Source organism: Halictus rubicundus, unplaced genomic scaffold (assembly GCF_050948215.1).
Source record: "Halictus rubicundus isolate RS-2024b unplaced genomic scaffold, iyHalRubi1_principal scaffold0177, whole genome shotgun sequence".
In the NCBI taxonomy this organism is placed as follows: Eukaryota; Metazoa; Arthropoda; class Insecta; order Hymenoptera; family Halictidae; genus Halictus; species Halictus rubicundus.
In genome coordinates, this window is record NW_027488718.1 from 431,080 (window position 1) to 503,168 (window position 72,089).

Genomic DNA, 72,089 nt, shown 5'->3' on the forward strand with positions numbered 1-72,089 from the left:
GGTCATGTTTAACAGGTACCGCGAGCGATCTTATCCGTAACCTGCCGATTACCGATTCGAATTTCAAAATTGCATGGAAGTTGCTCGTTGCCCGGTTTGACAATAAGAGAGGTCTCGTGAATCTACATCTCCAATCGCTTCACTCCTTGCCGCACGTTTCGACGGAATCCGCGAGCGAGCTGACCTCTCTGCGCGACAAAGCTAACACAGCGATTCAAGCACTGCGAAATCTCGGTCGTCCAGTAGATACCTGGGACGACATGCTCGTATTTTTAATCGTCGCGCGCCTCGACCGGTCATCCCGAAAAGCGTGGGAATTGCAGTTGGGAGCCTCTATCGAATACCCGACGTATGCCGAGCTCGAGAACTTCTTAGAGTCTCGAATTCGCGCGCTCGACGCTCTCCACCCGACATCCAAACAATCGAAGCGAAACATAACGAGTCACGCCGCGACCTCCAACCGTTTACCGCGTCCTCGAAACGCACCTGTGTTATGTTCGCTGTGCCAGACCGAACATCGCTTAAACGCGTGTCCGCTATTCAAATCGAAAACACCATCACAACGGTTTGATTTCGTGAAGGGTGAGCGCCGGTGTTTTAATTGTCTGAGCCAAAAACATAGCGTCCAATTGTGCCCAAGCAAGTATGCCTGTCAAAAGTGCGGAGGCCGACATCATACGCTCTTGCACTTTGACTCAACGCCCTCCGGTTCCGACGGACATGAATCATCCTCCAGGCCAAATGCACCTCCGTCGGCGAGTCACCCGGTTGCACTGCATGCCTCGTCTCACACCGCGTTCGCTACCCCCCGAATTTTGCTGGCTACGGCGTGGGTCACCGTGACTTCCGTCGCCGGTCGGTGTGAACATGCCCGAGCGCTGTTAGACCAAGGTTCCGCCACCACGTTGATGACGGAGGCGCTCGCGCAACGATTACGCGTACCTCGTCGCCGCGTCTCCGTTGCGATTACCGGCATCGGAAATCGCGCGATCAATGCACGACATGCGGCCACAATCGACATTCAATCAAAGCGCGGAATCGGCCCGAGTCTGTCAACAACTGCGTTGATCCTAACTTCATTAACGCGCTACATCCCTGAGCGAAGTGACCAATCGATCTCGTGGCCTCATACGCGCGACCTTGATCTCGCTGACGCAAATCCGACGAGCTCCGATCCCATCGATCTTATTATAGGAGCGGACTTATACGGTTTTATATTGGTGGAAGGACTCCGCGCTGGATCCCTGCACGAGCCAATCGCGCAGAATTCCATATTCGGATGGTTTTTGTCCGGACCCACCGGCTCGACCGAGTCCTCGTCCGGTCCAGTTGTCCCAATCTACCACTGCTCCCCGTCCGACCCGCTGGATCTCGACCTGCGTCGTTTTTGGGAGATTGAGGAGATCCCGGCCATCTGACCTTACACAGACGAAGAACAAGAATGCGAAAATCATTTTCGCACCACGCATAAACGGGACTCGTCCGGTCGTTACATGGTCCGTTTACCCTTCAAACGGAACCCTCCAATCGACATCGGGCACTCTTACCGAATAGCCGACCGAATGCTCTCCAAACTGGAACGTCGATTGCAATCAAAACCGAAACTCTATGCCGAGTACGATGATTTCTTACGCGAGTACCTCCGCCTTGGGCATATGCGCAAGGTCCCTCCGTCGCAGTACGATGACCCTCACGCCGTATATATTCCGCATCATGCGGTAATCCGCGAGAGTAGTGTCACAACACATCTTCGTGTTGTATTTAACGCATCCAGCCCCACGAGTAACGGCACTTCGTTAAACGACCATCTGTTTATCGGTCCCAAACTGCAAACGGACCTTCCAGCTATCATCCTTCGGTGCCGACAATATCGGTACTTGCTTACCTCCGACATTACAAAGATGTATCGCCAAATATTGGTCGATCCGCAAGACGCGGATTATCAGCGAATATTGTGGCGGTCGTCCCCTTCAGATTCCATCGATCGTTATCAGCTGCTAACCGTAACCTACGGCACAGCTCCGGCCCCCTTCCTCGCGCTTCGGGTGCTAAAACAACTTATCGAAGACGAAGGGTCCCAATTCCCCCTGGCCACACGCGTTCTCCAACACCACCTTTATGTGGACGATTGTATCTTTGGCGCGTCCGATGAATCGACGTTAATCGAAACTCGTAATCAGCTGATTGCATTGCTCAGCAAGGCACAGTTCCGTTTGCATAAGTGGACAAGCAATGCGTCGCATTTGCTCGCTGATATTACTCCGCCTGACCCTGGATTAATCCAGGAGAAAATCTTGCAGTCCGATGACACGGCGAAAGTCCTTGGGGTCTCGTGGAGCCCCGAAGTTGATGCTTTTCGCTTCCGAGTCACACTTCCCGTGGAGGGCGCGTGCACCAAGCGAGGCATACTGTCGACCATTGCCCGTCTTTTCGACCCATTAGGCTGGGTCACCCCCGCCACCGTATACGCAAAAACGCTCATGCAACAGCTGTGGTTGCAGAAGTGCAGTTGGGACACTCCCCTTTCTCCGGGCCTGCTCGGGCGCTGGGAGAAATACAGTGCAGAATTGCCGATCTTAGAATCTCTATCTCTTCCTCGATGGACGAAACAAAGCCCAGATATCGCGTCCTATCAATTGCACGGCTTCGCGGATGCGTCTACATTAGCGGATGCTGCTGCAGTGTATCTGCGCATCGTGACGTCTTCCGGCCGAATCGTCATCTCGCTTCTAGCCGCAAAATCGAAGGTGGCACCGGTCAAGCCGTTGACGGTGCCACGGCTGGAACTTTCAGCCGCCCTTCTCCTTACACGCCTCGTCGTCTTCGTGCGACAAGCATTGCACGAGTTGCCGAGGACGACTCCTTGTTATTGCTGGACGGACTCGACCATCACCCTTTGTTGGCTGCGGCAACCCGCGTCAAAATGGAAAACGTTTGTCGCAAATCGAGTGGCCCAGATAGAATCCACTCTGCCCGATGCCATTTGGCGCCACGTACCGTCTGAGGAAAATCCCGCCGACTGCGCATCTCGCGGTCTGCTTCCGTCTCAACTCCTGGGTCATGACCTTTGGTGGACAGGCCCTTCGTGGCTGCAACACTCGACCGACCTTTGGCCGTACAATATTCCCGATGCTCCATCTAGCGCGTTCACCGAGGCACGTCCGACCATTTCGGTCAATCTTTGCCCAGCTCACACGCCATGGGACCTTCGGGACCGCTTCTCGTCGTGGCCAAAATTGCTGAAGGTCACGGCATACATCTTGCGATTCGTAGCCCGAATTCGAGAAAAGCCCGGCGTGGGCTCAAACTTTGTAAGGCAGGCCCTCAATGGGTCGGAAGTCCAATTCGCCAAAATCTTCTGGCTCCGACAAATGCAGCAAGAGCTTTTTCCTGACGAGCTGCAAGCTCTTCGTCACCATCATCCGCTCAATAAAAAGAGCAGTATCCTCTGCCTTAACCCATACGTAGACGAGGACAACCTAATTCGAGTCGGCGGTCGGCTAAAAAACGCCAAGTTATCGGAACGAGCAAAACATCCGATTATATTGAAATCCCATCCTTTATTGACGCTCATAATTGTTAACGCTCATCTGCGAGCCCTCCATGCCGGATCGCAGCTGACAACGAGCCTCCTCCGCCTCCGCCGTGTGCACGCGAAAAGGCCGCACCTCAAAGTGCCTTGATGGGAGAGTTACCGGACTTTCGAATTACCCGTTCGGCTCGAGCGTTTATACATTGCGGTGTCGATTATGCCGGCCCGATTCAAACTCGCACGTCACCCGGCCGCGGTCATCGGTCTCGCAAATCGTATATTGCCCTATTTATTTGTATGGTCGTGAAGGCAATTCACTTAGAACTCGTAAGTGACTATTCGACCGCTGCCTTCCTTGCAGCGTATCATCGTTTTTGCTCGCGCCGCGGCATCCCCAGTGCCCTTTATTCCGATAACGGCACAACGTTCAAAGGCGCCGATCGTGAGCTCGCGAGCGCGTTCCGTGCAGCCACGCGCGATCCCACGACGCTCAATCGATTAGCGCTCGATCGTGTCACGTGGCACTTCACGCCCCCCTCCGCCCCGCACTTTGGAGGATTGTGGGAGGCCGGCGTGCGAAGCGTCAAGTACCACCTTAAACGCGTTGTTGGAGCCCACACACTCACTTTCGAGGAATTCGCGACGTTACTTTGCCAGGTCGAAGCTTGTATGAATTCACGGCCACTAGCTGCACTATCGGAAAACTTCGACGACTATTGTGCTCTGACACCTGGACACTTTCTGATTGGATCAGCCCTCACCGCTGTTCCCACTCCATCACTGCTCGACTTAAAAGAAGAACGTCTTTCGCGTTGGCAATTATGCCAACAAATGGCTGAAAGTTTTTGGCGACGATGGTCGCAAGATTATATGCAAGGACTCCAACAGCGCGTTAAATGGAAAACCCTAAAGCCCAACATTGTTGTCGGACAATTAGTTTTATTACGGCATGCTAATCTCCCCCCGTGTAAATGGGAGCTCGGCCGCGTCGTCGATTGTCATCCCGGCGGTGACGGCATCGTACGTGTTGTGACGGTGAGAACCGCGCAATCCCAATACAAGCGGCCCATCGTCAAATTATGTATTTTACCCGTCGACCTTCCGTCCGAGCCGCCTTGCCCGCCGCGCGGCAAGACGCAATCCGTCGATACCGTCTAGTAAATTGTACCGAGGTTCAACGGTAAACAGAAGTCACATGTATATAGTGTATATAATTAGATATAAGCAATGACGCCTCTGTCTAGCCGCGACTCGCAAGACACCTGTATTTTGATGACTCGTGTAAACATTACGTCATGCCTCGCCAACCGTTCACGGCGGGCGGCAGTAGATATTTAAACACGCGCTGCCGTCTCCCTTGTAAACACCACTAGTTTTCTTGATTTCGGATTTCTCAAGAAATCAAAGGCGGGCGGTATGTTTAGGATTAAGCGTAGAGATAACTTCGTGTTAAGACGCCGATGTCGAGCGATACGCCGCGCCCGTGTTTTTGTCGATTCCCGGTATCGCGCTCGTGACACATGATCACGTGATTACCGAGGATCACCGTTAATCGCTCGCATTACCTCGTCGCTTAGACTCGTTCTACCAACCGCCTGATTAACACGCTTTGTATCGCGCCCAGTTCTTGCAACTCTCGTTTATTGTAGCCATTCGAAATCGACCACCGGTTCGACTCGATTGCGCGCCCGCATTAGTTTACGCGAATTCAGAAGAATAAATCACGGTTGTACAGCCACGTGCTCAGTCTCCACAATATTTCTTTTGATTCCCTCCTCCTGCTCGCGCTTCCTGCACCTATTCCCAATCCGGCCTCCCTTCTGTGTTTGCCCCCGATCCTTTCGAACTTTCCATACAGTCCACTCCTCACCATTTTCGTTCCGGGGTCCCAAACAGCTTCAAAATCATTCATTTTTTTCTAATGTCTTGTTTACGGACGAAGCAACATTCACTAATGATGGTCCAATTATACATTTATAAAATACAGGTATTCTGCTCCCATATTTTAGTTTCATACGTTTTTTCTGTCCTTGACCTTGAATGACCTTGGAATAATATAGTCACTGCATTCCTAATGAAAGGGACTATCATTGTAGGTGTTTAAAAAAGGGTGGTTCCATTAAAAAAAGTCAAGGTGACCTTGATATCTCTTAAAAAATGACATAAAAACAAAATTTTTTATGGCATCGTGTCAGCCCCATTATACCATTCAACTTTGACCTTACGATATTTTACGTATCTTTAGAAACAACAAAGATATTCGAGGTGCAAACGTTAGGTGACTCACCCTGTATATGTATATGTGGCGATGGTTGGGTTCGTCACCACCGGGTGACGACTTCTACAACCTAGCCAGCGCGGACCATCCACTATCCCTCCGCCGACAGTTCAAAATATTCCTCGATGCACTCTGTGCACTCATGTGCTGATTGGATTGTTCCAAGTTGGAGGCCGCAGTCTCGGCACTTCGCCAATGGCCTGGCGACGTCTAAGCGGCACACAACGTGCTAGCCTCCCTGTTTATAATGCCACTGCTCTTCGTGTGTCAGGCAGTTATAGCACGCCTGGCACAGTCGATGGGGGTGGTACACGTACGAGGGTGGCTGGAGTGATACTACCACGCAGTAGAGACTCAGAAGGCTCTCGTATGCGTCGGGGTGGTCCGTGGGCACCACCCCGTCTATTGGTCCGTAGTATCCTTCTAGCTCCTCATTCTCCGGGCGGTAGCTCGGTCTCGGAATTGGCATTATTGGTCTAAGGAACGGTATTTCGTAACGTGTGAATTTAGGTCCTGGTTAGTTGGATCCGTCTGTCGTTGTCTGTCCTGTTACCTTCTGTCGTATCGTATCGTTAGTCGTGTCTACGGTGTGCTAATTTTAACTTATTTATGTGGACTGTGCGAGGGTTTCCTTTGATTAGAATTTTTATATTCTGGTTGGGTAGTATTTCTATAACCTTGTGAGGTCCGGTATACTGATCGCTGAATTTGCCCTTGACCGGCTCCTTCAATAAATACACGAGATCCGTTACCTTGAAGTTTTGTGGATTGATTTTCTGGTCATAGTAATATTTTGATTTTGCTTTGGCAGCGTTCAGATTTTTAGATGCTGACAGTTGTAGTTCTTTGATGGTCATATGTAGATCATACCGTAAACCGGTGGTCATGTTTTACCGGAACGGGGGGCTTGCCTTAATCGGCCGGCCTGCGAGGAGGATCAACCTCTATAAAAAAGTCTCTATCATAAGCTATCGTAACGTGGCGATGGGAAACTCCCGGAGTAAGCGCCGGGGGTGGGGGGTGGATGCACCAGCTCTTAAGCGTTGTACAACCTCGGGACGCCTGCCGACCTCCCGTTGTATCTAGGCTTACCGGGGCAAGCGGCTCTGCCCCGGTGGACACCCTCTTCCGCTTGTTGTATTTAGGGTATCGAGTGAGGCGCCCCCAGAAATAGGGGCGTAGTAACCAGGCCCGCTTATCGAAAAATGGATTGTTTAAACGTTGCGCCTCGGATAAATCTTGAAGAGGTTGTGGAGGGGTTACTACGCCCGGAAGTCGTCGTGGAGAGATTGGTGGTGCCACAGCACCATCGAAGATGGGAGCACCCCCGGCCCCAGTTGACCGACCTAAGCTCTGGCCTAGGAAGGGAACGCCGGGAGGTGATAAGCCCGACCTGGAGGGGGACAGTGCCTCGGTGAAGTCAGATGCGGGAACCTGAAGGGTACCTATCAAAAGGCCTTCAAGGACTCCTCCAGCATCATCGTGGAGTCTGTGCGGTAGCTAGAGCTGCGGGGCATCCAGGGGGGACACCCCGCTGGTGGCTCCGCCCCTCCGACCCCGCTAATGCCTCGCTATGGAAGAGGTGCGCGGCCCTCGAGAGGGAGCTGAGGGAGACCCATGAGACGCTGGTGGCCATTAGGGGGGAGCTGATGGCCATGAAGCGGCTGTGCGACGCTCCACCCCAGCCGGAAATCCCTGCCCCCAACACCGGCGGGGACACCACGGCGGTGGGCGCGATGGCGCAAATGCGGGCGCTCCTAGAGGCGGGACTGAGCTCCATCCGCGACGAGATGCGCGTGGAGCTGCGGCGGGCGGTCGTGACCGTTGCCTCAGCCTCGGGCACGCATAGGGCCCCCCAACCACCGCCTCCCGTGCCTCCGGCGCCCCCGACGCCCAATCCAGCGCCTGCACCGCCGGCGCCGGCCCCTGCCACTACCCCGGTGGCGGGAGGGGCGGCGAAGAAGAAGAAGAAAAAGAAGGCGGAGAATGTCGCGGTAGGGAACACCTCTGCGGTCCCTCCCACCCAGCCCATAGTCCCCCGCCCGGCACCGCCCCCAGAACCGACGCCGGATACCCTAAATGGGAAAACCTGGGGGAACGTCGTGAGTAGACGGACTGTTGAGATATACAGGATGAACGTAAAAAGGAACGGTAAGCTTCATGTCGAAGTACTTCAACATAAACAACAATTTTATTTTCATAACTTTGAAACACACATCTATGTTTTACATTTAAGAACCTCTCTAGGCAGAGTTAGAACCATATATCTAAAACGGTCACTTACACCCGCGCTCATCACGCCGCACGGCCTCGTCGGGTACCTAGAAATGGCGCGACTGGCGCCACCTCGAAAGTGTTGTTGGGATTGCAATATTTACCATATTACAACACGGACAAAGGTTGCGGCCAAGGCCGCGGCCAAAGCTACGGCCGCCGGGGCCAAACCAAAGGCGAGTAAGTCCAAAGGGCTCCCCCTCGATCAGCCGCGGTGACTATCACGATCTCGGAGGGGGGTAAGACCTCCTATGAGGAGGCGGTCAGGAGGGCTCGCTAGGATGTCGACCTCGACGCCCTTGGCATCGGTGCCCTACATTGGAAGAGGGCGGTCACCGGGTGCCAAATTATTGAGGTCCCCGGTGCCGATGGGAGCACCAAGGCCGACACCCTGACGGCGAAGATGGCAGCCGTCCTTGGGGGGGGGGGGGCGGAGGTAAAAGTTTCCAGGCCCGTGAAAAAGGCGGAGTTCCGCCTCACGGGCCTGAAGGTTTCCGTAACCCCCCAGGAGGTGGTGGAGGCTGTGGCGAAAGCCGGGGGCTGCACCGCCGAGTCCGTTAGGGCTGAGTCCGGAGCTGAAGGCTCCGCCCAGCGGAATCGGCACCATTTGGGTGCAGTGCCCGGCCGTAGCGGCCCTGGCCATAGAGAAGGCCGGCAAGTTGCGCGTGGGGTGGTCCACCGCCCAGGTGGTGGTGCTGGCGGCTCGGCCGCTGCAATGCTTAGGGCATGTCCGGCAGCGGTGCACTGCGGAGGAGGACCGCAGCGGGCATTGTTACCGCTGCGGTGATGTGAGCCATCGGGCGGTGGAGTGTAAGGCTCCGCCCCAGTGCGTGATCTGCGCGGCCTTGGGGAGGCCGGCGGGCCACAAGGCGTCCTTGGAAAGGTCCAGTGCCTGGAGGAGTGGGGGGTTGGCCTGGCCGTCGCCGCGGAGCCGTACAGCGTCCCGGACCATCCGCACTGGTGCGGTGACGCTGACTGCTCCGTGGCTGTATGGTGGCGTCGCCACTCAGCGACAGCGCCCCCTTGCTCCGTGGTCGAACGGGGCAGGGAGATGGTGATGGTAAAGTTGGGAAGACTTCTGGTCGTGGGGTCCTGGACTGGCTGGGGCTTATGATAGCCCTGTATATAGCCGGTCCGGTGCTGGTCCTGGGGGACCCGAATGCCAGGTCTATCACCTGGGGAAATACCGGGACCAGCGCCCGAGGCGGAGTCCTAGAAGACTGGGCGGAGGGGATGGAGCTCCGGTTATTAAACCGGGGCTCCGTGCCTACGTGTGTGAGGTGGAACGGCTGGTCGATAGTGGACGTTTCGCTCGCGACCGCCGCCGCCTCTCGCTGTGTGTCCAACTGGCAGGTCTGGGATGGTGAAACGTTGTCGGACCACTGCTACGTCCTGATGGACGTGGCGGTGGCCTCGGACTCGCCGGTGGGCACGCCCCTTCGGCCATATACCTCATACGTTTTTTCTGTCCTTGACCTTGAATGACCTTGGACTAATTATAGTCACTGAATTCCTAATGAAAGGATCTATCATTGTAGGTGTTTAAAAAAGGGTGGTTCCATTTAAAAAAAGTCAAGGTGACCTTGATATCTCCAAAAAAATTACATAAAAACAACATTTTTTTTTGCGTCGTGTCAACCCCATTGTACCATTCAACTTTGTCCTTACCATATTTTACGTATCTTTAGAAACAACAAAGATATTTGAGGTGCTAACGTTTGGTGACTCACCCTGTATATGTGGATTTTGGGCGAGAGTGGGGGTTCTTTCCCATGTCTTGACGAATGGAGAAGAACCGGGCGTTCTTATCTTATCGCGTCGGAGAAAGCGGGGTTTTCTTATCTTATTATGTCTAAAAAATAGTTTTAAGATAGAACCGAGTGTTCTTATCTTATCGTAATGGAATGTAATGGAATGAATGGATATAGAATATTGAATCTGCGATAAATAGATTTATTGGCACTTGAATAAATCTCAAGATTGTCTAAAGATTGTACAATGTAACGAAAGGAAATAAAGAGAAACGATTTGAAAACTGAATTGATTTATGTGTTGACTGAGGCGAAAAGAGAGCGAGTCGCCGCGCCGTTGTCTCTTTCTTTTATTGACTCGATCCCTCTGGAACGTTCTATGCGCGTAGACATTTCCGGTTTGACATTTGCGACCGTTCCAGAAGGATCGAGAAGGAATTCGGCCAATTGCGCTCGCACATCGATACGCACGCAATTTCCGCGAGCCGCGTATTGGCCGGTGTATCGGTCGCATCGCGATGCCTGTTTGGCGGGATCGCGCGGTGTCGCGAAGGCAATATGGCGTTCGCGCGCCAATCTCGAACAACCACCGTTCTCGCATCCGAGCCTGCACCGTGCAAACGGGCAGGAATCCCTCCCCCGAGGGGCGGAAGCCTATGGGAAACTGGTCCGAGCCGGCACCGTGCAAACGGGCCGGAATCCCTCCCCCGAGGGGCGCAAGCCTTCGGGAACCAGTCCGAGTTCGCACCGTGCAAACGGGCGGGAATCCCTCCCCCGAGGGGCGCAAGCCTACGGGACCTTCCTGCTCAGCGACACCCCGATTCCGAGGCGATACCGGACCGCCGCGATACCACCGCATCGCGATACCGAACCGCCGCGATATCAGCTACCGCCGCGATATCAGCTACCGCCGCGATACCGTCGTAATGACGCCACCTGTAGGCGACCGTTGTAAATAGAAGGACATGGAGAATAAAGACCAGTATTCACCCAGAAAACCGACTACAATTCTTTCCTCCTCGAGGCGCTACCGACCCCTGGCAGCCGGCTGAGTCGGCATTACCTCCACCCCGACGGATACCCGTCACAATATTTTGTGACAGACAATGCTGCGAACATCGTGAAGGCTGTACGATTAAGCCCTACATGGCAGCGAATTCCATGTTTCGCTCATACTTTACAGGTAAAAACGTGTTAATAAGTAATTATTTAACGAAGTAGAAATGATCTCAATGAACAATACGTTTTAACGCCTAAATGTAACAACTTTTTTTTAATTAGTTATCAAAGATGCCATCAAGCGAATCGATCGAAGAAGCAATCGAATTATTGCATGCAAGTGTTGCAGATGGAAACATAGGTGAGTGTGAAAGAATTACAAAATTATACGAGATCGTGTCTAATATAGTACGTCAGATTTTCTAATAACATTTTTTTGCAGGAGCATCATCTTCGACGTCATTACAACCACCTCAAAGCCTTTTTAGTTTTTTTAAAAATGTTGTACAGCAAGAAGGCGTCTCCAACAGTCTATTGCAACAGCAAGTGGAAAGCTATACAACAGAAAAACTTATTTCGCCGGAATCATGTATATTGGAGTGGTGGAGACAAAATGCCACACGGTTTCCAACTCTAGCAAAAGTCGCTAGAAATTTATTTGGAATCCCTGCAACACAGGCATATAGTGAAAGATTGTTTTCTTTAGCTGGCAACATCGTCAGTGAAAGAAGAACGTCACTATTGTCGGAAAAAGTGGAACAGATGTGTTTCTTATCAGCCAATAAGGAACCATAGTTTGTACTGCAAAATCTCGTATCACTTTTATCATTTATATTGTTATTATTTTTAGAGCATTATTATTATTATTATTATTATTATTATTAAAATTATTATTATTATTTTGAAAGAGGAGGCGCCGACTCCAGCGTACCACGCTGACGATAACATTGCAGCGAAGACCAAACGGACTCGACCGGAAATAGCGCCAAAGACAATGGAGGAACGAGAGAACGTTTTTCACCTGCACGCGAAAAAAAAAATTATTAGTGTTTTTGCGTAAAGTTAAATTATTGTAATAATTGTGACTGCTTTTTCTGTTTGCGAGATTGTGTGCACGTATCATTAACATTAGTGTATTATTGTTATTGTTATTGTTAGTGTTATTTTTATTGTTATTTTTGTTATTACTATTGTTATCATCATCATTGTTATTTATCTATTTGTGATTAAATTATTTATTATATTGTAATTAAATATGTGTCACTTTTCATTAATTACCTTCATTTACCTAAATAGTCGACTAACTCTGGATTTAATATACAGTAAGGAGCAAAACTGATTACACACTATTTGAAACAGCATAACTTTTTAAAAATTAGATCAAATGACTTGAATGTTTTTGAGAAGTTAGAAAGATTAGTTTATTAGACGAGGTGTCAAAAATTTTTGAAAAAAATTTGAATTGGTCGGAATCGTGAAAGAAAAAGGAAAAATTGGTTTTTTCAGCTTTTTTATCTGAGCCTGTATTGAAAAATTAAAAAATGTGTTCTATTGACTCGAATAAATTATATTCCTTTGTGCCAGACTTTATCAAAGGCTTTTTCGACATCAAGGAAGAGAGCAGTACAGTATTCCTTTCTCTCTAGTGCTGCTGTAATTGAATTGGTCATTCTGTGTATTTGCTCTGTAGTAGCATATTTGTTTCTGAAGCCAAATTGGTGGGAAGGTATAAGATTTTTTTCGCTAATTATTTCTTTCATCCTAATTAGGATTATTTTTTCTAGTAACTTAGACATTGAGGGGAGGAGTGAGATCGGCCTGTATGATGACGGCAGGCGAAGGTCTCTGTTTGGTTTAAGAAGCATAATAACTTGGGCTATTTTCCTGGATATAGGAAAGAATTTGATTCTTAGTACGGCATTGAGGATAATAGTGAGGAGTCTAATTGCCTTTGGAGGTAGCTCTTTAAGAATTTTGCCCCCTATTAGATCAAATCCAGGTGACTTGTTATTGCTTGTTACAGAGATAAGCTTAGCTACCTCTTTAACAGACGTTGGGGGTATAATTTTGATGGGGTCCGTTTCATTTGCTACACAGAGACTGTGGTCCATGAGAGCATAAGTGGGGTCAGTAATATTTGGTTTAAATATATTTTGTAGATATTTAGCGAAAACGGTAGCCTTTTCAGTTGGAGATTTAGCCCATGTTGAATCGTCTTTTTTGATAGCAGGAGCAGGAATTATTGGCCTTTTAAATCTCTTGGTAGCTTTCCAGTGTGAATAATTTGTGTCTTCGTTGGGTGATAGATTGGTAATGTATGTATGAAATTCTTCATTGCAATGAGTTTGAATTAGATGTTTAACTTCTTTGTTGATAACATTAAGTCTCTTTTTGTTGTTTGGAGTTTTTTGCCTTTGCCAGATACTTTTAATATTGCGTTTTTCTCTAATTCTTTGCAGTATGTGCTCAGGGTACGAGAGGAATTTCCTATTATTCACTTCAGGTTTAGTAGCTAACCAACATGCTTGCTGTATCGGTGATGTTTGTTACCGCAATCTCTATTTGTTCAGGTGATTTTAAGGGTATGTTGCAGTTAATATGTTCTTCTAGGTACTCTCTAAATTGGTCCCAATTAGTGGTATTGTTACAAAGGTGTGATGAAGTGCTTGATAGCGACGGTTTAAATAAAAGATTAAGTAGAACAGGGGAGTGGTCGGAAGTAAGATCTAGGCTGGGTTGAATTTTGAAGTTATTTTGTGACAATCCTTTTAAAATGGCAAAATCGAGTAAATCTGGGGTTTTTTCCTGGGCAGCAGGCCAGTACGTAGGTTCACCGGTTGAAATCGCATTTAGTGATAATTTGCGTATTACTTGTTCCAAGATTCTGCCTCGTGGTGTAACTGTTTTGGAGCCCCAAAAGTTGTGTTTTGTGTTGTAGTCACCGCCAGCAATAAATTTATTCCCTAATGATTTGAAAAAGTGCTCGTATTGTTGAGCAGATATTTTATGTTTCGGAGGAGAATATACAGCCGCCAATGTTATGTTGCCATGTGACGTGTTAATTGTTACGGCAGTAGCTGTAGCATCAGCGGTAGAGCTATGGAAAAAATGTTTATTGAAAATAACGCGTTTATATTTTAATAATGTGGTTTATTTTCCGCTTTACAAAAAAAGGTGTTAAATAGAGTAGCAACACGTCGTGTCGGTTGCCTGGTCAGAGTTTCAACTGAGCATCGGTGGCATCGCAAAACGAACATCGGTGGCCTCGTAAAAACAAAAAAGCAACGAAGAGAGCACACCGATTAATCAAATCGGTGGGCGCCTTCTCATTGGATATTGTCACGGCACATAGTATGAAAAGCTCACATTCCAACAATGTTTAATGTCATTTCTTATTATTATCGCTGCTCCTCCATGTGCTTTGCCAGATGGGTGCTTGGTATCGTAAATATTGTAATAAGGGATTGTAATGTGGTTCTTAGCGGTAAGGTGTGTTTCTGAGATAAGTATCACGTCGATTTTGTTAGTATGTAAAAAGATTTTTAACTCGTGTAATCTTTGTTGTAGCCCATTAGCGTTCCAAATAACAATATTTAAGTTGTCCATTTTAGTTATTGTTATTGTTTAGCAGGAGTGATAGAAGTTCTAACATTTTATTTATTTGCTGTGATTGTTGAGTTAAAAGTTGAGTTTGTTGCAGAATCATGCTGGTTATTAATTCAGAATTTTTAGTTGATGTTGTTAGTAGATCTTTTAGTTCTGTTAACGTTGAAGTGGAGTTTATATTTTCGGGCAATGCTGACGGATCTTTCCTAGCTTGAGATCGAGCTACTTCAGCAAATGTTTTATTAATATTTCCTATACCGTTGTGTACACCCTCAGGAGCATTATTGTTTTGCTTGGCATACGTTACGTTATGCAGATTTGAATGTGGACTGACCATTTTATGTCTAAGTTTGGGGAAAAGTTTTTGCTGCAACTGTTTTCTCACAAGACAACCTTTGTAACTTGCCGGATGGTTTCCCTGGCAGTTTGTACATTTATCCAAGTACGAGGACCAATGTTTACCTGCGCATTTCACGCATGCTGGAATTCGGTTACAGTAATTTTTGGTGTGGCCATATGACTGACAGCGTAAACATTGAGGAATGTCCCATTTTGTTTTGGGAGGTTCAAATGATACTATCATGTTATATAGCCTGTCGACTTTGCATATCTCTTTGTTGTTTGCATTGGGCTCAAGTTCTATGAAGAATAGTGGCAACGGCTCCTTTGTAACGCTTTTAGTGATATTGTTTATTTGTCTTACCTGGTGGTTGAGTTTTTTCAATTCATCGATTATTATACCTGTATCCATACTATGATGCATCCCTCTTAGTACTACCTTGTAACTTCTTTCTTTTTTCAGCTGGTAGGTGTAGAAATTAGCATTCTTTTCCTTCAAGGCTGAGGTGGGCTTCCTGTAGTCCTCGGATGTATTAACTTGGATTTTGACTTCACAGTTTTTTAGTTGTTTAATGGTGAAGTTGTCGTTAGCAATATCTTTCAACAGTTCCACAAGTGGTCCTATGACTTGAGCTTCAATGTATATTGGAGGAGGTTTAGGTTGGGGATTGATGTTTGTCGTTATATTGTCTTCAGTAGTATCGTCATTTAGATTTTGTAGAAGGTTGAATGGGTTATTTACGGGCACATTGCTTAACCATTTAACTTGTTGTTCTTCGGAGACCGTTGGGGTATTGATTGGCGAGATTTTTTAACGCTTCTTCCCTGATTCATTAGCTTTCGAGGGGTCAATATCCATTGCCGCTGGAGTTATTTGCAAATTGAGGTTAAATTGTAGATTTTTAATGGTATAGTTTTCACCGTTTTTTTTTTAAGGTTGCAACGAGACACGTACGTCTCGTTGCGAGCGAGTTTGCGACCAGGCCCGCACCAATCACCGGCTAGGACCAGCCGCGCGCCAATCCGCGAATCCGGCCCGGGCGCGGACCTATCGACGTGTACCGAAGATTCGCGAACGAGCACACGAGGTCCGCGCTCGGGCGATAAAGATCGCGACGAAACCACCCGAGAGCGGAGTTGGTCTGGAGCAGCTCTCGGGCGAACACCCGAGCCCAGATCCGCAACCGAGACCGCGAATAGGTTCTGGGAGGCAGTCGATCGACGGCCTGCTCTTTTCAGAGCACCGTAGTTTCTACACTCCGGACCGTCATCCCCACTCCTCGGACCCGTTCCCGCATCCCGCGCTCCTGTCCGAGATTCCGCGCCGCGCTCTAGGCGTTTAGTCTCCAACCGACCGCAGCAGCGTGTGGAGCTCGCCTCACGGTATACTACCGCGGACGTGCGACCTCGCCGGTTTCGAGTCGTAGACACTAGGTTTACGTCTGCGTCTACGTACTCGAGCCGCGGCCGCGCGGGGACGACAAACGGAGCGTTCCGCGAATCCCGCACCTCCTCTCCGCGCCCCGCGAGCCCAGCCGACGCAGGAAACGTCGCCAATTCACGATCTCTTGCTGGGCCGCGGCCGTTACAACCATCTTGCCGAAGCGACCGCGCGACGAGAATCGTGGGGGTTCGGATCGGTGTACCGGGACCAGTACCAGTACCGGAGATACCGACGGTCCGCGTGTAAAGTAGGATTAAGCCGCGTTAATAGTAGATAAGGGCTTTAGATTTAGGTATTCCATCGGTTAGGATTAAGCTCGCGTTATTCGACCGTAATTTAGGTCCGCGCCGTTACCGGGTGTCCACACTCACGCACAGTGGTCCAAATCGAGAAATTCAGTGACTTTTGGCCCGAAAATGAACTTTCATGTATCGATACCTGATCAATGAACATTGCTTCCCAAATGTCCATAGACCTCGGAAATGGAGAAATTAGTACAATTTATTAAATATTATAGTTGTAATAAATGTTGAAAGTTGGACATTTTAAGAAGAGTATTTTTCACGAGAAAAATTGCTTCACTTTGATGCGATGCCCTGACGTTCCTATTTAATATTTTGTCGCGCTTTTTTTTTAAATTAAAGAGCAGATTTTTGCGATAAGAAATCGTGTCTTACATTATTAATTAGTCTGCACAATGTATTAAAAGTTAATGCTGGACTAAATGGAGAAAATTTAAAAAATTTTTTATATTCGGTAAGAGATATCTTTAAAGTCCCAGGAAGTCCCAGTTTCTAACAAATTGGACTATTTTCAGTACACCTTCCTCTATATGATGGTATAAAAATTATTTCCGCACTCTTCCGCCTTTGCAAATTATAGCAGTTTAAAACTGACAATGTTACGTCGCGTCGCGTCCCCTTACGTTTTACGGACTACACTTGTATTCTCCGACCAAACTTCCAAAGCGATACGGAGTTCTTTTCAACGAACTGTTTGGATTAGAGTTACTTGAAATGTTTATGCTATGGTGCAGATAAGGCTTCAAATGAGTCTTCGAATTTCTGTCTGCATTTAGTTTAGACAGAACCATTCGAGCTGCCACAGTGAAACTTCTCAGAGCATTTTTCCGCTGTTGATTTTTATTTCGTTTTAATCACTTTATGTTTTGTGTTAATAATTCGTAGTGTTTTAATTTACTTTATAAACTAAACTTAAGTTTTATTAGTGTTTTTGCTGTGTGTAATTTAAATTTTAGTTATATTATTTAGTGTTTTTTGTACTCTTTTGGACTATTTAATTTTACATCCATATAATACATAATTTTAATATTCTCTTTGGTAAGTACAAATGACTAAAAAATTTCTTACGTATGTTGTTTTCCAAATTTGACATTTTCTTCTTTGTTGTTTAGATATTACGTATTTTGTTAAAATGCCTTTTCGCAAAAATAAAGATTTATACATGGCATTAAAAGATTCAAAGAGAGATATGGGTGATTATTTATTTTTACACGCAAAAATATCCGAAGTGATCCACACTTCTTCTAAAAACTTGGAAGTTTTAAAAGTTTTCGTAAAAAAATTTTATTTTAAATTAAAACAAAAATGAATTAGATGTCAATATAAAGAAAGTAGATTTCGGAAGAATTGTGAGGAATGGTTAGAAAGAGATTTTATATATCCCCAGTCAATGCTAGAGGATGTACCGTCCACAAGCACTGCAGCAAAAGTAGAATCCTTTATACCAATTTATAAAGGAAAAAAATCATTTGACCAATGCAGCACAAGGGAAAAAATTCGAAGAGGTCGTTCCTTGTGCAACAATTTTTCGTTAACGGAATTGCTATACGCGTGCAAGATGAGTTTTCGAGCAAACAATATGCAGCACATGGCAAATCTGCTTCAAACGTTAGAATGCAATGATTATTGTATTAGGAATGTTAAAGGCATTTTTGGAAAAGAACTCATGCAAAAAAAAAACTGTATACCCCACAAAAAGCATTATCTATACTTGTTATGGCGCAATTATCAAAATTTCCGTATAGCACGATTAGAAACGAAGCAATCAAATGTAGAAATAATGTTTGGCCTTCTTATAATACATTGTTAGTGGAAAAAAGTAATTGTTATCCGCATAAAAACAAAATAGAAATCACGGAAATGTATGCTAAAGTTGATTTGCAGGCATTACTAGACCATACAGTTTCCAGAATAATAAAAGGAGTGCAGACATTAAACGACAGTGCTGACACTGCTAATCTTGTATTAATATGCAAATGGGGATGCGATGGGGCATCTGGGCAATCACGATATAAACAAATAGCTCATACAGATGCAGATATAAATGATGATACAGTTTTTATATCAAGCGTAGTACCACTCAGACTGGAAAATGAAATAGATTTAACAATAGTATGGGAAAACTCGACACCATCATCACCCTGGTTTTGTCGGCCAATTCAATTTCAACTGGTTAAAGAAACTAAACACGTAATTGATGAGGAAATCAAACGAATTGAACACGAAATAAAAAATTTAAAAGTTACGAACATAGGAAATATCCGGATAACATATAAAATGCAGTTAACTATGGTTGATAATAAAATTTGCAACACTATTACGAACACCACTTCGGCTATGAGGTGTTACATCTGCAAAGCATCACCAAAGGAAATGAACAATTTATCATTAATAAATTCTAAAGTCTGTGATGAATCAAGGTATTCATTTGGTATATCATCGCTACACGCCTGGATCAGATGCTTAGAATGTCTAATCCACATAGCATATAATTTACCATTTAAAAAATGGATTGCCAACACTACGGAACTAAAAGAAATTCGAACAAAAAGAAAAGAGGAAATACAGAAAGAATTCCGACAAAAAATGGGGCTTTACATTGATTATGTATGTAACGAGTCCGTTTCCCGGCGGATCTCGTACAACGGTTCCTCGCGGCCGGATTTGGGTCGCCGTGCCAAGGTTCGCGGCGGGATAACGCGAGGATTACGGCGGGATACGGGCGGTCGGGACCGGGAGATTAACGGCACGAGTTTCTCAAGTGTTCGTCACTGTCCCGGCTTCGCATCTCGGTGGTCGGCGGTCGCGATTCGGGTCTCGCGCGAGTGTCGTATCACGGCGGGGTCATGGCCGTACGCAGCGGTGTATTCGGGATTCGCGGGTCGCGCGGAAATTTCGGCACACTCGCGGTTACAATTTCCGCGGATAAAATATACTCTCGCGAGTCGTAGCTTACGGGCGGCTTCTCGGCGTCGCGAAGGACGATTCCGGTCGTGATCGGGCGGTCGGTATCGGCGGCTAGAGATCGGATCGGAAAAATACGTCCAAGCGCGAGCGTAGCGGAAAGCCAAAGAGACTGTTTTCCGGCTTGTCTCGCTCGTCCTGCTAGGCGAGGGGGTGCGGTGCGGCGCGGTTCGCGGCCGGCTTTTCCGGTGTCGTCACGCATCCGGCGCGACGGTGTCGCGTCGTGGCGGGTTCCGGTTCCCGCCAAGATCGGTTCGGTGGTGCGGGGGTCGCGGGGGTGCGCTCGCGGGTACCGACGGATCTCGGTATCCGTCGGTCGTGTTCGGGGCGGTTCGCGTTCGGGGTGCGTACGGCTAGGAACAGGCCTGGCGCAGCCAGGTCTGTTACATGTAAAACAAGGATGGGGATCAAGTAATGACGGAAACACAGCACGACGTTTTTTTAGAAACGCACAAATGGCCTCAGACATTACAGGACTAGATGTAACGTTGATTAAAAAGTTTCATGTCATACTACAGGTAATTTTTTCGCTGCATCTAACATAACATTAATTATAAAATTGTATATTATGCTACATTACAGGTGATCTCTTCCATTCATCGAGTAGACGTGGAAAAATTTCGAACATATACACGAAGTACTGCGGAACAATTTGTAGCGCTATATGATTGGTATCCCATGCCTGCTTCAGTCCATAAGTTATTAATGCATGGTGCAGATGTAATAAAACACGCATTATTACCAATCGGACAATTATCGGAGGAGGCTCAAGAAACACGTCACAAAGACTTTAAACAATTTAGATACAAACATACAAGAAAATCAGACAGAATATTAACAAATGAAGATGTATTTTATAGACTTTTATTGACATCGGACCCGCACATGTCAGCAATGCGAGTGAAATCATGTAAGAAAAGAATACAAAATTTAGAACCAGAAGCTCAATTATTAATAATTAAATAATAGAAAAGGCAGGCTTTGAAATGGATGGACTATAAAAAATAATGCTAGACAAAGCCATTTGAGAATGAAGACTGACAAAGTATAAACAAATATTATTTTTTCATATTTCATGTTATTATTATTATATTATAAAACCAACATTGTTATCACATTTTTATCACAAAAGATTTACAAAAATGTTACTAGATTATTTTATATTATATACAATATTACAAATATTATCAATTATTATAAAAAATATCTTTTGACACAGTTATGTGACGTTTTTACCTTACCCGACTCCTCAAATTTACATTTTTCCCAATTCATTAAACATTGCATGTGTGAAACAAATATAAAATACACACTTAGAAAGAAAAAATGGTTTGGAAGATTGTATTTAAACAATTTTTTTTTTAGTGAAAAATATCAATGAAAATTAATAAGAAATTATTGTTTAACAAATTTAAAAAATATTAATTTTTCTTTAGTTCAAATTGACTATTTTTTTAATGAATTTTAGTGCAAATTTCATCCCGATAACTCTTATGGTACAAAAGTTATAACAAAAAGTCACTGAATTTCTCGATTTGGACCACTGTGTCACGGTTCATTTTTTCTTTGTTTCTTTGTAACCAGGCCGGCCGAGAGACAGGCCCCCGCCGAGACTCCGTCGCCGGACCAACGGGGAATCCGGCCACCGAGACTAATTAAAATAAAACATTATCATTTCTTTCATTATTAACCGAGCGTTTCTCATTTAATCACCTCGTTCCCCCTCCCCAAAGAACCCTGGCCGCTGAGCCAATCCGGGGAGGGCTCGCACGCCTCGCAGCGCTTCCCGCAACGAGGCATGCACCGTTACAAGGTTTAGCTTTGGGATTCCGTTTGGAATCATAAGCGGATCGAACTTGCCAAAACGGCAAGTTCCCTCTTCGTTAACTGCACTAGTAAACAGAGCTATTGCCGGAACGTCGGGTGTAAATATTACTTCGCGTAAACACACACTCACTGTCGCACGAACACGTCCTATCGCCTCGAAAGCTCGAAGGCAACTGATTTTTTTTACGCAGAATGAACGGAAGAATCGATCTGTGCAAAAAAATATGCATTTATATTTAAAGAAAAAAAATTTAAAGGCCTACAGATGTAGTGCTTTTCGAACCATTTATCTTTCTCCTTTATCATTTTTTCGTAAATGCAATAATAACGGAGTTATACCTTGAAACAATTGCGTGGACCATCCTGTATACCGGGTGGTTCACGACAAACAGGCCACCTAAATAGCTCCGTTAGGATTAGAGATAGAAGAAAATGTTAGAGAGAAAAGTTGCACTGTTAAAGGGGGCAAATATGGTGATATAAAAAAATGTTCCTATTGTAATCGCGAAACTTTATTTCAACGAAATTTTATTTATTCACGCCCGTACATGGCAACGCCGTTAATTGTCTAGGCGAACTGCGCCGCGGACCGTGGCCGCTGATCGTCAGATTGCGTCGCGATCGTCGAATTCCATCGACGTCGTCGCTGCCCTGCAACCCCTAGTGGCAAATCGTGCGCTCGCGCGCTCTTACACTATTGTAGTCGTTTTCAAGGTCTTTTGAAGGTCATCGATGATTTTCAAATAGCACCACATATTTTTAACTTCACAGTGTTGTAGCTGATGTCAAGACGAGTTCAATGACGTGGTACACTATGACCTTCAAATGACCTTGGACTCATTAATAGATATAGTTTGACTACTCTGTTTGATCAACGGAAATTTAATTCCTTCAGTCATTAGGTCTCATAACACGTATTCCGTTAACGGAAGGTGATCTCTAAGCGTACACAAACTAGATTATCAACAAACTACTGGTATGTATGCCGAGTCAGTTATGGTCATCGAATTATTGCGAGTGTATCAGTTCATCGATAACCGTTTAGCGATGCGTTACTCAAACGAACACAAGACCGATCTTATTTCCATTTATTACGAAAGTCGTCAATGTCTTTGAGAAGCTGTTCGTCATTACAAAGACCGATTTCCTGATCGCAGATGTCCATCTCGTTCTACCTATTCAAATTTAGTTAAAAGGTTCCGTGAATTAGGCAGTGTAGAAAATAAAAGACCTGTGAAAGTGAGAAGTGTAACAAATGAAGCAAATGCAGTCAATGTTCTTGGTGCAGTAAATGTAAATCCTTGCATCAGCACTAGACAACTCAGTAGAGAAAGTGGCGTTAGCCGAGCAAGTATCATGCGAATATTTCGATTACACAAATTCCATCCATATCACATATCGCTCCACCAAGAACTTCATGGAAGAGATTTCGAAAATCGCGTAAATTTTTGTGAGTGGGGTTTGAGGCAAATTAGAAATGATAGCCGATTTTTTAGTAACGTATTATTTACTGATGAGGCTTCCTTCACAAATCATGGTGAAGTTAATTTAAGAAATATGCATTACTGGAGTAATGCGAATCCACGATGGTTACGACAAGTGGATAAACAACGACCATGGACTATCAACGTTTGGTGTGGAATTTTGAATAATAAAATAATTGGACCCTTTTTTATTCCCGGCACATTAAACACAACTAGATACCTTACGTTTTTAGAAGAAACATTGCCCATATTTTTAGAAGATATTCCTTTAGAAATTCGTCAAGTAATGTGGTACCAACACGATGGCTGTCCTGCTCATTCTTCACGTATCGTGAAAGAATTTCTGAACAATAAATTTCCAAATCGCTGGATAGGACGTAATGGACACATACTATGGCCAGCTCGTTCCCCCGATCTAACTCCTCTTGATTTTTTTTTGTGGGGAACACTCAAAGATGATGTATATCGTGATCAACCGACTACACCAGAGAACATGCAAGAAAGAATAATTAGATCTTGTAGATCAATTCCAACAGAAACAATTGAAAGTACAATTGATTGCCTTGTAAAACGTTTAAATGTTTGTGTTATTGCTCAAGGTCATAATTTCGAACATTTAATTTAGTTCAAATAAAATGATTGCACATTTTGAAGTTATCATTGTGTGCGTGTGTGTGTGTGCTTTATCATAAATTTTCTAGTTCAAGGTCATTTGAAGGTCATAGTGTACCACATCATTGAACTCGTCTTGACATCAGCTACAACACTGTGAAGTTAAAAATATGTGGTGCTATTTGAAAATCATCGATGACCTTCAAAAGACCTTGAAAACGGCTACAATAGGAACATTTTTTTATATCACCATATTTGCCCCCTTTAACAGTACAACTTTTCTCTCTAACATTTTCTTCTATCTCTAATCCTAACGGAGCTATTTAGGTGGCCTGTTTGTCGTGAACCACCCGGTATATCTCTTGCATATTTTAAAGTACACTGTTCGTACATTTTCACATTCTTTTCACGTTCATACATTTCAAAATACAGTCCACTTTCATTCAAAATACACGTGTTCGCCAAAGACTCTCTTTCATTCAACTTCGACGCACAGCGCTGTGCGATTCCGGCTCCTCCTCATTCCAAGTATCGTTCGGTCGGCGACCTTTTCCGATACATAAAAGTGGTCCTTCGAGCCGGATGCGAAGTTGAAATTCACGGAAAATTTCGGAGTTCACACGTGCTCTCTCAAGATGGCGGACTTCCAACGGTAAGCCATGCTGCGACGGACGATCCTGCGGACGGTCGAGAACTTCCGGAAGATCGAGAAGGCCAACCTCACCACCAGCAAGGTCCAGGCGCGCCTCTCCTCTCTCGAAAACGCTTGGACTGCGTTTCGTGATGGCCACGTGCAGCTGCTCACCAACGTACCTGAGGATAACCAACGGAAAGTCCCTTATTTCGTGGACGATCACTTCCAGTCAACCGAGGATACCTACTTCAGCTCCTAGGATGTTCTACTGGACGCCCTCGATGACCTAAAGTCACACGTGAGTCCATCGTTGCATTCCCCAGAAACCGCCTCGACGAGTCTTCTCAAGCCTTCCGTCGCGCTTGCGCATCTTCCTCGCGTACCGTTAGCTCCGTTCAGCGGCGACTGTAACGAATGGGAGTCATTTCGAGATCGGTTCAAAGCACTTATTATGTCAAATCGCGAATTAACGGACTTCATGCGCATGCATTATTTAGTGTCGTCGCTCAAAGGGCCCCCGCTCGAAGCCCTCGGAAACATTCCGACAACCGCCGACAATTTTTCGACAGCGTGGCGCACTCTGACGTCGCGATTTCAGAATAAACGCCGACTAATTAAAATGCATCTGTCGAATCTGATCGACTTACCTGCGGTTAAGCGCGAGTCCGCAGCCGATCTGCACTCCTTGATTGATCGAGCGACCGTCGCGAACACATCGCTTCAGAAACTGGATCGCTCTCCAGAAGAATTGTGGACGGACATGCTAGTTCACTTAGTGTCGCGAAAACTTGATCCAGTTACGTCGAAAGCTTGGTTCCTCGTTTCTTCTCAGTCCGACACGCCAAAATAGTTTACCGAGTTAACGACTTTCTTATCCGCTCGCGCGCGTGCGCTCGACGAAATGTCCGTCGAATCCTGCGGTACTGTGACGCCGAAGTCGACCCCGTGCCCTCGCGTACACGCCGTCACGACCTCGCAATCTTCATCGCGTCCGAGCGTCTCCTTAGAATCGCGCCGTAAACCCGAGAATACGACAAAGACGAACACTCCGAGTTCGCAATCGTCTTGCCCACTCTGTCAATCGCGACACTGTCTGAGTTCGTGTCCGCGATACCTGGCCGAGTCTCCGGAAAAGCGACGCGAAATTGTAACTCGATTCTCGCGATGTTACAACTGCCTAAGCGAGCGACACGTCGTGTCCGATTGTCCGAGCAAATACAAGTGTCGCGTTTGTCAACAAACTCACCACACGTCTTTGCACGAAGCGTCGAATGGTCACGCGAATCCTGCCGATCCGTCGGCTCCCCGCTCTTCATCTCCTCTAGCTGGCTGCTCTGCTGTAGTATCGTTGTCTGCGACGACTCCCCGTCGCCCCCACCCCCCTCGCTCGTGCTCTTGGCTACAGCTCGACTCAAAATACATGCTTCGTCAGGCCGTACCGCGATTGTAAGAGCTCTTCTTGATGAGGGCTCCGAAGCCACACTGGTTACGGAGAGTTTAGCTCAACTGTTTCGCGCAAAAAAGACTCGTAGAAATGTCACGATTTCCGCGGTCAGCGAAGCTCACGTAGAAACTGTGCGATCGTCTGTCGAACTTCGCGTGAGTCCAGTACACTCGACCACTCCGTCGCTGGTCACAACCGCGTTGGTTATGCCAACTTTGACCGCCTATCACGCACACTGCACTGCAGATCCGTCTTCGTTCAAGCATCTGAACGATCTTCAGTGGGCAGACCCGGTTCCCACGAATTCCGAGCCCATTCAAATGATCCTCGGAGCGGATCTCTACGGCGACGTAATTCTCGACGGCTCGTTCGCTCACTTCCTCGACGCCAGGCCGAGCTCTGTCGGTCGAGAACTGTTCCGCCGCACGAACCTTCTGGATCCGTTGCATTCAACGCGACTGCTTTCCTTCGGAAGTCGAAGTGCTCCGCCTGCGCCGCACGCTCTCCCCAAAAAGTTCACTGTCAGCTCTCGATCCGGTCGTCGATGACGACGGAATCCTTCGGGTCGGTGGACGTCTTCGACACGCTCCGTTGGCGTTCAATGTCAAGCACCCAATCATACTCGCGTCACATCCACTGGTCCTCCGAATCGTCGAACAAGCTCAATTACGCTCTCTACACGCCGGTCTTCAATTGACCTTACATACGCTGCGGCAGACATTTTGGATACTCCATGCTCGCAGTCTGGTCAAGAGCGTCATTCACTCCTGTGTTGCTTGTGTCCGCGAACGGGCTGCTGTACCAGCTCAGTTGATGGGCCAACTTCCGACCCCTCGCGTCTCCCCTCCGTCCAGATGCTTTTCTCATTGCGGAGTGGACTATGCAGGCCCGTTTCAAACCCGCGCGTCATCCGGGCGCGGTATTACCTCGCGCGAAGCGTATATTGCGTTTTTTGTCTGTCTGGCCACTAGGGCAATTCATCTCGAGCTCGTCTCCGACTATTCTACCCCAGCCTTCATCCGCGCCTTTGATCGATTCTGCTCGCGACGTGGAATACCTTGCACGATGTATTCCGACAACGGGATCACGTTCGTCGGCGCGGACCGAGAATTATGTCGAGCGTACCGAGCGACCCTCCGGAACTCGGAATTTCAAAATAAAACCGCCAGCGACGGTGTAGCCTGCTATTTTATCCCTCCCTCCGCACCTCATTTCGGAGGTTTGTGGGAAGCCGGAGTGAAGAGCTCCAGCATCATATGAGGCGGGTTGTCGGTACTACAACTTTTACATTCGAGGAGTTTAGCACCTTGCTGTGCGCCATCGAATGTTGCCTCAATTCGCAACCTCTAGCGCCCTTGCGAGACTCTGTGGACGATTTTGATGTCCTCACACCTGGGCATTTTCTGACAGGCTCTCCGCTCACGGTACCCCCACAACCGTCCGTCCTCGATCTGTCCGCGAATCGCCTCACGCGTTGGCAGCTCGTCAGATCCGTGACGGAGCATTTCTGGAAGCGCTGGGTGAGCGATTACATAAACACTCTCCAGCAGCGAAGCAAGTGGCGACGAGAGCAACCGGGAATCGAGCTCGGGCAGCTCGTCTTAATCCGGAACCCCATGCTCCCCCCGTGCAAATGGGAACTCGGTCGCGTGAAAGCCGTGCACCCGGGAGTTGACGGTCGGGCCCGCGTGGTCACAGACAAGACCCCTTCCACCGAGCTGACACGTCCGATTGTCAAGCTGTGCCCGTTGCCAATTGCTTCCGCTCCCACTTAACTTGTACATATGCTTTCTGTACATATTTCTTTGCGTTAGTTCTAAGCTCTGCGTTAGTTTTAAGCTCTGCGTTAGTTTAAGATTGCGTGCGGCTAATTTTTAAGTTGTTCTGCGTGCGATGCGGCTGCGTCCGCTCGTCGCTGTCTTTGAAAGCAATGCTTCAAGGCGAGCGGTATGTACGCGATCACGCGAACGTTCGAGGTGGGGTCCTCGTCACGCGCTCCTCACCGAACGCGGTCTCTCGAAAAGCCGTTGCGCTAACTCGCGTAACCCCCGTCCTTCCCCTTCGGGATCTATCGATCGCGACCCAATTGTCGATCGTGGATCATCGCGTGATCCACAAGGACCAATCCGCGATTTCCAGGAAGGCAGACTCGGTCTTTCTCCGAAATCGGGTCCTGCTTCGCTGTTCAACCGTCGTGCGATACGGTCCTTTTTCTGCGCGCTTTCTAGTCGTTTTGGTTCAGACTCGTTATTCAACGCGTTATTCTTTGTACATATTTATTGTAAACTCCAGAGTACAGTGTTCATACTTTTCACGTTCATACATCTCAAAATACAGTCCACTTTCATTCAAAATACCCGTGTTCGCCCAAGACTCTCTTTCATTCAACTTCGATGCACAGCGCTGTGCGATTCCGGCTCCTCCTCATTCCTAGTATCGTTCGGTCGGGGACCTTTTCCGATACATATTTCGTATATACTTTGCATATATTTTGCATATATTTTGAGTATTAATTTTGCATAAAGATCCGATGTCTACTCATTAGTATTGGACAGAAATAACAAACGAACAAAACCAGACGAACAAGTGCGAATCCGAAAAAGGAAAATTTCAACTACCACTTCGTAAGATTCACCCCTACCCGATACAATGCGGAAGAAAAGGAAATGTGGACCGCAAGGACTAACGAGAACAGAATACCTCTTATCAACTCCATCCGATAACCATGACACGGAGTCAAAATCTAACCAAGAAAATAATTATTCCTCTGAAATCCCTGACCTGGCAGAGATTCAGGTGGAACCGCCCAGTGTAATACGACAACCACACAGAGACTTGCAAATCCGAGAAACTCACGAATCACTGTATATGGCCAAAACACACAGAATAATATTCGTAGACATGAACGATAATCCTATCGATAAAGGAGCAGAAGAATTAATGGATTGTTCGGAAAGTAATTTCGTTCTTTCCCAACAGAGGACATAATTGTATTTTTTCGCAGCCAACTTCACACTAAAGCCGCATTGTTATTATACATTTTGACAGCTGATACAGCAAGGCTTGTTTGTGAAAAATTTTGTTTGATTCTGCACAGTAGGTTTTGGTTGGTACCCTTTCAAATATGTTAAGTGAAAAGCGGCATTTTCGGCATATTTTACTTTTTTACTATCGAAAAGGCAAAAATGGTGTTCAAGCAAGAAAAAAATGATCCGATGTGTATGGAGAAGATGTATTGACAGAATGCCAGTGCGAAAACTAGTTTGCAATTTCGATCTGGCAATTTTAATATTGAAGATGCACCACGTTCTGGAAGGCCACTTAAGGATCAATTTTCCCAGGTGGCCTTGAACAATCGATAGTACCGCTATAACGGCCGCTAGAAGAAGCTAAATAGTAACATTTTCGTCCAGTATGGGGAGCTGGGTGCACTTTCCACATTCAGTGTCGAGTGGCATTTTCCGAGTATCCTCTCTGATTCGGTCGCATGATCCCTGACAATAGAGGCGATCTGAGCACGCGTGGTCGACATCGTAAACAACGGCGCTGCCGTAGCTTCGTTCGAACAGCCGTGCCGCGGCACACTCGCGCACCGCCAGGTTGGCGCGTACGTGTACCGATGAGAATAGCAAGGGTCCGGGATGTCGTGTGGCCAACAACGTAAACACGTTGCCTCGACACACTCACACACCGCCAGGTCGGCGTGTACGTGTATGTCATTTCGGGATAATGCAAAATGGCAGAGTTGGGCAAAATATTTATCTAAATAAAAATTTCGAATAACTAATAAAACATAAAAAAAATTTTATTCCTCCTTAGAATGTTCGAATAAAGAAAGTATCTTTATTCGACGAGAATTTATCCGACGAATCAAGATAATTTTTTTTATTCGAAAAAAGAAAAATACAAACAATCTTACATTTATAAAAAGAATAAACATATAAACGTGAATATAACAGAATATAAATATAAATAGACGAAAAAAATATAAATATCATAAAATATATAAAAAAGAATATAAATAAATTACAATTTTAAAATAATTAATAAATTGTAAAATTAATGATGCGGCTGCCATGGCCGCCTCTTCAGTGGGAGTTCCTTTTGATACTCCGCATCAGCTTGTTCTGAAACATGTAAAATGTAAATTAAAAAGAAGCAAACTAACAAATATTTTGTTATTTAGTATAAACATATGTGGCTTCGGTAACTCACCAATAGTGGCTCGTCGAATTCTTTCTCTGGCTTTCCACTATCGCCTCGGAATGTGGGTGAGGCGGAGAGCAGTCGACCAGTGTGGTCCTTCATCGTCTCGACGACGAAGCAGCCCATATGATTCGTGGCTGCAACTGAAACAGAAATCAAATATACAAAAAGAGAAAAATGTTGAAATCCACACGACAGTGTGAAAAGTAAAATTGCATTTCTCTACTTATATTATCAGCTGATGCTGCATCCATTGTCGCCTCGGAATTTCAGATTGTGTTCTTGATTCGGTCATTGTTACCATGCGGGAATCTGTAATCTGACAAATGAAAAATGTCGCTGAAATGAATCAGCGATTCTGCACACTTATTTGCATGTGTGCAGTTCGACGTCGAACAGCTTTTGGATCACATACCATCCTTGGGCTGTAATTGTAATAACTTTACAATTTCATATTACCAGCTGATCGAGTCAGTGGTATTGCACTAGTATGTGCAATTCGACGTCGAATAGTTGCAACTGTATAATATTTGAATATTATTTTCATTCGCTGATGGAATCAGCGATACTGCACACTTTTTTGCATGTGTGCAATTCGACGTTGAACAGCTTTTGAATCATATACGATCCTTGAGCTGTAATTTTAATAACTTAAAAATTTCTTATTACCAGCTGATCGAGTTAGTGGTGCTGCACTAATAAGTGCAACTCAACGTCGAACAGTTGCAACTTTTCTTTTTCTTTGTGAATTTTGTATTGATTCGATAATATATTGGGGCTCCCGAATGGACATGCCTCTCGTATATCTACTGTCAACTATTTCGGGCAACATACAATCTATATAAAAGCGCGTCAATTTTGGCTCCAGTTTATGTTGCCAAAATTCGTCGTCTTTGTGAACTTTAATTGACTTTATACCTTTCCTCGTCCATATACAAAAGAGGCAGTACTTTCTGGCAGTGATATGTAATTGCTCTTGTACTTGGTAGAAGTACGCGTGGTTTTTATTCATAACGCAGCCAGTCTGTAAATATTTTACTTACTGCTTCTATTGTTGATATTGCCTCTTCTGGTGTAACATTTTCCGCAGTTTGTGGGCACTTTATCTCCACAATGCCGTCGTCATCGATTACACCATCTGGCGATGCTCCCAAATAGGGAATCGATGCATCGATAAAAAGACCACATGGTCTAATTTCGATGTTTTCCTTTCTGGACAATTCTTCGCGAGCTGTGTCTTCATTCTGCTTCACCCAACTTCCGTCAGCCACGACGGGAATGTGTGGAATTCCACATGCTAACACGTCGCCTCTTCCAACGGCTAGTCTTTTCTCCTCTTCAGCCGCTGCTACCATTTCCTCTTCCGCAGTACGCATTAATTTCTCCACGATCTCGTCATGGCATTTGCTGTATCCCTTCGTTGACATACCGGGGACATTGATGGCAGTGAGGAATCCTCCCATTTGTGCGTAGCCGCCTCCGTTGAGAATTGTTCCTGCCACTGCATTCCGATTGATATTGTTACGAGCCAGGGCTATGAGCGACGCTTTTCGTTCTCAGAAAAGAGATTAGAAATTCTAATCGAAATAAACGTGGAGAACGTCTCCATACGTAACAATATCCATGACCTGAGGATCATCAGGTTGACTGTGGATATCGGCTTTATAATCGCACATCATGCATTTCACGGTCAGGGTGGTCTGCAACCCAATTCTCTTCATACGTATTATGTTCAAATGCTCCATCGAACAATCTAATGTTTCGCAATGTTCGCTTATGCGTTTCATTTCTTGAAAAATATGACGAATGTCCACGATGCTGAGAGATCCGTCCGGAAGACACAATTCTTCCTGTGGGTCGACCGTCGTTTCTCTTTGCACGACGAGCTGGTGGGCCTGCACCTCCGCTTCTTCCTTCAGAATGTCTTTGATGGTTTTTCCACGTTTAGCTATTTTTTTTTGTCATTTCTTGACTATGCCCGACGTCAGAAGAGGTATTCCGTAATATTTCCTTCTCTTGTCCACTTGATGACGGCGTTATACTTTCCATCGTGGATGGCTCGACCGTCGTTTCGTTTTCCTCGACGAAGTGCATTTCTTTGTCGGTGGCAGTTTGCTCCCCGAGTTCTTCAACGTTATCGATTTCTTGTGGAATTTCTTGACTACGCCCGGCGTCAGAAGAGGTAGTCCGTAATATTTCCTTTTCTTGTCCACTTGACGACGGCGTTACATTTTCGTTGTTCATCATAATGTTGCGAACTTCCAAGTGTCACAACACTTCTTATGCGGTCGGTACTTCTCGAATACTGTCGCTCTCGCGCCTTCTTCTTGACTCTTCGTTTTAGGGCTTCGGTACTTCTTTCTTGAAAACGATCTACGCACTTCTTTCTTGCCGTCTTCACGGGTGTTTTCCCCTCCAAACAACCACCGAAACTCCTTTCAGGATGCAACTCCAATTACCGCAAAAATCAATCTGCAGTAATGTGGGAGCCGGTGCATCGCTTTTTGTGGACCGGTCGGGAAAGGGGGTACCCTCCTGGGGGACGTATCCCCGCGAGGATACCACTTCCTCCCCCGAATACCTGGGACCGTTTCTTCCACAAATGAAAGGAGTTCGATGCGTTGGTACAGAGACCACACCCTCGCCTTCTGTGACGACACGTCCTCTTCACAACGAAACAGTTATTTCAAACTCTCATTCATTATTTCCGAATGAAACGTATCCTCCACTTTCTCATGATGTCCATTTAGCAATGAATAATAACTGTTTTACGATGCAGCGTTCAATTGAAATAATTTTAATTTCGCCTTATCATTTTTAAAAACAGGTCTGTAAGAGAGAAACTGTAGAGAAACACCGCATTTGTTTAAAATAATTGCAGAAACGCCCAAAATCTGGCCCAAGTACGATTTTTCGAAATACCATCTGAAGTTTTACAACTACTAACAACTGTGTCAATAGAAAATCAACTTATTGAATTTGATTCTCAGTATAAAACATACTACAAACAAACAGATTGAAAAGGTATTGGTAAAATTGTGCACAAAAGGTTCCTCCTCACCGATTTTGATAAAATTTAAATATGTTGTAAAACTCTACATTCTGAACAACTTTTTCATATAAATGTAACCGCCGCTCAGCCTTAGTTTCTATATTCTTATATAAATACATAAAACAATTTTTTTAATACTTTTATATTTCCTTCACGAACGGTTAATTAAAATGTTAACCCTTAGCACTCGAATGGTGACTGTTAGGCACCACGAAAAATTGCTGTATCTTTATTAAAAATATTTTTTACATTATTACATTTGATTGTATTTAATAAATTACTAAACATTTCTGTATTGTTCGAGTGAATTGTACTATTTTCGTATGTATAACATAAAAATATATATATATAGAAGAGCAATATTCTAGGTGGGAAGAAATGTTTCGTTTTGGAGTTAAAATAGCTTCGAGTGCAAAGGGTTAACCTAACATTACATTCGTGATCACGTGATCAGCGACCATCAAAACCTCAGTACATGGTATTTTTAGAAAGGTTTATAATGTTCTTCTACTGTTTTTGATGCTTGGCCAGCTTTTGGTCGTTTTGCCACACTGTCATTTCCCCTTTGACTTCCCTATTCCCCCACCATTAAAAATGTGAATTACCAGAACCAGTGACATTGGCGTGTGCATGCAAACTGTGAGTGTAACGGAGATACAGTCACTCACAAATAATATTAGGACACTTTTAAAAGGACGATAACTATTTTAATATTTGTGGGATGAATGGGTTCCTTGTGCGTGCGGACGACTAGATCATGTTTAGACGGTCCGGCGCACAGTGTGGACAAATCGCCTGTTTTCGGCACTTGTCGTAGTTATAGAGGAAATTTTTTACAGACAATTATATTTACCAATATAGTTTATAAGTTAAACAAAAAAAAAATTTGTAGGAAAAAATGTATTATTATACATTAACAAATGTATTTTTAAAAACTAACAAGTTTAGATCAAAATTAATAATAAATGAACCATATGTAAAATTAACAATAATAAACTTAAACAAATTATAATACTAGTGAATAAAATTAATAAACTCAACAAAATGCTATCCGAGCATGCTGCTGCTGCTTCGCTATCCGAGTCATTCTCAGTACTTTGATTGCGACTCAAAAACATTGACTCTCGTGATCTTGCACATTTCGATCTATCCTTACATTCTTATTACATTTTCAATAGTTATAAAACATATATTAAAAACAAATTAAAAATACATAAAAATGATTGATAGGTCGACGTACTCAGCAGAGCCCGCGGACGTCCGTCAGCTGTTACGGTGACGACAGTTTGCTTTCACTTTTTTTTTTCGGCGATCAGCTTAGAACGTCGATCCCCCCCCCCCCCCCCCCCGCGATGGTGGAGCTACTCGGAACACCTATGATGCTCACGGGGGCGGCAACGCGCCGGATCAGTCGATGTCACATGTTTATTGTTGTATGAAATTACGTTGTATATATATGTATATACAGTGACTCCCACTAATACTCGGACAAAATCGCATAACTTTGCCAATATTGGACAGCACTACTTGAATTTTTTTGAGACGTTAGAACAATTACTACGCTACATAACGTGAAAAAAATGTTTGATTAAAATTGCATTTGGTCGAAATTGCAGAGAAAGTACTAAAAGTTGTATTTTGCAACTTTTTTATGCGCGCTTATATTAAAAATGTAAAAAATACGTTTTGTTCATCTGTATCAATTATACATATTCTGAATATTTCATCTAAATCGGTCAACGTTGCAATGAGCTACAAACGTATAACGATGACAGCAGGGTGAAAGTCGCAGAATTTTGGTCTTGTCAGGGAATTTCACCCTTATATTATCATTTTAAAACATCTGTAGCTTATTGCAACGTTGACCGATTTTGATGAAATATTCAGAATATGTATAATTCATACAGATCTACAAATCGTACTTTCTAAATTTTCAATGTAAGTCCACATCAAAAAGTTGCAAAATACTGTAACGAGTCCGTTTCCCGGCGGATCTCGTACAAACGGTTCCTCGCGGCCGGATTTGGCTCGCCGTGCCAGGGTTCGCGGCGGGATAACGCGAGGGTTACGGCGGGACACGGACGGTCGGGCACAGGTGGTTAATGACGCGACTCGGCTAAACGTTCATCACTGTCCCGGCTTCGCGGTTCGGAGGTCGGCGGTCGCGATTCAGGTCTCGCGCGCGTGTCGGGTCACGGCGGGGTCTTGGCCGTATGCAGCGGCGTTTCCGGACCAGGGCAACGTCGGCGGACGGAGAGCCCGTGCCCCTGGACGGCCGGCGTTACGCCGGTCGCGGGTGGTTCGCTCTCCGAGGGTGTAGGGTGGAGGCGGAGACGTCGGGTTAACGGGAAAGAAGGGTACTTACCCTGGTTCCGGTCCTCGATCGCTCGGCGTTCGGGTCGGCTCTCCAGGCGGTCCAGTACGCAGCGGCGTATATCGGGGTTCGCGGGTTGCGGGGAAATTCGGCACACTCGCGGTTCGATTTCCGCGGATTCAACAATACTCTCGCGAATCGGGTCGGCAGGCGGCTTCTCGGCGTCGTGAAAGCGCGAGTCCGGTCGTATTCGTGCGGTCGGTATCGGCGGCTAGAATTACGGCTCGGGAAAAACACGTCCTGTCACGGTGACGGCGGAAAACCAAAGAGAGCGTTTTCCGGCTCGTCTCTCTCGTCTTGCTAGGCGAGGGGGTGCGGTGCGGTACGGTTCGCGGCCGGCCTTTCCGGTGTCGTCACGCATCCGGCGCGACGGTGTCGCATCATGGCGGGTTCCGGTTCCCGCCAAGATCGGTTCGGTGGTGCGGGGCTCGCGGGTACCGGCGGATCTCGGTATCCGTCGGTCGCGTTCGGGGGTTCGAGTTCGGGGCGCGTACAGCTAGGAACAGGCCTGGCGCAGCCAGGTCTGTTACAATACAACTTTTAGTATTTTCTCTGCAATTTCTGTAAATATTTTTTTTCACTTTATGTAGCAAACCAATTGTGTTACATAGAATCAATCATTTATTTGTAGTTATATGACAATGTAACTTTTTCATACAGCAATAAACAAGTGACACCGACTGATTGACGGGTCCGGCGCATTGCCGTCCCCATGAGCATCATAGCTGTACAAAGCAGCTCGAGCATCGGGGGGGGGGGGGGGGGGATCGACGTTCCCAGCTGATCGTGGAACAAAAGTGAAAGCAGACAAAAACAAACCGTCACCATAACAGCTGACGGACGTTCGCGGGCTCTCCCGAGTACATCGAACTCGCTCGGGTGAGTGTGTGCGTGCATGCGTGAGCGGCAAAGATGTGTTGGCGCAGCATGCCCGCGAAAACGTTAGCTTTTTTCACGTCATGTTGTAAACTAATTGTTCTAACTTGTCAACAACATCCAAATCGTATGATGCAATATTAAAATAGTTATTGCCCTGAGTGTCCCAATATTACTGTCAGCGACTACATTTGTTTTGTTTCTTTGTCTGTGTGGTGCAGCAGAATACTAGTGCAAAGTTTTTATAAAATCACTTAGTGTTCCTCTGTGTCAGAAGAACTCAAAGCGAGGAACTCAAAAATTAATCTAAATGTAATCCAAATTTATTTGTTTGAGAAGTTCACGGGGTATATAGACTATTTGTCACTTACCTATTCAGCTGTCATTTTCTTCTGCTGTATCTTGTGGTTGAGCTCCGAAGTCTTTTAGAGGATACAGCCGCCTTGGCTGCTCGCTAGGTCGCCATTTTTCCCGCATGCTCAATAGAACACGATTCACCACACTCCATTTTTACACAATCTCCACACTTCTCCACACAAACTCCAAACTATACACACTCGCGTCAACACAAGTCCGTACGTAAACTTATTTTTCCGCGTTGTGTATAAATTATTTAACGAATGAAACAGGAATGATTCGCACGCGATGCGAACGCGTTCCTGTCCATCAGTAAACTGAACGAAACAAACAACGACGCAACCAGATGTTGCCACATGCGTCATCGCCCCCCCCCCCCACCCCACTGCCAGCAAATGTAACTTGGCGACGCTTGAACCTACCTCACTGATTCCGTTGGTGCACCAACAGGTCTTGCGCTCTTGATTTGTTTATCTGTGTATACTGAAATATGTGTTGTATTTTTTAAATAATTTTTTTTTATTTTTTCGGTATAGCCACCTAAGATGATCAAAAGTGACCCCTGAATCAAATTGATTTTTAGTCACACCGTGCCCAACAAAAAATTACGAAAAAATTCATGGATATTCTACTTAATAGCATACAGGAGTGAGATTTTTTCAGAATTTTAGGTGGAAAAATCGATTTTGACACAAATCCGAAAGCATAAAATTCCCGATTTTATATCGAACTTCTCAGTTGACCCCGCTTATATTATTATGTTCGCTGTGTCTTCGTTGTGATTATTAATGTGTATTTTTTATAGTTTTTTTGGATTATGCAAACATGTTTGTTGAAAAAAATTGGACATCTCCAAACATTCGAAGAAAGTGCGTATTTCGTATTGAAGTTTCAGAGATACTGGTTTTATAAAAGTAGTTGGATATTATTGAAACAATTGTTCTAAATTCTTTTTAGAATTTTGTAAATTGCATGAAAATGAATTTTCTCGTTGCCTTTTTTCCTGTTTCCAAGCGTATTATATGTTAGCGTCAACGCATTTTTAACGAGAGATTTTGGTGGGATGGTCGAAGGGATGTTTATTCCTTGACAGACTTATGGCAGGGCTTTATAATGTCTGTGGCCCGTGAGGCTAAACAGTCCTGGCAGCAGAGATGGGCAAAATATTTATCTAAATAAAAATTTCGAATAACGAATAAAAGATAAAAAAATTTTTATTCGTTATTCGAAGGTTCGAATAAAAAAATTATCTTTATTCGACGAGTATCGAATAAATAATTTTATTCGACGAGAATTTATCCGACGAATAAAAATAATTTTTTTTATTCGAACTTCGAATAATTTTTTCATCTTTTATCTGTATCTTTTATTCGAAGGCTTCGAATAAATCTTCGAATAACTTTTGCCAGCTCGACGAATAAACGGCGACGGCGCCCGACGAGGACCGACGAGGACCGACGAGCGCCGAACGTCGAAGACCCAGCGACTGCCAAACGGCATACAATGTAAGCGGATGGAGAATCGCGCATTATTGGCAATTTATGGTTTTATGTTTTTAATCAGAACAATATTGTTAAGACGAATGAGTTGTAGAGTTTGTTCCGATCGAAATGAGACCAAACACGACATCATTTGGACTGTCTTTAATGACATTGTAATTTTTATCGTAACATTACGTATCAGTGAAACTTGTTCGATTACACTCGAATTTGACCTCATTTTCATCAGGAAAATCCCCTCCATTCACTCGTCACAATTTTATGAGGATATGTTGAAAAATCTAAAAGTTTAAACTTTCATTCGTGCGCGATTCTCCATCCGCTTACATTGTATGCCGTTTGGCAGTCGCTGGGTCTTCGACGTTCGGCGCTCGTCGGTCCTCGTCGGGCGCCGTCGCCGTTTATTCGTCGAGCTGGTAAGTTATGCGAAGATGTATTCGAAGCCTTCGAATAAAAGATACAGATAAAAGATGAAAAAATTATTCGAAGTTCGAATAAATCCGCTTCGAATAAAAAAAATTAGCATTATTCGTCGAATAAAATTATTTATTCGATACTCGTCGAATAAAGATAATTTTTTTATTCGAACCTTCGAATAACGAATAAAGATAAATTATCTTTTATTAGATTCGTTACTTAAATAATTTTTTATCTAAATAATGCCCAACTCTGCCTGGCAGCAGGCGACGCGATAGCTGATGACTATCTAATGTCTAAGCATTGACTGTTTATTGACGGTGAGAATGTTTAGAAAAGGCAAGCGACCCGACGTCGTATTGTCAAAGATAAGGGACTCTTTGTGCTGAAGGATCTGGCCACGGAGTGGGGAAGGCTATGCCTTTTGGTAAGAGGACCATGATGAACCACACGGCACTTACCCCAGAACCTTGGGACCAGGAACTCCTAGTTTCTAACATATGAGATAATAAACATTTTTATATTCGAAAAAAGAATGTACAGACTTAAAAATGCAATATAAAATATTTTATTTGCCCTATATTTCAATATATCAACATGACTTCCAACAGTTTCCTCATTTTGAAAATAATATCTAACTACTGAATTTTTATAAAACCAGTATCTCTGAAACTTCAATACGAAATACGCACTTTCCTCGAATGTTTGGAGATGTCCAATTTTTTCAACAAACATGTTTGCATAATCCAAAAAAAAAACTGTAAAATATACACATTAATAATCACAACGAAGACACAGCGAACATAATAATATAAGCGGGGTCAACCGAGAAGTTCGATATAAAATCGATTTTTCCACCTAAAGTTCTGAAAAAAATCTCACTCCTGTATGCTAGTAAGTAGAATATCCATGAATTTTTTCGTAATTTTTTGTTGGGCACGGTGTGACCAAAAATCAATTTGTTTCGGGGGTCACTTTTGAACATCTTAGGTGGCTATACTGAAAAAAAATTATTTAAAGAATGCAAAATATATTTTCGTAAACATTTTTGAGAAAAATTTATAGTCCAAATTTCGCTTTAATGAGTTTGTTTGGCGTCGACCGAAGGTCGGAGTCGCCGGGGGCCGGGACCACTCAGAAATGAGCGCGCGAGGAGGCAAGGAGAGACGGGAGAATTAAACCCTTGTCCTTCGGGAAAATGCACTTTATTTTTACTCGGTTGCACGGCGCACGAAGTGCGAGGCACTCGAGGGCGCGAGAGAGAACGCGCGCACGAGAATCGCGAGCCGGCGAACGTACGGAGATCTTGCGCGTGCAAACTTCTGCCGTCGGATCGCGAAGAGGAAATCTTGAGCGGCACGAAAAGCGTGCCGCCGCGAGACGGAGATCTTCTACGCGGACGCCGGAAATCTTGTCGCGAAGCAGAGTGCACGCAACGCGGCGCGGGAGATCGCGAGAATACTGCTACCGAAATGATGCGAAATCGCGAGAGTCTCAGAGCGCGAGAGATGAGAATCTCTACTTATCGAGACGAGAGCGGACAGACGAGCAAACGTGCTAGAGCGATACCTTGCGATTGATGAGCGTTCAGAACGTTAAGAGAGCGAGAAGGCATACGCAGGTGCCTTAAATAACAAAGACCGTCGAATGTGGAGCACCGTGATTGGAGCTCGTACATCGGACGATCGTTGTTTGTCTCAATTTGAAGGATTCAAGCTGTGAAACTCGGCCAATGAGAATTGAAACGGTTGCTACGCGGTGTCGAGCAACGGCGACACGCGCTCGTGCCGCGTGTTGACATACGCGACAAAAACCGTATGAAATAGCGGTCGCCAGTTAGACAATAGGCACCGAATTCCACAGCTTGAATCCTGAACAATGATGTTTCACCAAGAGGCAGGACGGTTTCCTATTTCCATGGTATTGTAAACGGGAGATACCGACAGTTTACCTAAGGAACCGTGAAGGCCCTAAAAACATTTTTTTTGTGCCATGCACAGCAGGGAACTGTCAACGCGCTCCCGAAAGGCCATCTGGAAATGGTCAAACGCTCGAGATAATGACCCCACCGGGGCGAGCAGAAATATAGTCGAGAACACTGAAGCTCCGTCGACTCAAACCCTACACCCTGGTTTCGAATCTAGCGGCCAAACGTACACGGTCTCTTCCCGGTCTTGTGTGGGCCGACCTTAAGTCGTCGGCATCCTCGTCGGCGTCGACCGCCTCAACAGGCTCCTCGACGACCTCAACGTCCGCGAGCAGCGAGGCCTCGTTGGAATCGTCGACGAAAGAGGATCGAGCGATCCTGAGCCAACGACAAAGGAGAAATCGTACCAGAGCGCCACAGGACCAGCGCCAGGAACGAGACGACGAGCAAGAGCACGAGGAGGAGCAGGCTGGCTAGCACCAGCAACAGCAGCAACGAGTGCGCAGACACCACCACTGCCGGCAGCAGGAGTAGCCTAGCAGCCCTACTAGGAGCTCCGAGACTTCCCAAACCACGTTGACGTCCCCGAGGACCGCCGGTTCCAGGAGGAATTACCAGCTGGAAACTGCTGAAAACATATATCGCGCAGACCAAGTCCGGGGAAAATGCGACGACCGGGCCCTGGAATGCTGGCAGAGAGTCCAGCACGTTCCTGAGTAGCCAGCGAAACGAGCTAAAACATCTAAGTAACGCGGCGCTGGCCTCCTTGCTTCGGGGATACACATTAACAGGTGATCAGCTGGCCCATCTTGGCTACCCGGTCGAGTGTAGCTATTACCCTGGCTACGCTGCGGTTGTCAACCATCACCAACATCCCCTGGGCTACCGGGCACGCACCTACCATCACCTGAACCACCTCCATAGTGGAGAGCGAGGTCGACAGCGGGAACTATAGTGGAAGCTCCGTCGACAGCTCTGATCTAGAGCAGGAGAGCGCTTCAGATAGCGATAAGAGCTCGGATATCGGCGATTCCTCTTCCTCGTCGCCGTCGACGCACTCATCCTCGTATTCGTCCTCATGCTCCTCGTCCGGCTACGGCTACCACCAGTACTAGGAAAGGTCGAGGAGCTATTGAACCCCCGAATCGTATAAACTTGTCGTCGAAGAGAGGCAGTGCGCGAGGTGCCTCAAAAATTTCTACGTCAACCGGCACGATGGCGAATACCTGCAGGAGGATCGGTTCGTATACCATTGGGGAAAGTTCCGGAGCGGAATTGTGAACGGGCTGCAAAGGAACGCCTGGGAGTGTTGCCAGGACCGGAACAGTTCCAGAGCATGCACCAACGCCAGAATGCATGTTTGGACGGGCCTATCTTCAGGATACAATTGACCGCTGGAGGGGTACGTGTGTACTCAACCTGCCGGGATCGTGCCCTCCGATGGAAACTACGGTGTCTTCGCTCTGGACTGCGAGATGTGCTTCACGCGGCGCGGACTCGAGCTGGCTGAGGTAACTGTGGTCGATATGAATGGAAATGTGGTCTATGACACGCTGGTCAGGCCCGATGCAGAGATTGTCGACCAAAATACCAGGTTCAGTGGGATCACGGCGAAGGATCTCTTGAGGGCATCGAAACGTCTCAGGGGCATGCAAATGGACCTCATCAGCTTCGTCCACGCTGAGACGATCCTGATCGGTCACGCCCTGGATTATGATCTCAGAGCCCTCAGAATCCTTCACTCTACTGTGATCGACACATGAGTGGCGTTCCCTCACTTCCTCGGCTACCCGTTCCGCTGCAGCCTGAAGACACTCGCGAGGACGGTGCTGCGACGAGAGATACAGACAATGGAACACGACTCCGTCGAGGACGCCAGGATCGCCATCGATTTAATGTTGAGGGCAGTGCAGCATGACTTCTCGTAAAACCTACGGGAGCATAGACACTATAGAGATAATGAGTGTGAGAGAGAGAGAGAGAGAGAGAGAGAGAGAGAGAGAGAGAGAGAGAGAGAGAGAGAGAGAGTGAAAGAGAGAGAGAGAGAGAGAGAGAGAGAGAGAGAGAGAGAGAGAGAATGTGTGTGTGATTATTTATGTACTACTGGGTAACGAGAGAGTACACGATGAGAACAAACTGTCGGAAGGCCTGTCCGAAGGCCTGTCGGAGCCAGAGGACCCTAATTGCGACTACCATCGACGCGATCTCGAGGTGTCTTGATGCACCGCGTTGGTCCTCTCGTTAGCGCCCAACCTCCTCTACTACGGTCTCCGTTAGTCGTCTCCTTCGACTATTTCTTTTATCCACGTCTCGCACGACCCCGTTTTCTCTCTCCGTCGTTCGTCGATGGTTTCCGACGCAGACACTAAAATGGCGCTAACGAGAACACACGAGGGACGCAACATGCGTGCAACTCTCTTCCGACGGTGTTCAGTTCCAAGTGAAGTCTGTGGTACGTTACATATACCGAAAAAAAGAAACTAAATACAGTCCCAATCTCCGCCTCTTCGGGAACGCACGCACTTCGTCGCTCGCACACAGATCAACTCTAAACACGTTATTCATGCGCTCAGTCTCGCGTACCGTTTGTTCTGCTCGCGCGTCGCTATCATCACCGTCATCACCATAAAAAAAAAACTTCTCGCTAGATCATCGCGTACACAGCAACCGAGAACAGGAGATCTCCACGGCTCTCGAATCGATTCTCGAAATTTCACTTTTAGCTCTCACAGTTTTCGATTTCTTTTCTTCATTTTTTATCTGCAAAACGAGTAGGTAGTCTATACCGGTTCTACCTCAATAGGCGAGGGGGTTATTCTCTTGCGGGGCGATCGCGGTTTCTAACTCAATGGGCGAAGGGGTCATTCTCTTGCGGGGCTATTGGAGGGACCGCTCCGCCGCCGCCGAGGTATCGCCTTGCGGTTTCTGTTACCGGGATGGCGTTTCTTATCGCTGCATCAGGATTTCGGATTTCCGCTGAAGTATTTCATTATCGTTGCAGCCGTATTCTGCAATGTGATTTGACCTTGAAGGTTGCGATATATTTCCATGGGAGATAGAGAGAGAGAGAGGTTGTTTCACTCTCTCTCTCGCTCTTCCGTCTTCTTGCCGCGCGGCCATTTATTCGCTCTTGCTGCGCGGCCACTTTTTATTATATTTCGCGGGAGATAGAGAGGCTGTTTCTCTCTCGCTCTCGCGGTTTCATGTCACGAGATCGTTGCATTTTGGCGAGACGGCGTCTTTTCTCATAGAACCGTATACTTTTGCCAGTTGCGATCGCATCAACGGTTTTTTCATTATCGCGTTTACACCTCGTATTCGTGAAATAAGAATTCTCTTGGGCGAGTCGCCATGCAGTTTTTCGTTATCGCGTCTACATCTCGTATTCATTATCACGTCAAGGGTTTTTTAGTCCACATCCTTCGGTAAATTGTATCGCTCGAGACACGTTTAAATAGGGGGCGGTTCGCCGCTATGCACATTTCAAGCTGTGTTTTCAGTGAAAATACATAGCAGTAGTAGAAAATGTTTGTAACAATCGCAAAACGACGATGTGCCATAGTTGATGAGAGCCGGCCGCTGAAGGAGGTGGCTGCAGGATTGGTGAGTGCGCTGTTCTGTATCAAAGTGCATCGTTTTGTATCGTGTAAATGAAAAAATATTTTTCCACAGACGGGCATGGAAAGAATGCGGTTCGTCCGGTCTTGGAGGCGTGCCTTCAAACTTTTGATCAGGGAACTGGAGGAGTGAGACGAGGAGTTCGTCCTCGCGATAAGTAGATTATTTGAATGGTAAGTTTTTGGTGAAATAAATTTATTCAAATATAAAGTTTTACATGCGTGTAAGATTTAAAACTAAAAAATGTTTTTTTTCTCCAGATCGCCCTCATCATATTATACCACATTATATACTATACTATACTATTGTATACATATTTTAATATTTTATTCAAACTGCATATATTGTAAACTATTTACAATGAACAGTGCATAGTTCCTATTTCCAATCTTCAATCGTTTCCCTGTAACACGCGTATATTATTATTTGTAACACGCGTACATAATTATTCGATTTATTTTTACCTTCGACGATCGGGGCCTAGCGATGTCCGCGCACATCTACGCCGCGAGCTGGGCGACGGTTTTGCGATCGAAGCGGGATCGACTCCTATTGGAACGTTGCTGCAATCTAGCCCGCAAACCCGTCGACAGAATCTCAACCAGGTGCGATGCTCCGTCATGGGATCGTCGCCCTGTTCCCATAGATACAGTCCTATGACACAGTCGAAACATTCGACGCGATCCGTTTCGTTCGAGCAGTACAATTCTGCGGTCGCGAGATCTTCCGGTTTGACGATGTGAGAAAACTGCCAGTTTTGAAAACTTTTTAGTCTATCGCGTTCGAGGCGGTAGTTGGGAGAATCAATTTTTTCTTTGCATATTTCTCTAATCATGTTGCTGGAAACAAAAAAGTTTACGTAAGAATCAACTGCAAAGAAGTGCTTATAAGAGTATTTCGTACGATACCTGTTTCTTAGAATTGATCAGCCATGCGCGAAATGTTCGAACTTCGTTTATACAGCAATGATACGTTTTTCCGACAGCGTTTTTTCAACGACGAAGCCGACAGGATGCGTCGTCGTAATTAATTTGGTACACGGGATCGCGAATCAGGTTATCTTGCTTTGGACAGCCAAAAGTTTCCAAATTTATCGATGGTTCATCTAAATACACAAACAAATCCGCCCGTGTCAATGATGCGATTCATCTAAATACAAATTCTAAAAGGTTACTACACTTACCGCGCGTTAGAAGGATGCGGCAAAACCGTCGAGAACAAAAGACTAGCGATGCGCTTCGTATGTGACGTGTTTGTGAAGTAACTTGTCGCGAAACTACCGAGGTTAATTTATGAGAATGCGAGAGAGATGAAACGACGTTCCCTCCCTCGCAAAAATGTGGTTCTTCTCATGAAACTTGCGACGATAATTTATAAGAATGCGGGAGAGAGAGAGATGAAACGACGTCTCCCTCCCCCCTCTTGCGAGGGGAATGTGGTTCAGGATGCGCGATAAGCATATCGCATAGTCGGGATAAAGAAAAACGTCGAATTAGAAATGTGGGATTGGATATTAATAAAATTTGGCGTAACGATTATGCGTATTTAAAAATTTATTTCAAAAGCTGTATCCTTACATTAAAAATAACATAAAAATAAGAGTGGAAATAGGATTAAAGTATAGCGGTTTTCGATATCCATGAGTTATGCGACGCGTCCAGACCTAGCCATTTAACATATACAGGGTGGCCCACATAACTCTGAACAGCTCAATATCTCGAAAACTATGCCATCGATTTTAAAGTTCTTAGCCTTAAATTGCATGGAACTGAAGGGCCTTTCTGACTACATAAACGTGAAGTGGCCTCCCTTCCCCTTTAACGGGGGAGGGGAGGTACCTTTGTAATTTTAAATGGAACCCCCTATAAAATGTTACATATTTAGATTCTACCGGAAAAAACAAGTCAATTTTGTCTGAAACATTTTTTTGTCAGATACTTCCATGATGAGATATAACAGTTTGAAGTTTCGAGGTGTAGGTACTTGAAGCGCTCGGAAATAGCTTTATGGAATTATACGCGCTTGAGTCCTTTGCTTATTCGTGAAGAAATAAAATGTTCAAAATGTCCACCACGGGCTTGTAAACATTTATTTACTCGAAACATCAAAGTTGTTCTAACATTTTTTAACATTTCGGGAGTCACTGAAGCGTAAGCGTCACGTATTCTTTGTTTCATATCCTCTTTTGTCGTCGGTGGTTCAAACATAACTTTGTCCCTTACATATCCCCATAAGAAAAATCTAATGGTGTTAGATCGGGGGATCGTGGATGCCATTGACGAGGTCTCCCACAACTGATCCATTTGTTCCCAAATTTTTCGTTCAAAAATTGCCTGGTGATGATTGCAAAATGTGGAGGAGCGCCGTCTTGTTGGAACCACATTTCTCTTCTAACGTGCAGTGGCACATCTTCCAAAAGCGCAGGCAAATGATTTTTTAAGAAATCACAATAACTTGCAGATGTTACAGTTTCTTGAAAAAAATAAGGTCCAATCACAAAATCTCCTATTAGGCCACACCGAACGTTTTCCACGGCCCAATAATGCAGATTATGTCTATTTACATGCCCTGAATTCATAAAAGTGGCCTCATCGGAAAAAAGTATTTTGCACAAAAAGTCGTTTTCCACAACACCCTGCAGCCACTCACAAAATCTTACGCGGTGATCGTAATCTGCTATCGAAAGCTCTTGTGATAAAACCATGTGATATGGATGATACTTTTGCCGTTTCAAAATTCGTTGAATTGATGAACGACTAATATGTGATGTTTGTGCAAGTGTACGTTGACTAATATGAGGATTTAATGTAATTGCAGCAAGAATACTGGCACTATTATTTTCATTAGAGACAGCTTTACTAAGCCGCTTTTCTAAATTATGAAATGTTGCATGACATTTTTTGATCCCATAACGTTCAAAAAACATCACTGCTGCACGCCGATAATTTTTTTGGCATTCACCTAACGTTAATAACATATTCACTTCTGTGTCAAAAGTAGCCATAATCACAATGTTACTGCTTGAATAACAGCTCTAAACTGAAAACGTTTTCATAGATAAGTGAGCCAAACTCCAGAATTGTAAATATTATTGTTTGTGTTTCTTCATGAATAAGCAAAGGACTCAAGCGCGTATAATTCCATAACGCTATTTCCGAGCGGTTTAAGTACCTACAACTCGAAACTTCAAACTGTTATATCTCATCATGGAAGTATCTGACAAAAAAATGTTTCAGACAAAATTGACTTGTTTTTTCCGGTAGAATCTAAATATGTAACATATTATAGGGGGTTCCATTTAAAATTACAAAGGTACCTCCCCTCCCCCGTTAAAGGGGAAGGGAGGCAACTTCACGTTTATGTAGTCAGAAAGGCCCTTCAGTTCCATGCAATTAAGACTAAGAACTTTAAAATCGATGGCATAGTTTTCGAGATATTGAGATGTTCAGAGTTATGTGGGCCAGCCTGTATTTTATTTCCTTTTCTACGCAATATTTTTTCCACCAAGTATATGTCAGGATATTTGACAGCGCGTATCTCGTGCTCGTAAAATCCACCGGCGATCGGGTTGTCCTTCGAGTCGGCCAAGAGGTATGCGACAGGACTCATTCGCTTCACCGCGACAATCTTGAATATATCCGTTGACCAGTTCGGTGTGTATCCCTTGTCGAATACCGTTTTGAATTTGCTGACGCGTACGCGATCGCCAACCTTGAACTTGGCAGGACCAGCGATCTTCACGTTGCTGTACACGGTGGACAAAAGATGCTTGGCATTTTTGCGATTCACGTCCGCGGGGCGCATACGGATTGTACGATGTTTTCGATTGTTGTAGCCATCGATCAGCGTGAGAAGCGTATCGATCCAGCGATATTTTCCGCTCATCGAGAAGAATTTCCACATGCGGTTCTTCAGCGTGCGATTGAAACGTTCCACGACGGAAGCCTTCACGGTGCTGTACGTCGAATAATGGTTGATCTTACGTTTCTTCAGATATTCTTGAAACGTTGCGTTGTAGAACTCTTTTCCCATGTCGGTCTACAAGTTGTTCGGCGCCCTGCCATCCGTCTTTAACGTCGATGCGAAAGCTTTGCACACGTCGCTCGCGTTTTTGCTCTTCAAAGGAACCGCCCACGCGTATTTGCTGAATACATCGATTATCGTGAGAATGTATCGATGTCCCCGGTTGTCTCGCGCATATTGCTGAACTTCGACGATATCGGCTTGCCAAATATCATCGAATCCTCGCACGATCACCCGTCTACGGGGGAAGAATCGTCTCGCCGGAGCGTGCAGCTCCTCCACCACGTCTTCCTTGCTCATCGTCGTCGACTAAATCGAATTGTTTTGCAAATTTTCAAGGTCGATAAAACGACGCTATTCCACCATTTTAAAAACAGATTTTCAAGGTTGGTACGATTGATGGCATTTTAACGACGAATGCTATCGTATCGATAATACGGATAGCACAGGTACAGGTACAGGTACAGGTACGGTACTCTCTCAAAGCTGATCGACGTGTTCGCGAATTAATTTTTAATTCTGTCCTGTACGCTTATTTCGAAGTTCGCTAGCCGATCGTCGACGACGTTGTCCGTGTGACAGGGACCACACCTGATTATGGCCCGTTGCACACGGCAACACCTTCGTTGCGCACGGCAACACCTTCGTTGCACACGGTACCACCTTCGGAGAAGTCCTGTTGATAAGAAGGGATCAAATATCCTCAGCGGTCAGTTGTCTCCGACGGTATAAGAGGCCGCCGCCCCAGGGCACGAGCGTTCAGTTTTGTTTTAGTATCGCCTACGTACGTTCTCCGTGTATTTCAATCATTGTAATAATCTTTGTAACTAACTCAGTGGTACTCAACTCCGGTTGAGCAATAAAGTTTTTTTTTATATTTTCTTCTTGATTATTACGTGACATTTTGGCGATCCTGCCAGGATCCATCGAGTCTTGTGATAAACGAAATTACGATTTCGGCCTACGGGAATCCACAAGCACGAGGATCAACGAACCGGAAGAATCTTGTGTAAAACGGAGCTACGACTTCGGCCTACGGGAACCTAAGATCAACGGAAGATTTTTGGAGACGATACGGGTTTCTACGAAAGGTGAGCCCTGGCTTCTTATTCTCAATACCGTGATAGGAGAGATAGCTTCTCTAGCAACAGTTCAAGAGACAGTGTAGGTTCAGTTAGAATCATGAGTAAACCACAACCGAGCACCTCTGACGCTCAAGTGAAAGAATTATTGGAGACAATTAGAAAACAGAATGAGACTATTACTCGCCAACAAGATATGTACAGCCAAAGAATTTCCACGCTAGAAGCCGCTTTACAATCGGTAGACAAAGAGAATAAGAAACGCGTTAAAGAAATTGAGATATTAGGCAGAAATCTAACAGGCTTGAGCATGACTGAAGATGACGATGCGGATTATACTTCCGTCTTTACCGAAGACGATTCCGCGATTAGATCTAAAATCAAAACCACTGCACCACCTGCCCCAACGCGAGAAAATGCACCTGGCGAAACGAGCTCGCAGAGCTCTAACCTGAGAGCCAAGGATGCCATACGTTACATCCCGACGCTCAACGGAGATGATGATGTAGGAGTTGAAGATTTTATTAAAGAAGTCAAATCACTTCGAAGCATGTGTATGGAACAGATGCTATTGTTGAAAGCAATTAAAGTAGAAAAGATAGTAGGCAAAGCAGCACAAAGCATTCGTAACATGAATATTGAAACGTATGCCGAGCTTTACGAAGCACTGCGTACTAATGTAGCCACACAGGCTTCTGCAGACGAATTTAACGAACAACTTCGGGAAATAAAGCAAGGAGCTACCGAAACCGTGCAGAATTTCAACATTCGATTCCGTAAAACTTTGAATAAACTAACGTACGCCATTACTAACGAGTATCCACAACCCATAACCAGAAGAGTAATGATGGAGGCAACCATGAAGAGAGTTACGAAAATCTACATAAACGGTCTCAAGAGAGAGATCGGACACATGATATTCACCAGCAAACCCACGACTTTGATCGAAGCTGAAAAGGAAGCTGCCGATGTGGAGAGATACCTCCGAGAAGAACGCCACGACTCATTCCGTCGCCAACGCCCAGCGATGGTCAGACCACCCGTTATTCCAAACAAGAGATACCAGAGCTACGTACCGCCGCGCACGCCGCAGATTCAGCCGACCGCTGTTACCAGACCCAGCCCGTTCAACCAGATGGAGAGAAGACCGCTGATCGACCGACAACAGGTTAAATGCTTCAAATGTGGAAAAATCGGCCACACCGCCAACCAGTGCTCAAATTTTCAAGTGCGAGCCCCACAGGAACGCGGACCACCGCGAGTGAACAACACTGTGGTATCAACCGAGGAAGAAACGAACTATTACGAATCAACACCGTCACCGGGCAACTACCAACAATCCTATTACGATCCCCATCCGGACAACAATGGAGATTTCTCGTCGATTCAGGAGCAGGAGTCAACCTTGTCAGACGAAGACCTGCAGGAATGAAGATCTATACCGACCACGAAACCAAACAGTTTGCTATGGGACATTCTAAATTCCGAACGAACGAATTCACTAATTTTAGAATAGCCGGTCAATTTGTAAAATTTTATATCGTAGACGAAACTTTTCCTATCATTGAAGACGGCATATTCGGGTTACCAGCCATGAAACAATTTAACTTCAGCATCACTAACGATCATTTGAAATTAAACGACACGATATTAACATTTCAGAATCAAACTATCCAACCAGGCGAGATAATCCACGAACTTGTGTACCTCGAGGGAAAACCTACCACGGTATGCTTTATCAATTGTGGTGAGTCAGAAAAACAAATTACTAACAATATTGAAAATTCTAACACCTACGATCAAATATCCACCTTTAAAGAAATAATTAGACTTTCACATATAGAAAACAGTTTGAAACAACCTATAGAAAAATTGCTTCTCTTTTATATCGATGTTTTCAATTTAGAAAAAGAATTCCTACCTTGCACCAACCTCACTAAACACACGATAACACTAAAAGAAAACAAGGTCATTAACACAAAATCGTACAAACCACCTGAATGCCACAAAGCAGAAATTAGCAAGCAAATGGACGAGATGTTAGAAAAAGGAATAATTGAACCCAGCGATTCCCCTTACAATTCACCAGTCTGGGTGGTACCGAAAAAATCAGACGCATCAGGCAAACAAAAGTGGAGGATAGTTATCGACTTTAGAAAACTGAACGAATTGACTGACCAGGACGCATACCCCTTACCCGACATAGACGACATTTTATCACAACTCGGAAACGCGAAATTCTTCTCAGCTTTAGACTTATCCTCGGGTTTCCATCAAATCCCGATGGAAGAGAAATCCAAAAAATACACCGCCTTTTCTACTCCCCAAGGACACTATCACTATAATAGAATGCCATTTGGACTGAAGAACGCCCCAGCAACTTTCCAGAGAATGATGGATACCGCCCTACGTGGACTTATAAACAAACATTGCTTCGTGTATCTAGACGATATTGTAATATTCGGACAATCCATCGAAGAACATAACAGAAATTTAGCAATCGTGTTACAAAGATTAAGAGAATTAGGATTGAAACTGCAACCGGACAAATGTGAATTTCTAAAGCCAGAACTAGAGTACTTAGGCCACATAGTAACCTCTGAAGGAATAAAGCCCAATCCAAAGAAACTAGAAGCCGTTCAAAATTTCAAAATCCCTAAAACACCGACCGACGTAAAATCATTCTTAGGACTCGCGGGATACTATCGAAAATTTATACGAAACTTTAGCAAAATCGCGAAACCATTGACCGAACTGACGAAAAAGACCGTACCGTTTCACTGGAACGAACAGACGCAGACCAGCTTTGACACACTAAAAAAGAAATTATGTACCGCACCAGTTCTCAAATTCCCTGACTTTGAAAAACAATTCACCCTAACGACTGACGCAAGTAATTTAGGAATAGGAGCCATCCTTTCGCAAGACGGACACCCCTGTTGCTATATTTCACGAACTCTCAATCCGCCCGAACGAAATTAATCGACTACCGAAAAGGAGCTGTTAGCAATTGTATGGGCAACTAAAAGACTTCGACAATACCTGTTAGGAAGAAAATTCATTATTAGAACCGATCACCAAGCCTTGACATGGTTACAAAATTGCAAAGACCCCTCATCTCGACTGATCAGGTGGAGACTACGACTAGAGGAATACGAATACGAAATACGGTACACTAAAGGAAAAGACAATACCGCTGCCGACTGTTTATCCCGAATTCACGCGATTACAGCACAAGACGAACCCACAGACTTACTGTCCAGATACCAAACCTGGGAAACCTCAGACGAACTTCCGAAACCACTAAAGATCGTACCCAATAAAAAGAACTTCTTCCAACTAACTTCAGACCAATTAGGCGCGTACGAAGGTAAAGAAAAATGGCTAAACATGTTGAATAAAATCATCAGGAACACGAATCGAATTGGTATAGGAGACAATGATATTTCAATTCAGGATAGAAATACGATCAAGAGAATGCTCATGTTCTTTAACGACACGGACAAAGAGATAGAATTTGCATGGGAACCAGTAAAAGAATTGACCGACGACGAAATTAAACAAATTATCAAAGAAAATCACGAATTAATCGGACACCCCGGAATACAGAAAACCTATGACAGAATCAAAATTAACTACAAAATATCGAACTTGTTTAAACTAATTCAGGAATACATTGAGACATGCGACACTTGCCAACGAGCTAAACTCACGCGAATTCGCCCAAGAGAAGAACCATGCATAACCGACACCCCGATAGACTCGAACGAAAAAATAGCTATGGATTTGTTAGGACCGTTACAAAAAACGAAGAACGGTAATCAGTACATACTCTCGATTCATGACGAACTGACTAAATATCTTATACTAGTACCCCTCAAGACGCAACGAACCGAATCCATATGGGACGCCCTACTGAACCACTACATTTATATATTCTCCGCACCCAAGAAAATACTAACAGACAGAGGACAGAATTTCATTTCCGAACTAATGCAAAGATACGAGGAAGCTTTTAACATAAAACATATCAAAACTACCGCATTCCACCCGCAAAGCAACGGATCCCTAGAAAGAACGCACGCAGTTGTCACTGACATGTTAAAATCGATACAACAAACATCCACCGACGAATGGGACGAACAATTGAACTTTGTTTGCTTAGCGTATAACACAATGACACACGACGCCACAGGCTACACACCTTTTGAACTAACGTTTGGACACAAAGCTAACCTACCTTCAACCATTTCCAAAAATCCTCAGCGAAGTTACGAAGACGAAGTATCCTTTCGAAAAAAAGAATGGGACTCACGATTGAAAAGAGCCCGAGACACCTTGCTAAAGAGTAAACAAAGATATCAAAGAGACCAGCGACGTAAAATTATTAAACCGCAATCAATTTTCAAAGAAGGAGATCAAGTTTTGATACACAATGATCATAAGGAACACAAATTAGACATAGAATGGTTAGGACCATTCACGATTGATAAAGTATGCACACCGTATTATGTCATTAACGATAAGAAAGTACACGGTAACAGACTAAAATCTTATTTTCCAGGACGACAATCCTCTTCGCGGGATTAACTTGCGCACACGTCACTATAACACCATTAGATACCCAGAATAACATATTTTTAGAAAAGATAAATAAGGGTTATTTATACAGTAGTACCGCCAATGTGATAATAGGTCTAGACACGAGCGAGATGTTTAAGCAAATCGAAAACATAGCACAATATAAAAACGAAATCAGTAAATCAGCTACTAACTTCGACTATACCGAAGCATTAGATACTTTAGACATACGTATTAATAATATTAGACAATTAGCCAGTCACGTAAGAACCCTCATACACCAGAGAACGAAGCGAGGATTATTGAACTTTGTCGGATCAATCTCTAAAAGCTTATTCGGAACACTAGACACAGACGATTTGGATTTGATAAATAAAAACATTGACACCTTATTTGACGACGACAAACAGATTAAAATCATACTAGCTAACCAGACTTCGCTTATAAAGAAAATGCTTAACACAAAGAGTTTAGAGAATTTAGAACGTTCATATAACCAATTAACGCAGCAATTGAATACAGAAAGCATATTTACTAAACTCATAATGAAAATCGATAATGCCATACAGGATTCGCACTTCCAACTTGACGAAATATTAAACGCGATCATTTTAGGTAAACAAGGTATCATTAGCCCACAGATTATAGAACCCGAAAAGCTTGTAAGCAACTACGCGAAGATCATAGGACATCACACTTATAACATTGCCATTGCGCCCAAAATCGAACACTTTCAATTCATACTCGACATCAGTGACTTAACCGTTTTCACGTATAATGACAAATTATTTTTCAAGATTTCGATACCTCTAGTGCTCGAACAAGAGTGGGATATAATGCGCGTATACCCCATCCCGCATAAAAGAAACAATATATTTATGGCACCCGTGATAGAAAATCCAGTATTTCTAACTTCAAACCTCCTTTACATAAACACTGATCTCGACTATGTCACCAAACATTGTAAACGAAAGATAGTCATGATTTGTAAACAAACGCAGCCGATCCACAACAGTAATTCCGACAACGACTGTCACAGCGAAATTATTAACTACAAGAAGAACATCAACAATTGCGAGATATCCGTTTATAAGATCGACTACATCAGTTTCATACCGCTGCACGCCGAAAATCAATTCCTAGCGATACCCTCTAAACCAGTAGAAATTGACGCGATATGTTCCACTAAACATAATATTCAGACCATTGACAGACCATCTATAATTAGCTCTAACGATTCATGCGATTTATTGTTTAATAACGAGTACATGCGAATAGGCGAAAGCAAAACCGAACTAGCTTACGATATGAAAATGAAAACCATAGAACTCAATAACAATGATAGTTACATTCACATTTTGGAGAAGATCAAAAACACGCCGAAAATTATAAGCAACATTGCCTCGTACCGAACTTCCGCGGATCAACTCGATAGCGAAATATCAAAGCTAAATTTCGAACATAGAATAGAGACTTTACGATCGTATGGTATTAGTGCATTACAAATAATAGGATATGTATCGGTAGGATTGATAGGTTTATACGTGCTCAACAAATTAGGATTACTCGACTGTCTGAAGAACTGCGTCCCCAGAAAACTCTGTTTCCACCTGCTCTGCTGTAAGATCAAGAAAGGGCCACAAATCCACAACGACTTCCAACCAACGCAACCGAGTGCGCCAATCAGCCTGTACACCACTGTAAGCCGCCCTTTGGCAATCGAAGACAATGAGGGAGGAAGAGTCTTGATACAGCCCCAGCGGGTCCGCTTCAAGAAGAGCATCCTCAAAAAGAACTTAAGGGACTAAGTTCAATCTAAGAAGGGGGGAATGTGACAGGGACCACACCTGATTATGGCCCGTTGCACACGGCAACACCTTCGTTGCGCACGGCAACACCTTCGTTGCACACGGTACCACCTTCAGAGAAGTCCTGTTGATAAGAAGGGATCAAATATCCTCAGCGGTCAGTTGTCTCCGACGGTATAAGAGGCCGCCGCCCCAGGGCACGAGCGTTCAGTTTTGTTTTAGTATCGCCTACGTACGTTCTCCGTGTATTTCAATCATTGTAATAATCTTTGTAACTAACTCAGTGGTACTCAACTCCGGTTGAGCAATAAAGTTCTTTTTTATATTTTCTTCTTGATTATTACGTGACAAGGACGTAGCTGTGGTCAGACAAGGTCTCTCCATCCCAGACCCGCCAATTGGACACACGGCGTGAGGCGGCGGCCGTCGCGAATGACACGTCCACAATCGACCAGCCGTTCCACCTCACGCACGTAGGCACGGAGCCCCGGTTTAATAACCGGAGCTCCATCCCCTCCGCCCAGTCTTCCAGGACTCCGCCTCGGGCGCTGGTCCCGGGGTTACCCCATGCGGCGGACCTCGCATTGAGGTCCCCCAGGACCAGCACTGGACCGGCTATGTATGGGGCTATCATTAGCCCCAGCCGGTCCAGGAACATCCCGAGTTCGGCGGAGTCACAACTGGGTGAGTTGTAGCACCCCACGACCAGAAGTCTTCCCCATTTCACCATAACCATCCCCCTGCCCCGTTCGACCACGGAGCAGGGGGGCACAGTCGCCGAGTGGCGACGCCACCACACCGCCACGGAGCCGTCAGCGTCACCGGACCAGTGTGGATGGTCCGGAACTCTGTACGGCTCCGTGGCGACGGCCAGGCCAACCCCCCACTCCTCCAGGCACTGGACCATCAGGTCCTGTGCCCGGCGGCAGTGGTTGAGGTTGGCCTGGACTACCAACTGGGGGGACCGGCTGGACGTGGCCATTAATTGGCTTCAGCCGGTCTCCCCTTTTCAGCCACCGACGAGGGTGGCGGGGGGCATGGGACCCCCTCCCCGCTGTGGACTGCCTCCACCTCCATCTCCACCGTCTCAGTGGAGGTGGTGGGGGCGGCTACTGCCTCCCCGGCAGTCCCCTTATAAGCCTCTCCTGTTTCTAACTCTCTTTACCTATTATTTGTTTTCATATTAGATGGATAGCCTGATTTGGAGGATAAAAAATCAACTTTCCAGAAAAGAAAACACTGGTATAAAGAAAGAATTTGCCTTATTTTATTCGTTATAATTCAATTATTCGCTATTTACACTTATTTTTATTAATCGCCTTAATCTATCGCTCGCTGTATGTACAAACTTATCCTTAATTCGTCTTATTTCTACGCACTTAATCGTTATCCCTGATCTTCTACGCTTACCCCCCGGTTTCTAATCGTTGTTTCGCTCACTTTTAAAATTAAAAACTAAAAAACCTTTTTTTCTTCCTATCCTATTAAACTCCTAATTTTCCCTATTAATTATTCCTAACTAACTAACTATCCCTCCAATTTGTCTAATACTCTCGAAATCTGAAAAAATTGCCCTTTTTTGGGGTCCGGCCAAGAGGGAAGAGGGCGTTTTTCAATGATTACCACCCACTTTTTCGTGCGGGATTGGATGGCCCCAGTGCTACCCGAAAATCGGCTGTACTGAGTTTCAGGGGGGAGAAGATTTCTCCCAATTCCCCCCTAATTACTCCTCACCCTCGGTAATACTTGTATGTAAATTTTCGTACCAATCGGACCAAGTTCGTCAGTACTCCCCTCTTTCTCTTCTTAACCAAAAGGATTTCTTATTCGGTTATTTCGCTCACTCCTGTAGCTAATATATCCTAACACACTTATTTATTACTCTATGTATCTATGTATTTGTCCCTTATATACAGGGTGAGTCACCAAACATTAGCACCTCAAATATCTTTGTTGTTTCTAAAGATACGTAAAATATGATACGGACAAAGTTGAATGGTACAATGGGGCTGACACGATGCAAAAAAAAAAGATTTTGTTTTTATGTCATTTTTTTGGAGATATCAAGGTCACCTTGACTTTTTTTAAATGGAACCACCCTTTTTTAAACACCTACAATGATAGTCCCTTTCATTAGGAATTCAGTGACTATATTTAGTCCAAGGTCATTCAAGGTCAAGGACAGAAAAAACGTATAAAACTAAAATATGGAAGCAGAATACCTGTATTTTATAAATGTTCGAAATGATGGCCGTCTGCGTCGATACATTGTTGTAAACTAGCTCTGAAGGAATGTTGAACTCTGTGATAAGTGTATCCGACGTGATATTCGTACATGCTGTGATGATACGCTGACGCATATCTTCAACTGTTGTTGGAGCATCCGTCTACACGGTCTCTTTTAGCAGACCCCATAGAAAGAAATCCAGTGGATTTAAATCAGGCGAACGTGCTGGCCATGAAACTGTTCCGCCTCGTACAATCCATCGGTTTGGATATCGAGAATCCAACGTTTCTCTTGCTACTCGTGCATAATGAGCAGGACAACCGTAATGTTGGTACCACATATCGTAGCGATTTTGTAAAGGGACATCTTCTTACAGGTTCGAAACAACCTGTACGTATTAGTGAAAGTATGTCTAGAAGGAGTGTTTCGCTCGGGTACCTTTCTTCATAAAGTAGTCGGGCCTGCACTGCATTTTTTCTACATTCACAGTAAATCGTGATCATATCACACTTTTCAGTCATCGAATATAACATAGCGGAATCGCGTTTGGAGACATACTGATAGTAAATAAGAATGCTGAATAACATTGAAGGACCTTAGTATGTTTACTTTAACTACGACCATAGTATGTTTACTATTTCCTACAAGTCTCAACCGTGATAAACGTATTCTGCTTCCATATTTTAGTTTTATACGTTTTTTCTCTCCTCGACCTTGAATGACCTTGGACTAATTATAGTCACTGAATTCCTAATGAAAGGGACTATCATTGTAGGTGTTTAAAAAAGGGTGGTTCCATTTAAAAAAGTCAAGGTGACCTTGATATCTCCAAAAAATGACATAAAAACAAAATCTTTTTTTTTGCATCGTGTCAGCCTCATTGTACCATTCAACTTTGTCCTCACCATATTTTACGTATCTTTAGAAACAACAAAGATATTTGAGGTGCTAACGTTTGGTGACTCACCCTGTATATACCCTTTTAGTACCTATTATTATTCTATCTAGCTAAATTAATTAATTAATTATCCAACTAACTATCTTAACTATTTAATTACCTAATTAACTAACTTAACTAACTAATTTAACTAAGCTTCCTAATATTAATTAATTAATTTACCTAATTAGCTATTATTAATTTTATTTATCTATTTAATATTTTAATTCAATTTAATAGCTTATTTAACACTAACTTTGTTGCCCTATTATGTCTATTTCTAAACTTATTTAAACTATTTTTAACCTAATTGGCTGATTTTTACCTATGTCTAACTACTAATTCACTATTTAATTAACTAATTAGTTTCCTAAAAACCCTAATTCCCACCCCCTACACGAGGTTGGGTTTGTTGAGAAGCGAGTATATTTAGTGTAAAGGTTGAGTGTCACTGTAAAGGTTGAGTGTCACTGTAAAGGTTGGGGGACACTGAGTGGTGCGTGCGCGGCGAGCGCAACATAGGTGCGTTTCAGTAGGAATTTGGCGCTCTCTCGATACGGCACGAAGTGTCCTGATGTACGAAAATAGTTTATATGTATTCTCTAATTAAATATACTCTGCGTAAAGGAAGTGAAGTACGAACGTTTGTTTGCACACCACCTATTTATTCAACATGGTAGCAGCAGTCCGTGGTTCGCTGATTATACTGGTGAATGCAACAAGTTCGGAAAAGTTCTAGAAGGTTATGGGAACACGTGGAGCTGGAATAGTAGACGAATCTAAAACTAAAGACGAAGAAAGTGAAGGAAATTTTGAACCAGTTGAAGAAGGAAAATTTGGAAAACGGTTTGTAAAGTGTGTACAAAAAGTCATAAAGTTAAATAAAGTGCTAAGAGTGCTCAAAGGAATTGAACAGGAAGAAAGTAAGTGGGAAAATAGACAAGTCGACATGGCGGATGAATTCAAGATGACGCTACCTATTTTCGATGGAAAAGATTACAGCACGTGGAAGAAGAGAATTACGATTTTTCTAAGAATGAAAAAATGTGAAACAGTAACTCAACGCGAGAGAGCCGCAACGGAAAATGAAGCCACGTGGAACGAGAAGGATCTAAAGGCAATGAATTACATTTATAGTGCCTTGTCAAACAGACAAATGGAATTAGTCAATGACGAAAATACCAGCTATGAAATAATCAAGAAGTTAGATAAGCTGTACCTACGTGAGTCAACCGCATTACAAATTTGTGTGAGAAATAGATTGGAACGATTAAAATTAAAAGACTTTACCGAAACAAGTGAATTTTGTAGTGAATTTGAAAAATTGACAATTGAACTGAAAAATGCCGGTGCTACGGTAAATGAATCAGAAAAGTTAAACTATTTTCTGAGAACGCTACCCAGTTCCTTAAGTCATATTGGGGATTTAGTTGATGTTTTGCCCGAACAAGAAAGAACCGTTGATTATGTTATAAATAAAATCAAGTTATACGAAGAACGTGAAAAGGATGAAAATCAAAGTTCAAAAATTAAGAGTGGTAATTCAAATGTATTTCGAAGTGAAGTGAACAAGGACAGAACGTGCTTCAAATGCGGGAAGCCAGGACATTATAAATATGAGTGTACGAGCCAGAGCAACGGTGGAAATTCCTGGAGAGGTTCGAGAGGAGGAAGACAGCAGCAAGCGCCAGGAGGCGCGAGATATCAGACCCAACAGCGAGGCAGCGTCATCTATAGCAGAGGCAGCAGCGCTTACCGAGGTGCAGGTCATCGAGGACGAGGCGGTCAACAATGGCGAGACCGACAGATCACAGGCCAAGACACGATGACATTCTTGTTCGAGACAGAGGGCAGAGTAAGCTACAGTAGCGAGGTAAATAATTGTGAAAATAAGTTAGAATGGGTATTAGATAGCGGTTGTTCGGACCACATTATAAACAATGATGAATATTTTGTAAAATTAAACAAGCTAGAAAATCCGATAAATGTTAAAGTGGGAGATGGCCGAACATTAAAAGCGACTAAAGTAGGAGATGTTAAAACAAAATTTATAACGAATTTTAATGAAACTGAAATAACATTAAAAGATGTATTTTTCGTTAAAGAGATGGATAGGAGAATTTAATGAGTCTTGGTAAAATTGCAGAGAAAGCGAAAATAGTTTCATTTGGAAATAATTCAAAGATTTACGTGGAAAATAAATTGATAGGAGTCGCGAACAAAGCAAATAATGTGTACAAGATAAACACAAAATTCGAGAGTAAACAGAGTTATATCGCTGAAGATATAAATAACGGCATGACATTGAAAGAGAAATTCCACAGGATTCTCGGACATGTAAACTTTGGGTATTTGAATATTCTGAGTAAAAATAATTTAGTCGAAGGTTTACCGAGTAATTTAGAGAGTGAATATCTGAAATGCGGTACATGTATACAAAATAAAATGACTGACACTGCTTTCGAAAATAATAGATATAGAGCGAAGGAGATAGGAGAAATTATACATGCAGATGTAAACGGACCGCACAGCACAGTAGGCTGTATGGGAGAAAGATACTTTTTAGTCTTGGTTGATGATTTTAGTAAAGCTGGACAAGTTTACACAATGAAAAATAAAAATGAAGTTTGCCATTGGATTATAACTTATGTTAACTTAATAGAAAATTTAACCGAGAAAAAAATTAAACGGTTAAGATGCGATAACGGAAAAGAATTTTTGAATAAAGATATTTATGAATTTGCGAAAGGAAAAGGAATTTTCATTGAAACATGCCCTCCGTATGTTCACGAATTGAACGGAACTGCTGAACGATATAATAGGTCGATAATGGAAACAGCGAGATGTTTACTAGCAGACGCGAGAATACACAATAGATTTTGGCCAGAAGTAGTTAAAATGGCAGCATACTTAAAAAATAGAAGGTTAGCAAATACTTTGGATAAAAAGACTCCATATGAGATTATGATGGGAAGGAAGCCCGATATTAAAAATTTGAAATTGTACGGAAGTAGAGTGTTTGTTAAAGTTCCGAAGATAAAAAGAAAAAACAAATGGGATAGAAAAGCCGATTTAGGAGTTTTAGTCGGTTATGAAGACGTGGGCTATAGGATTCTCGTAAATAATAAGATTATCGTAGCCAAACATGTAGATATTATCGAGGAAAACGTAAAGTTAGTGGGGTTTAACGGTAACAATGAAATCACTGATAATAGTTTAAATGAAAGTGAGATAGATCAACAAAGCTTAATCAGTGAAAATGATAGTATTGAAAATGATGGAAGCGAAAATAATGAAAACAATGTAAATATTCAACCAAGTACAAGTATCCAAAAGTTAGGACCAGTAAGAAGGTCAGAAAGAAAGAAAAGTCCTGTAAAGCGTTATGGAGATCCAGTAACAAATTGTATTTACGTAAATTATGTTGTAACGGTAGCGTCTCGCTTGCATAGAGGCGCGAGCGAGGCGCGCGGTCCCTCCCCTGGATTCGCTCAGCGACCAGGGTTCGTCGGGGAGGGAGGAGGAGGTGGTCTAATAACTCAGTCTGTGTAGGTAGAAAACAAAACTAATTTATTATTTGAAAAGACGTTAACTAATGCAAAAGGAACAAGAATAATAAAGAGTAAATATAAACAAAACGGGGAGCGGTCCACTGGTTATCCGCCCGGATTTCCCGACGGTCCGGCGATGGGCTGGCGATGGCCGGTTGCCTCTCCCCCGGCCTATTAACAATTTAATAACCAGAAATAAATGGACCGTAACGGTGAAGTCCGACGCGAGTAGCTTATCTTAATTATCCTACTTAGTCTACGAGAAAACTAGCCTATGGTAACCGCGGGACGCCGGCACGGTTTTCGGTTTCGTTATTGTACGCGGGAAATATTCGACGCGGGCGAGACGCGCTCGCTGGAACGGTGCCTGCCGTCGGACGCCCTCGGCGCGGTTCGGGTACGATCGCGGCGCGTATAGAGAACGCGGTGCGCGGGGAGCGCGGGCGAGCCGTGCTCGCTAATGCGGTGCCTGAGTCGGGCGCTCTCGGCGCGATCCCGAGCTCTCCCGATCCTCGAGATGTTATTTCCACCGCGGCCCAGCGAATGATAGTGAATCGACGTTGGTTTCCTGGTGGGCTGGGCACGCGGGGCGCGGAGAGGAGAGGGTAAGGAATCCGCGGAACACCCCACCCGTCGTCCCCGCCCGACCGCGGCTCGAGCACGTAGGCACAGACGTAAACCTAATGCCTACGGCCCGAAACCGGCGAGGGCGCTCGTCTCCGGTAGTATACCGAGAGGCGAGCTCCACACGCTGCTGCGGCCGATCGACGACTAAACGTGCGGAGCGCGACGCTGGATCCCTGAGGGGAGAGCGGGACGCGGGAACAGGTCCGGGTGGTAGGGATGACGGTCCGGAGTGTCGTATCCTCGGTGCCCTGACAAGAGCAAGCCGGTGATCGACTGCCTCCCAGAATCCGGTCGCGGTCTCGGTTTCGCGTAGGGGACGTAAACCCATTTACGTTCTGCCGATTCCGGCGCCTCGTCGTGTTCGCCCGATAGTACACCGCGGCTAGCACGATTTGGCGCGGCTGCGAGAGGATCTGGGCCCGGGTGTTCACCCGAGAGCTGCTCCAGACCAACTCCGGCTTCGGCTGGTTCTGTCGCGATCTTTATAGCCCGAACGCGGACCTCGTGTGCTCGTTCGCGAATCTTCGGTACACGCCGATTGGTCCGCGCTCGGGCTGGATTCCGCGGATTGGCGCGCGACTAGCCCGCACCGGTGATTGGTGCGGGTTAAGGTACAAAACGACTCGCCACGAGACACATACGTCTCGTTGCAATGTAAGCGGAAATAATCCGGAAAATTACAACGAGGCTATAAACAGTAATGAGAGTGAAAATTGGCGAGATGCGATAAACAAAGAGATCGAATGTTTAAAAAGAAATGATACGTGGAAACTAGTTGAAAAACCAAAAGATAAAAAATATTGGATTTAAAATGGGTGTATACAAAAAAGGCTGAGAATAAGTTTAAAGCTAGAATTGTAGTAAGAGGGTTTCAACAAAGAGAAATACTTGAAGACACTTATTCGCCAGTAGCAACGACTCAAACATTAAAAATTCTGTTAAATTACTGTATGCAAAAAGATTTAGAAATAGACCAAATGGATGTAGAAGCCGCATTCCTTAACGGAAAAATAAAGTCTGAAGTGTATGCGCAACAACAGGGAGAGTGTATAAGCTCGAAAAATCATTGTACGGACTACGCGAAAGTCCACGCGCATGGTATGAGTGCTTGGATAATTTCTTGTTAGACTTAGGATTTGAGAAAAGTAAGATTGACTATTGTTTATATATTATGAGAATTAATGATAAAAAAGTTTACTTAATTATTTTTGTTGATGATTTACTAATTTGTGGTCAAAGTAGAAAATTAATAGAACTTATTAAAAGGAAATTAGCTGTAAAATTTCGAATGAAAGACATGGGCCAAATAAAAATGTATCTAGGCATAAATATTAATTATGATTATAAAAACAAAAGTATGACACTAGATCAGGAAAGTTATATTGAGTCATTGGCGAGAAAATATGAAATCGAAGATGCAAAATTATATGCGACACCGATGGAGCAAAACTTAAAATGTGAACCTACACTATCAGCATCAAGTGACTTAAAGTATAGAAATTTAATCGGAGCACTTCTATATGTAAGTTCGAGTACTAGACCGGATATTTGTTATTGTGTAAATTATCTAAGCAGATCCCAAAATTGCCATGACCAAAGTCATTATAAATATGCCTTAAGAATTGTTCAGGATTCAAGCTGTGGAATTCGGTGCCTATTGTCGAACTGGCGACCGCTATTTCATACGGTTTTTGTCGCGTATGTCAACACGCGGCAAGAGCGCGTGTCGCCGTTGCTCGACACCGCGTAGCAACCGTTTCAATTCTCATTGGCTGAATTTCACAGCTTGAATCCTTCAAATTGAGACAAACAAGGATCGTCCGATGTGCGAGCTCCAATCACGGTGCTCCACATTCGACGGTCTTTGTTATTTAAGGCACCTGCGTATGCCTTCTCGCTCTCTTAACGTTCTGAACGCTCATCAATCGCAAGGTATCGCTCTAGCACGTTTGCTCGTCTGTCCGCTCTCGTCTCGATAAGTAGAGATTCTCATTTCTCGCGCTCTGAGACTCTCGCGATTTCGCATCATTCGGGAGCAGTATTCTCGCGATCTCCCGCGCCGCGTTACGTGCACTCTGTTTCGCGACAAGATTTCCGGCGTCCGCGTAGAAGATCTCCGTCTCGCGGCGGCACGCTTTTCGTGCCGCTCAAGATTTCCTCTTCGCGATCCGACGGCAGAAGTTTGCACGCGCAAGATCTCCGTACGTTCGCCGGCTCGCGATTCTCGTGCGCGCGTTCTCTCTCGCGCTCTCGAATGCCTCGCACCTAGTGCGTCGTGACAAGGAAAAATAAAGTGCATTTTCCCGAAGGACAAGGGTTTAATTCTCCCGTCTCTCCTTGCCTCCTCGCGCGCTCATTTCTGAGTGGTCCCGGCCCCCCGGCGACTCCGACCTTCGGTCGACGCCAAACATTTTGGTCCTTCGAGCCGGATCGTGAAGCGCAGGCAAGTGCGGGAGTGTGAAACCTCGCCGATCATGGCAGAAACGGTCGAAACCCAGCTGTTGATGCAGCAAGCGATAGGACGTTCCCTTCAAAATTTAAAAAAACTGGGGACGAGCAACTGGACCAAATCCGTCTTGAGGACCCGGATTGTCCACCTTCAAGATCTGTGGAGGAAGTTCGAGCACGGGTACGCGCGACTCCTCTCTATCATCCCGGCGGAGGAACGAGCGAAGAACCCCTACTTCAAGGAGGACTCTTTCGCCCACACGGAGGAAGTCTACCTCCACTCTCTCTCGTTCATGACGACACAGCTGGACGCCCTGAACAGCGATACCGTGAGTCCGTCAAATTCACCGAGCGACGGACAAGCGTGTCCGTCGGTTCCCGACATACAGCTCCCCCGAATAAATGTACCGCAGTTCGATGGTAAATACGAAGATTGGGAAGCGTTCCGCGACAAATTTTCCGCGCTTATTATTCAAAACCCTAAGTTGCATGACGTAACCCGACTGCATTATTTGGTTTCCGCGTTAACGGGTCGCGCTCTCGACTGCATCGGAAACCTTTCGGTAACCGCGGACAATTTCCAAATTGCGTGGAAGACGCTCTCGGCGCGGTACGATAATCCGCGGCGTATAATCACCGCGCATCTCTCGTCACTGCAGAACCTTCCCGCGCTCTCTCGCGAATCGGCAGCAGACCTCCAGACTCTCTGCGATCGGGTCTGTTTTATTGTCGACTCTTTAAAAAGGCTCGGGCGGAAGCCAGAAGAATTGTGGAACGACATTCTCGTCCATCAGGTGTCCCAAAAGCTGGACACTCCGACGCGGAAGGCGTGGAAATTGAAAATCGGCGACGACGTGACTCCGCCCTCTTTCGACACCTTGATGTCATTTATCGGTTCTCGCTCTCGCGGTTTAGAAGAGTTCGCGATTTCTTCCAATTCCACGCCCGCCGCGCGTCCCGACGCATCGTCTCGCCTCGCGTCTAGTTCCTCGCGAGTCCATTCTGCGACCGCTTCCAAGCCCTCCACGAATTCGCGCACTCCGTGCCCAGTCTGTCGAGCATCACATAATTTCAGCGCTTGCCCCACCTTCCTGGCACGAAACTCCAGCGGCCGTCGTGAGCTCGCTCAACGCTTTTCACGTTGTTTTAACTGTTTGAGCAGCAGTCATTCCCTCCGAGAATGTAACAGCAAAAATACGTGTCGCGTGTGCAACAAGCGGCACCACTCGCTCTTGCACGAAGACGCGCCTACTCCAGCTCCGCCAAATTCGGAGCCCTCTACTCCACCAGTGCCGTCCTCCGAGGTCAATTCGCACCTCGCCTCCACCCTCGCGGCTCCGCGCTCCGGAATTCTCCTGGCCACCGCGTGGGTGCAACTCCGTGTTCCGTCAGGCCGCTGCGTCACTGTCCGAGCCCTGATTGACCAAGGTTCCGAGACCAGCTTCGTCACCGAGGCCATGGTGCACCTCTTGCGTGCAAAACGAACCCGCGTTGCGACATCCATATCCGCCGTCGGCGGAGTCCACGCCGGCACCGTGCGCCACGCCGTGCGCCTCCACGTTGCTCCTCGCGATTCCGCGTCTCCTTCGATCGTGACCACAGCTCTCGTCCTGACGTCTCTCTCGACATACATGCCGAAGCGCATGCACAATATTCGATCCCTCGAGCATTTATCAGATTTGAATTGGGCCGATGCTGATCCCTCGAGCTCGGCCGCGATTCATCTCATTCTCGGCGCAGACATTTACCCCAGTATAATCCTGGACGGTCTGCGCAAAGGGTCAAGCGGGCAACCCATTGCCCAGAAAACCATTTTCGGTTGGGTCATCTCTGGCCCTATCACGTCGCACTCGCGCGATCTCTCCGTCGCACGCGGATCGAGCCCACAACCTCGCTCGGGCTCCAGCATCTCGATGCATCACTGCATCCACCAGGACACTCTGTCGAACGAGCTGCGCCGATTTTGGGAGATTGAGGAAATTCCTTCGACCTCCCCCCTCACCCAAGAGGAAGAACAGTGCGAGCGGCACTTCCAAACGCACACATCGCGAGCCCCCGACGGGCAATACATAGTCCGTCTTCCGTTCCGTACCGGTCCTCCGATTGAAGTCGGTCACTCTCGGTCTGCCGCAGAAAAGGTTCTGCAATCCATATCTCGTAAACTTCTCCTACAACCATCTCTGACCGAGGAGTATGAGGAGTTTCTACGAGAATATGAGGCTCTCGGACACATGCGTCGCGTTCCCATTTCGCCTTCGACCTCTCAGTGCGTGTACATTCCGCACCATCCCGTGTTACGCGCCGACAGTGTCACGACTCACCTTCGCGTTGTCTTCAACGCCTCCAGTGTAACGTCGAACGGATCCACGCTGAATGACCACCTGCTCCCAGGCCCAAAGCTTCAGCTCGATCTTTCTACCATAATTCTTCGGTGGAGAACCTTTCGTTTCGTCTACACGGCGGACATTGCAAAAATGTACCGCCAGATTCTGGTCGACGAACGCGATGTCGATTATCAGAGAATCCTCTGGAGGCCCATTTCCTCCAAGGATACTCAGGCTTTCCAATTGCTGACCGTCACGTATGGCATGACCTGTGCTCCATTCCTGGCTCTCCGCGTTCTGCAACAACTCATCGAAGATGACGGGGGCCAGTTCCCGCGCGCGGTACCGGTCCTTCGCTCACACATTTACGTCGACGATGTCCTCTTCGGCGGCAACGACCTTTTGGCTATTCGCCATTCCCGGGATCAATTAATCCAGCTTCTCCAACGTGGTCACATGAAGCTACGTAAGTGGGCGAGCAATTCGGTCGATTTTCTTGCCGATATTGATCCGGAAGACCACGGTTTGGCATGTTCCAAAAATCTCGCTCCCGACGATCGAGTCAAAATCCTCGGGATAAGTTGGAACCCCTCTCGCGACTCCTTTCAATTCAAGGTTAGTTTAGCCGAGGCGCTACCGTCCACCAAACGAGCCATTCTTTCGACTATCGCGAAGCTATACGATCCTTTGGGATGGGTCACTCCCGCGATAATCAGCGCCAAGATTTTTATACAAGGATTGTGGCGCCTCCGCATCGGTTGGGACGACCAAATCCCGCCGCAGTCTCTCGAGCAGTGGAAATCTATTCATTCTCGCCTTCCAGTCCTGAACGGTCTTCAGATTTCCCGATGGATCGGATGCATTTCAGAGGCCTCGCGGATTGAACTTCACGGCTTCGCGGATGCGTCGACAGTCGCATACGCCGCTGTTGTTTTCGCCCGTTGTATCTCCTCTAGCGGAACTATTACCGTCTCTCTACTCGCGGGCAAGTCAAAGGTCGCCCCCTTGACTCCAGTGACCATTCCCCGCCTTGAGTTGCAAGCCGCAGTCCTTCTAGCACGTTTAATGAATTTCGTTTCGTCCGCCCTTGACCTTCGCGACGCTCCGTGCTATTGTTGGACCGATTCTACCGTGGCACTCGCGTGGTTGCAGTCTCATCCGTCAAAATGGAAGACGTTCGTCGCTAATCGCGTCGCTGACGTACAAACTCGTCTTCCACACGCTATTTGGCGGCACGTTCCTACCGCGGACAATCCCGCTGACTGTGCGTCGCGCGGACTTCTCTCCGACGAACTGCTCCGTTATCACCTCTGGTGGAAGGGCCCCGCCTGGCTTCCTTACGATCTCTCGGAATGGCCAACTCAACCGCGACACTTCACTCTGGAGGACTCGTCCGAGTCAAAGGTCGTGCATCACAGCGTGGTCCCCGCTCCCGCGTGGGATTTAGACTCTCGATCCTCGAGCTGGCCCAAATTAATAAGAGTCACGGCCTATATACAACGGTTCGTCCGAAACTCTCGCAGCTGTCGCTCCGACAATCGCAAACGACATCCAGGACGCGCCCTCTCAGCGAGCGAGTGCACCGCGGCCAAACTCTTCTGGTTGCGACGCATCCAAGAGAGCCAGTTCGCTAAAGCCATTTCCTCGCTTTCTAATGGTGAACCGCTACCGCCAAAGGACCCGATCGAGTCGCTACACCCGTTCCTCGACGAGACCGGGCTTCTTCGCGTGGGAGGTCGTCTGCGGAATTCCCCCCTTCCGCATCAATCAAAGCACCCCGTTTTACTGTCGCCACACCCGTTGGTGCGCCTCATTATCGAGCAAGCGCACGCTCGCGCCCTGCATGCCGGCGTGCAACTCACCTTACACATTCTTCGGCAAGAATACTGGCTTCTCCGGGGAAGGAGTCAGGTAAAAGCCGTGATTCACGCATGTGTCCGATGCGTCCGAGAACGAGCTGCGATACCGATTCAGCTCATGGGAGATCTCCCGGCAGCGAGGGTGTCCCCTGCGAAAAAACCCTTTTCGCATTGCGGTTTGGACTACGCTGGTCCTGTTCAAATCCGCGCCTCCGCTGGCCGCGGTATCACATCCCGGAAAGCATACATCGCGCTCTTCGTGTGCATGTCCACCAAGGCAGTGCATCTGGAGCTAGTCGCGGACTACTCCACCTCTGCGTTTTTAAACGCTTACACTCGCTTCTGTTCCCGTCGAGGTCTCCCAGAGCGTATGTATTCCGACAACGGAACAACCTTCGTCGGAGCAAATCGGGAGTTGGTTTCGGCCTACCGCGCTGCGCTTCGCGACCCCGATTTTCAAAATCGTACCGCCAGCGATGGAGTCGCTTGGCATTTCATCCCCCCCTCGGCGCCGCATTTCGGCGGATTATGGGAGGCCGGGGTAAAAAGCGTCAAACACCATCTTCGTCGCGTTCTCGGCGATCGAACGCTGACTTTCGAGGAGTTCACAACGCTCCTCTGCGCGATCGAGGCGTGTCTTAATTCGCGACCCATCGCCCCTCTTTCGGATACTCTCGACGACTACGAGCCGCTTACGCCGGGTCATTTTTTAATAGGGTCTGCGCTCACGACCCCTCCACAACCTTCTCTGCTCGACCTCGCGGAAAACCGTCTCTCGCGATGGCAACTCGTCCGCCACACTACCGAACGATTCTGGAAGTTGTGGCAAAATGACTACCTCAACACGCTCCAACAGCGCGGTAAGTGGCGTCGCCCGCGCCCCTCATTATCGATAGGACAGCTGGTCCTCCTACGCAATCCGACTCTCCCTCCGTGTAAGTGGGAGCTCGGCCGAATCGTGCAATTGCACCCTGGCGACGACGACCACACCCGCGTAGTGACAATAAAAACCGCCACTGCGTGTTTTAAACGCCCAATCGTCAAGTTGGTTCCTTTGCCCGTCGCGTGCAAATCCGAGGCATAGACGAGACGTGTTCCGATAGTCGTCCTGCGTCTGCGTCCCGTGTACCGTCGCTCTCGCGCGGTAAATTCAACGTCGCGCCTTCATTCCGGCAAGGCGGGCGGTTTTCACGTTACTCTTGCGTTTTGTAATTTAAATTGTTTGCGTATCTCGAATTCTGTTTACCGACTCTCACGGCGGGCGGTCTGCCGTTTGCGCAGCTCGGGGATTGGCGTCGCGGGTATTGTAACACGCAGTCCCCTTATCGTTTAAGTTCCGTCGGAACGCTACCGCCCCCGCTATTCTATGTATCAGCGTGAGATCCCGTTACGTTTCGAAACTAGTGTTTCGAGGCGGGCGGTATGTTCAGGATTCAAGCTGTGGAATTCGGTGCCTATTGTCGAACTGGCGACCGCTATTTCATACGGTTTTTGTCGCGTATGTCAACACGCGGCAAGAGCGCGTGTCGCCGTTGCTCGACACCGCGTAGCAACCGTTTCAATTCTCATTGGCTGAATTTCACAGCTTGAATCCTTCAAATTGAGACAAACAAGGATCGTCCGATGTGCGAGCTCCAATCACGGTGCTCCACATTCGACGGTCTTTGTTATTTAAGGCACCTGCGTATGCCTTCTCGCTCTCTTAACGTTCTGAACGCTCATCAATCGCAAGGTATCGCTCTAGCACGTTTGCTCGTCTGTCCGCTCTCGTCTCGATAAGTAGAGATTCTCATCTCTCGCGCTCTGAGACTCTCGCGATTTCGCATCATTCGGTAGCAGTATTCTCGCGATCTCCCGCGCCGCGTTACGTGCACTCTGCTTCACGACAAGATTTCCGGCGTCCGCGTAGAAGATCTCCGTCTCGCGGCGGCACGCTTTTCGTGCCGCTCAAGATTTCCTCTTCGCGATCCGACGGCAGAAGTTTGCACGCGCAAGATCTCCGTACGTTCGCCGGCTCGCGATTCTCGTGCGCGCGTTCTCTCTCGCGCTCTCGAATGCCTCGCACCTAGTGCGTCGTGACAAGGAAAAATAAAGTGCATTTTCCCGAAGGACAAGGGTTTAATTCTCCCGTCTCTCCTTGCCTCCTCGCGCGCTCATTTCTGAGTGGTCCCGGCCCCCCGGCGACTCCGACCTTCGGTCGACGCCAAACAAGAATACTCAAGTATTTGTATATATGTCGGGGCGTGATGGCAGCGATGCACCCCGTCGGCAACAACGCGTAACGCCTATAGGACTTAGTTTAATTGTAAAATAACGATTTACCGTACCCTGATAATTGCCCTGCGAAGGGGCAATAAAACAGTCCCTGCGTACCTGCGCTACCCCTCTTCGCGCGCGGGGCAAAGGGAGATGCGAGACAGGGTACCTGGAATGATGGGCTGGGACCCTGTTGAACGTGACCACGGGCGACAGAATAGTTTCTGGGACGGTAGAGGGAAGACTAGCTTTGAGGAAAACGACTTCTCGAGAGTAAAAGAACAAAAAGACGTACGCGAACATTCTGTGCGGCCCGTGTGCTCGTTGACGTGTCTCTCGTTGCGCTACGAGATCCGGCATCGCGTGTACGTGTAGAGTCCATACGACGTTCGCGTAAGCGCGAAAGGAGCGAAACGATGGAGAACGACGACGGACAATCTCCGACGGGTCCGAGGACGGAAGAGTCCGCCCAGCCTCCGACATATATATACAATTTATTGCTTCCCCTCGGGGATTACAATCCTCTATACAACTCCTCCACCCTTCTCTT

General features: G+C 45.7%; 2 protein-coding genes and 1 pseudogene across 2 annotated transcripts; all 3 read left to right on the forward strand.

Annotated features, from left to right (window-relative positions):
* Positions 1 to 1,655: 1,655 nt before the first annotated feature.
* Positions 1,656 to 3,683, forward strand: LOC143363942 (uncharacterized). The gene has a single exon (XM_076804469.1). It carries the CDS (start codon positions 1,656 to 1,658, stop codon positions 3,681 to 3,683), a length of 2,028 nt encoding a protein of 675 aa, XP_076660584.1.
* A 20,388-nt stretch (positions 3,684 to 24,071) lies between these two features.
* LOC143363943 (uncharacterized) lies at positions 24,072 to 42,430 on the forward strand (annotated as a pseudogene).
* Positions 42,431 to 65,126: 22,696 nt separating this feature from the next.
* LOC143363944 (uncharacterized) lies at positions 65,127 to 70,663 on the forward strand. The gene is made up of 3 exons (XM_076804471.1): positions 65,127 to 65,429; positions 66,318 to 70,143; positions 70,659 to 70,663. The coding sequence occupies exons 1-3, from the start codon at positions 65,127 to 65,129 to the stop codon at positions 70,661 to 70,663; spliced, it is 4,134 nt and encodes a 1,377-aa protein (XP_076660586.1).
* The last annotated feature ends 1,426 nt before the right edge of the window (positions 70,664 to 72,089 follow it).

Excerpts from the sequence above, each read along its gene's own strand:
- LOC143363942 (XM_076804469.1), top strand. The coding sequence starts at position 1,656 with ATGCGCAAGGTCCCTCCGTCGCAGTACGATGACCCTCACGCCGTATAT.
- LOC143363944 (XM_076804471.1), top strand. The coding sequence starts at position 65,127 with ATGGCAGAAACGGTCGAAACCCAGCTGTTGATGCAGCAAGCGATAGGA. Across the intron at positions 65,430-66,317 it reads ACGCCCTGAACAGCGATACC|CGGCACCACTCGCTCTTGCA; the intron begins GTGAGTCCGTCA and ends GTGTGCAACAAG.